We start from the raw sequence: 70,493 nt of genomic DNA on the forward strand, positions 1-70,493 counted from the left end.
ACACTAAACAGCTGCTGATGCATATGCATGAACAGAACAGGGAGTTGGGTACAGGGAGCAGACACTGAGCTTCCTGGATCAGAGACCCAGCATAGCAGTCCAGCCCAGCCGTCCACATGTTTTATATTTATGTCCCAGCAAAATTAGCAGTGAGAGTCTTAAATGAACTTTGGGGACACTTGCAAACAGCTGTCATGATTACTAATGTGGGACACCAGGATCCTACAGTGTTTAGTTGGCGTCTGCGCACAGCCAGTTCTTTTCCACTAAAGCCTCTTGTACTTGCTGGTCCCACATCCAGGCTGAGGAATCATCTCATGTGGTGTTTGGGAGGGAGGTAAGTGGAGTCAGGACTCATGCTAAGGCTGGGTGGGTAATAATCTGGTTCTAGTACAGGAGAAAGGAACGTAGGTCAGGTGGGAAGGAGAATGACTGGATTTAAATTTTGTTTCTTGAGTAAGCTAAATATATAACATCATGTCAAGTTTCTTTGTTGTTTATATTCCATGTGCTGTCACCGAATATCTACTGAATTGTGGGGACAAAAAAGCCTGGGTTTTAGAATTGACCCTGCCCCTAAGCCAGAGTCCAGGTTCCTCTGGGGGTCCAAGGAGGGGGCTGAACCATCAGGTGTCCCTCCACTGCAGCAGTTTGGGCACTTGGGTGGCCTAGTTTTTTGGCTTTTGAAGACTGGCCCGCTTGTAGGACATTAAGCATCTGCAAGGCTCTCACCAGGTATCCACGGTGGTCCCAGGACTGTAACATCCAAGCGTTCCTTTCCACCCACCATTGCAAATGACCCTCAAGGGGTTAGTATTAATACTGGGTGAGAATTATGAAAAAGTATATGGTGCCTCCATCCCTCCTGGCAAGTGAGGGCCCCTTATTTACAAATGACCACGAAGTGTTAGCACCACATTTTAACAACAGAACATGTGAAAACGTGGTGACAGTGATGCTCACCTGTTTGCTTCTGCTTCCCAGTGCAACTTCAGCCTCCATCAGAGGACCTCAGCTGCCCCAGCAAACTGGGCCTTCTCTACAGGGAATGGGCTCCTCCTCAAAGCATAGACAAGAAGCAGCCCTTAGATCTCATCAGGTGAGCTGTTGTAGAGAGCACTCCAGTGGGAAGGGCTCAGGGTTGCCCTCATGGCATCTGAGTGTGACAGTCCTCCAAGAGTGTTACCAACCAGGAAGCTCACAGGAGCTCTGAGCTTTATTGCCCCAAGTCTTTTCTGGAGGCTTTATTACAAAGACATGATTTATTGGGTCACTACCGACATGGCTAACCCAAACCCTAACTGTAACTCAAACCTTTCCTTAGCCCTAACCATTGAGCCCATTCCTCTCCTGGTGGTCACTCATTTGTCACAAAGCTCAAAGCGCCACTCCTCTAATTACATGGTTGGTGTCTCTGGCTGGCCAGTCCCCATCCTGAGTCATCTCATGAACACAAGCCATCCAAGGGTCCACCATGAATAGAAAAGACACTCCTATCTTGGGAAATTTCAAGGCTTTAGGGGTTGCCATCCAGGAACTGGAACTAAAGACCTACCAAATTCTTCATTAAACAGGAGTAAATGTTAGATTTCACTTAAATTATAAAATAAGAGACGGAGGACGGAGAAGATGGCGGAGTACAGGGACGCTCGTGGCTCACCCTCTCCCACAGATACAACAAGACCTACATCTATGGACCCACTCAGCCAACCAGAGAACCTGCGGAACTCCGACAGAACATTGCCCTCTTCAAAAGATAAAGACGCCAAAAATCTGGTAGGAGAAAAGGAAAAAAGAAAGAACAAAAGGCAAAGCAGCTTGGGACGGGTCCTGTGGGGAGGGAGCGGCAAAGGAGGACTGGCGCTCGCTCGCTGGGTCTCCCCTCTCCAACTGAAAGGCCAGCTGGATGGAGGGGGAGCCTCCGAGGCTCTGATCTGTACAGAGCAGCCCTTGACTGACAGAACTAAGTTAAACGGGCACAGAGGGTCCCCCCGACACCCAGCCAGAGATGGGCTGGCAGCAGCAGGCAGGGCCAGGCTGCACAAGCTGGGTGGAGGACGGGGGTGGCTGCACGGAGGCAGCCCCGGTGGAACGCAAGGGGCTGCACGCCGTGGCTGTGGGTGCACAGGGCAGAACAACCTGGGCCCTCCATAAAACAGCAAGGTTGATGTGCTCTCGGGGGAAGGGTGCATACCCCCATCTCTGAAAACCTGCGGAAAGTTTTCGGGGGAAGAGAGGCGAGGCTCAGGCACAGCCGCCATATCGCCATATCCTCCGGCACTTAGCACCCAGGTGGGGGCGGGGGGGAAACCTGCATCCACACCGAAGGGCTTAGCAGCCTCAAAGGCCAGACTGAGACTGGCCTACATACAGCCCGGGGCAGATAGGATCCTTTCATCCTGGTCCCTCAGAGAACTTGCTCCACAAAGACAAACAAGGAGCTGGGTTTTGGCTCGGAGCAGGGACAGGGCTGTCCCTCGGTCTTCCCCGAGCCCACCCGCGGAGCGCCGACCAGGGCGGAGCGTGCAGCCGCACAGAGCAGCAGAGCTACCAGCGGAGGCGCAGGTAGAGTGAGAGCGGCCCCCCGCCATTCGGGCAGGAACACAGCCCATGACCGAGGTCCTGGGAGTGGGCATGACCCACCCTCCTACCCGGCCAGTCTGCAACATCTGACTGCGGCATCCAGAGGGGCAGCGACCCGCCCGCCCACAGCAGAGAGCTGCACCTGACCCAGTGTTAGGAGGAGGCGTGATCTGCTTGCCGACAGGTGCTGGGAGCAGCACAGAAGAGGGCGCCAATGGAGGGCCTCTGAAAACAGCAAGCTGAGCTTCCAAAACAGGACGAAGACAGAAACACTTCATATTAAAAGCACACAGACTCCAGGAGAACACCGACAACCCCCCCCTTTTTTTCTTCTTTTTTTAAATCTGTTTTTACCTGTTCTATTTTCTATTACTCTCTTAATTTTTACCTCTTAATACATTTCTATTTCTCTTGGGTTTTGATGTCCTGTTATTAATTAGACAGAGGTTTCAAATACATCTATTCATCTCCCCCCCTTTTTTTTAAGGTTTTAAAAGGACATCTCAACCCGATTAATACTCTGCTTCAACTCGCTCTTCTATTATTCATTATACAATGTTTTCAAACCCTCTTTCTCCCTTCTTTAAAATTCTTTCTCTCTCTCTCTTATTTTTTTTTTCTTTTTTTCCTAAGATCTATTCCTAAATAGGCATTAGATAGATTAAACCTTAAGGACCATAATAGACAACTGATACTCCATAAACCACAGTGCCAGAGAGGTATGAGCAAGATGAAGCAGAGAAACGTTTCCCAATTAAAAGAACAAGAGAAATCCCCTTAAAGAAATATCAATGAAATAGACATCGATAGCCTACTAGATCAAAATTTCAAAAAAGGAGTGATCAAATTGCTGAAGGAATTAAAAGAGATAGTGTTTAGAGATATAAAATGTGTCAAAAATGAAATTGAAGCTATAAAGAAGAGCCAAGTAGAATGGGTAAACTCATTGACAGAGATGAGGAATGATCTAATAGCTGTGCAAAGTCAACTAGATAATGCAGAGGAATTAATTAGTGGTCTAGAAGACAGGGTGATAGAAAGCACCCATTCAGAAGAACTACAAGATAAGCAAATAAAAAATACTGAAAATAGCATAAGGGACCAATGGGATAATATAAAGCATCCCAATCTTCGCATAATAGGGGTCCCAGAAGGGGAAGAAAGATCAAAGGGGATTGAAAAGGTTTTTGAAGAAATCATGACTGAAAACTTCCCAAACTTAAAGAAAGAATCAGATATCCAAGTACAGAAAGCTCAGAGGGTCCCAAACAGGAAGAACACAAATAGACTCACACCAAGACATATCATAATCAAGATGGCCAGAGTCAAGGATAAAGAAAGGATTCTAAAGGCAGCAAGAGGAAAGTAAAGAGTAAGTTACATGGGAACCCCCATAAGGCTCTCAGCTGATTTCTCTACACAAACACTACAGGCCAGAAGGAAGTGGCAAGATATATTCAAAGACCTGAATGAAAAAAAAAAAAAGATGCAGCCTAGGATATTTTATCCAGCAAGGCTATCCTTTAGGATAGAAGGAGAAATAAATAGTTTCACAGACAGAAAAACTGCAGGAGTTTAGCAACATTAAACCCATGCTAAAAGAAATATTGAAAGGGCTATTCTAAATAGAAAAGCAGCAGGATGCTGCAGAAAAGAGAAACTCACAACTGGAAAGGTGATAACTCATGAATTACAAATAAAGTAAACACGAAATTATAAAAGAAGACATACAAATCACTGAGAGTGGGAGAGGGAGGCAGGGAAATATAGAATATTTTTTTTCTTTTTTCTTTTTTTTTAACAGTAGGATGGGTTTGAGATCATGTTACTATCAGTTTAATAAATACAGTTATAGTAATGGGTTAATAGATTTACAAAAAAGGGTAACCACAAGCCAAAAATTTACAAGGGAGTCACAAAAATTAAATAAAATCCATGATAATACAAAGGAAAATTACCAAACCACAAAAGGAAGAAGAAAGGAACAAAGAGGATATACCAATTCAACTGCAAAGATAAGTTCAAAATGGCAATAAACACACATCTATCAATAATTACTATAAATGTTAATGGACTAAATTCTCCAGTCAAAAGACACAGAGTGGCAGACTGGATAATAAAGCAAGAACCTTCAACATGCTGCATACAAGAGACCCACTTTAGGGAGAAGGACACATATAGATTGAGAGAGAAAGGAAGGAAAAGATATTCCATGCAAATGGAAAAGCCAAAAAAGCAGGTGTTGCAGTACTGATTTCAGACAAAATAGAGTTTAAAACAATGGCCATACAGATAAAGAAGGACATTTTATAATGATTAAAGGAATGATACAAGATGAGGATATTACACTTGTTAATATATATGCACCCAATATAGGAGCACCTAAGTACATACAAGAACTACAAATAGAGATAAAGGGGGATATTGATGGGAATACAATCATAGTTGGAGATTTTAACACTGCATTAACATCACTAGACAGATCTTCCAGACAGAAAATAAACAAGGCAACAGAGAAATTAAATACTACAATAGAAAAACTAGATTTGGTGGATATTTTCAGAGCATTAGACCCCCCCAAAATAGGATATACATTCTTTTCAAGTGCACATGGAACATTTTCCAGGATTCATCATGTACTTGGGCACAAAAGAAACATCAACAATTTTAAGAAGATAGAAATTATCTCAAGCATCTTTACTGACCACAATGCCATGAAACTGGAAATCAACAACAGAGAAACAAAGGAGAAAAAAAGGAAAGCATGGAGATTAAACAATATGTTATTGAAAAAACAATGGATCAATGAGGAAATCAAAGCTGAAATTAAAAAATACCTTGAGACAAATGATAATGAAAGCACAACCACTCAAAACCTATGGGACACAGCAAAGGCAGTGCTAAGAGGGAAGTTTATAGCGATACAGGCCTTCCTCAAAAAAGAAGAACAGTCTCAAATAAACAATTTAACCCACCACCTGAATGAATTAGAAAAAGAAGAACAAAAAGCCCCAAAAAGCAGCAGAAGGAAGGAAATAATATAGATCAGAGGGGAATTAAATACAATAGAGATTAACAAGACCATAGAAAAAATCAACCAAACCAAAAGCTGGTATTTTGAAAAAGTAAATAAAATCGACAAACCTCTGGCCAAACTCACAAAGAAGAAAAAAGAGAGAGCACATATTAGCAAAATAAGAAAGGAAAATGGAGAAATTACAACAAACAAAATAGAAATACAGAATATCAAACAAGAATATTATGAAAAACTATATGGAACCAAACTGGATAACCTAGAGGAGATGGACAAGTTTCTGGAAACATACTGTCCACCAAAGCTGAATCAAGAAGAATCTGAACACTTGAACAATCCGATCACTAGAAAGGAAATAGAAATAGCAATTAAAAACCTCCCTACAAATAAAAGTCCAGGACCGGACGGCTTCACCGGGGAATTCTACCAAACATACAAAGAAGAACTCATACCAGTCCTTCTCAAACTCTTCCAGACGATAGAAAAGGAGGGAATACTCCCAAACTCATTCTATGAAGCCACCATCACCCTGATACCAAAACCAGGCAAAGACACTAAAAAAAAAAAAGAGAATTATAGGCCAATATCACTGATGATGATGAACATAGACGCCAAAATCCTCACCAAAATTCTAGCAAATAGAATCCAACAACACATAAAAAAGATTATACATCATGACCAAGTGGGGTTCATCCCAGGGACACAAGGCTGGTTCAACATATGCAAATCAATCAGTGTAATACATCACATCAACAAGAGAAAGGACAAAAACCACATGATCATCTCAATCGATGCAGAAAAAGTATTTGATAAAATTCAACACCTATTTATGATAAAAAATCTCGCCAAAGTGGGCATAGAGGGAACATATCTCAACATAATAAAAGCTATATATGACAAACCGACAGCCAGCATAGTACTCAATGGTGAAAAGCTCAAAAGCTTCCCACTAAAATCTGGGACAAGGATGCCCACTATCACCACTCCTATACAACATAGTCCTGGAAGTCCTAGCCACAGCAGTCAGGCAAGAGAAAGAAATAAAAGGGATCCAAATTGGAAAAGAAGAGGTAAAAGTGTCATTATATGCTGATGACATGTTACTCTATATAGAAAACCCTAAAAGGTCCACACAAAAGCTACTAGAGCTGATTGAAGAATTCAGCAAGGTAGCAGGTTACAAAATTAAAGTTCAAAAATCAGTTGCATTTCTTTACACTGACAATAAATCAACAGAAGAAGAAAGTAAAGAAACAATCCCCTTTCAAATATCACCCAAAGTAATAAAATATCTGGGAATTAATCTATCCAAGGAGGTGAAAGAATTATACACAGAAAACTATAAAGCATTGATGAAGGAAATTAAAGAAGACTTTAAAAAATGGAAAGATATTCCATGCTCTTGGATTGGAAGAATCAATATTGTTAAAATGGTCAAACTGCCCAAGGTAATCTACAGATTTAATGCAATCCCTATCCAATAACCCAGGACATATTTCACAGAACTAGAACAAATCATAATAAAATTTATATGGAACCATCAAAGACCTAGAATTGCCAAAGCAATACTGAAGAGAAAGAAAGAGGCTGGAGGAATAACTCTCCCAGACTTCAGACAGTACTATAGAGCTACAGTCAAGACAGCATGGTATTGGTACCAAAACAGACATATAGCCCAGAAATGAACACACAAACTTTTGGTCAACTCATCTTTGAGAAAGGAGGCAAGAATATACAATGGAATAAAGACAGTCTCTTCAGCAAATGGTGTTGGGAAAACTGGACAGCAGCATGTAAAACAATGAAGCTAGAACACTCCCTTACACCATATACAAAAATCAACTCAAAATGGATTAAAGACTTAAACATAAGACAAGATACAATAAACCTCCTAGAGGAAAACATAGGCAAAACATTATCTGACATGCATTTCAAAAATTTTCTCCTAGAAGTAATAAAAGCAAGAATAAACAAATGGGACCTAATGAAACTTACAAGCTTCTGCACAGCAAAGGAAACCAGAAGTAAAACAAGAAGAAAACCTACGGAATGGGAGAAAATTTTTGCAAGTGAAACCGACAAAGGCTTGATCTCCAGAATATATAAGCAGCTCATACGACTCAATAAGAAAAAAATAAACAACCCAATCCAAAAATAGGCAGAAGACCTAAACAAGCAATTCTCCAAGGAAGACATACAAATGATCAAAAAGCACATGAAAAAATGCTCAATATCACTAATTATCAGAGAAATGCAAATCAAAACTACAATGAGGTATCACCTCACACCAGTCAGAATGGCTGTCATTCAAAAATCCACAAATGACAAATGCTGGAGAGGCTGTGGAGAAAGGGGAACCCTCCTACACTGCTGGTGGGAATGCAGTTTGGAGCAGCCACTATGGAAAACAGTGTGGAGATTCATCAAAAGACTAGGAATAGACTTACCATATGACCCAGGAATCCCACTCCTGGGCTTGTATCCAGAAGGAAATCTACTTCAGGATGACACCTGCACCCCAATGTTCATAGCAGCACTATTTACAATAGCCAAAACATGGAAACAGCCTAAATGTCCATCAACAGGTGACTGGATAAAGAAGAGGTGGTATATTTATACAATGGAATACTACTCAGCCATAAAAACTGACAACATAATGCCATTTGCAGCAACATGGATGCTCCTGGAGAATGTCATTCTAAGTGAAGTAAGCCAGAAAGGGAAAGAAAAATACCATATGAGATCGCTCATATGTGGAATCTAAAAAACAAAAACAAAAACAAACAAACAAAAACAAAGAGTAAATAAAGGACAGAAATAGACTCAGAGACAGAGAATACAGATTTGTGGTTAACGGGGGGTGGAAGGTGGGAAGGGATAGCCTGGGATTTCAAAATTGTAGAATAGATAAACAAGATTACACTGTATAGCACAGGGAAATATACACAAAATTTTATGATAACTCACAGAGAAAAAAATGTGACAATGAGTGTGTATATGTCGATGAATGACCGAAAAATTGTCCTGAACACTGGAATTTGACACATTGTAAAATGATTATAAATCAATAAAAAAAGCTAAAAAAAAAAAAAAGAAAAAGAAAAATGCCATGAGTGTTGACAGGGGTTACATTGTATCTGTAGATTCCTTTGGGTAGATGGCCATTTTGATAATGTTGTTGCTTCCAACCCAAGAGCATAAGATATATTTCCATTTCTTTGTATCATCCTCAATTTCCTTCATCAGTGTTTTACAGTTTTCAGAATACACATAACCTCCTTGGTTAAGTTTATTTCTAGGTATTTTGTTGGTTTTGATGCAATGGAAATGTTTATGCCAGTTCTAAAATTCTGGGTTTTGAAGTTAAAAATGAATGAAGGCCAAAAAAGGAAAAATACACTTCTCTCTTATGGGTGAATTGTATTCCATTACCTACATATGGTGAATCTCCTTTATCCATTCATCTGTTGATATGTACTTGGGATGCTTTCATGTCTTGGCAATTGTAAATAGTGTTGCTGTTAATAGTGGGATGCGTGTATTTTTTTGAATTTTTATTGTATTTGGTTTTATTCCTTTAATAACTACATAAGTTTAAAAAGCTAAAGCTCTAAACAGTCTTAGAGACAATGAACAGTACATACATGTAAATTTAAAAAATATGTGCAGTAAAGACAGCTGATAGACTCATGAGGGATTTCCTTTTCTGTGACACTTTCCTTTTTCCTTGCTGCCTTTAGAATTCTATCATTGTCTTTAAATTTTGCTTTTTGAATGATGGTATGTCTTGATGTGAGTCTGTCTCAGCTGATCCTGTTTGAGACTCTCTGATTCCTATGCCTTGATACTCGTTTCTTTCTTCAGATTAGGGAAGTTTTCAGCCTTAATTTTATCCAATGTTTTCTCAGCCTTTTTCTCTCTCCCTGCAGGGACTCCTGTCATGTGAGTGTTACTATGCTTGCTGCTGTCTCGGAAGTGCTTTAAACTCATGTAGCAGGCCTTTTCTTCTTGCTTTTTTGATTGGGTGTTTTTCATTCTGTCTTCCGGATTGCTAATGGATCATCTGCATTGCCTAATCTTCTGTACAACTTGCAGTTCTGCTCTGATTGGTCTTTTTTATATTTTCTAGTTCTTTTGACAGTTCTCCCGGTGCTCATCTCTTCTTTTTCCCAGTTCAGTTATCATTCTTGTTGCTATTGCTTTGAACTCTTTTTCAGGTAAAGTATTTATTTCTTTTCATTATGGTTATTTTGTTATTCTTTCATTTAAAATGTGTTCTTGTGTCTTCTCATTTTAACTTTCTGTATTTCTGTGAAATTAGGTGAAACAGTTGCCTGCCCCAGAATGAAAGGTGTCCTTGTGTGAGAGCATACCTGTGCAGTCTTCTGTGCCCAGTGGGTTTGTTGGGAACAGCTGGACCTGAAGTGATCCTGGGCTGCCCTCTTCCCCCGGGACGTGCTGGCAGCCACTGCAATGGGGGCGGCAGTGCTGGAGTCAGAGGGGCTGGAGCCAGTTCCAGGTTGAAGCAGAGGCTTCTCCTCTGCTCAGTGACTGTTCCAGCCCTATCAGGGTTGGCACGGGGTCCTGTGGGGCTGGAGCAGGATCTCTGTGGGAGTGGGGTTCTCCTGGGTGTGGTGGCAGTCTCTGGTTTGGGATGTGGCTGAGGCCTGAGGGCTTGCAGCAGCACTTCTGTACTGGTTTTAATTTTTCCCCAGTGTGCACACCTTGGCTAGAGGGTGGATTGGGGCCAGAGAAATTGGGGCTGCACCACTGAGTTGGTCCCACCCCATCAGGCGTGCACAGGAAAGTGAGTTCTGGTGATGGCAGGCCCTACCCTGGTGCTGGTGCTGTTCCCTGCAGAGTGTGTGCGGGGACACTAGCTGGCCGTGACTGCCGGCCGTCTTTTCAGAGACAGGGGCACACCCACTCCAGCACCACTTTCTCCCACGGTGTGCACTCTCACTGGCAGTGGAGGCCTCCACCTGAGTGGGGAGCAGCACCAGAACACGGAGGGAGGGAGCAGGAGCCTGGGGGAGTCCGGGGGTCCCCCTGAGCCACCCCTGCCAGCCGGCCGGAGCCCCAGGCAGTGTTCAGCCTGCTTTGTCCCTGCCGTGACGGGGAGTCAGCGGATCTCTGCACAGGCTGTTCAAGAGCAGTAGCTCTGCATCTTACAGTGCCCCAGCAAGCTCGCTGGTTTTCACTCCAGCTGAGGGGACTGCTCGTCCTGGTGCTGAACCCCGTGCCTGGGTGCCTGACACGTGCTTCAGACCAGGACATAAGGCGTGGGTTGTTGTCAGGGCTGGAGCACCTCTGTGACATCATGCTGTCTGAGAACGGATGCCCACAGCTCCTACTGTCTGTGGCTGGTGGGGAGCCCTGTGGGAGTGGCTGTACATCTGTCTGGCACAGACAGATGGGGCTCGTTATGATCATTCTTTGTAAAGGTAATATAAGGACAGGATATGCCATCTGGTTTTCCAAGGGATTGAATATTATAATGTGTGATGTGCCCCAGCTGCCTCATGTGAGCAGCATGACTGCAGGTGCTCTGGGTCCAGGAATGCAAACTCCAGTTAAGCCCTTGGGAACCAATGGAGCAGGTTCTAAAGGAGTCTGCTTACTCTAAATGCTCTTACTCATGCCAGTCATAGGGAAACACCAGATTAAGAAATGGATGCTGCCTGAGTTTAGTGTTGAATTATTATAAAATGTAAGGAACCTACAAGATTCTGGGTAAAAATTAATGCAGTGACAAGTGAAAATGATCCAAGGAGTACATACAGTAAGAAACAGAGTCCTGAATTTAATCATCTTGTCTGATTTTCTCAGTGGGTAGTAAATAATTAGGGTTTTGACTAATTTTGTTTTGATTAAACTATAGAATGTGGTCAGTTGTGAAGTGTGAAAGTCTAAGGATGTTTGTAGTAAGGGTACTTGTGATGACACAATTTTGGGGGTTAGTGATTGCTGGGATGGATGAAATCGGCTGGCTGTGTATGCTGGTGGAAGAAGAGACATTGTTGATGCAAGTGGAGGCACTAACAGAAAGGAGACTAGTGAAAAGTGGAGGCTGTGTCAGTTGATTCAGGAGCAATAAGCTGATAAGGCTGGTTACTAGGCCATAAGGTTTAGTGTTAATTCAGAGGATATAATTTTGGTAATCGTGTTAATTGTATTACTATAATGTTTGGAATAATGAGTTTTAGCCTTGAAGAAGGTTAAGATTTTGTACACAATCAGTACCGCAGGCGCTGGGTCCCACAGCTGTTATTGACGGTCCCGGTGCGGCCACACAGGCGGGGAGCACTGATGGCAGGTGTTATGCCAGCTCACGTAGAATGGGTGCTGAGCATGGTGACAGCGGCTGTAATGAAAAATGATGATATTGTGCCATCTAAGCATAGTAATTGGGGATGTTAAGTGTGATTTATATATTAGTATCCATATAGGGTACTGTAAATGCAAAAAGGATAGTAAAATAGACTAATGCCATTTGATAATTATGAAGTTAACTACAGTTTTATTAGTCAAAATGTTTTTGTTTAAAGTAATTATCATACATTCATTCTAATCCTTTTAAATTCATTCATAGGCTAACTTTATGGCTACTAGTAATGTGATTACAGTTTGTGCCATGAAGAGTTTAGTTTTTAGGTTACTCTTCTGAAATGCTCAGGGTAGGGGTAGGAGGAGGGCAACTTCTAGGTCAAATATAGGAAAGTAGTGACGACTGAGAGTAAGTAAATGAAAAAGGTGGGCGTGCTGGCCCTATAGAGTCACATCCACACGTGTGTGGGCTTGATTTTTCTGGACACTGACTAGAGGAGGTCAGAGTACAGTCAGGACAAGCTGTGAGTCTGGTAGTGTAGTGGTGAGTGATGTCGGTATAAGCTTTATTGTTTCTCCAGTTACAGGAAAAGCTGTAGACTGGAAGTCATTTGTTCTATTTAATACTAAAAGAATAAAATGCTCATCAATAGATAGCGATCTGTAGGAACAATCAAACTATCTACAAAATGCACTATCAGACCACTGACTGAAATCCAAAATAACGAGATGTATAGGGAAATTTTAGTTGGGACAGGAAGCACAGAATGAGAAAAGTAGAGCCAATAATTTTGTGTAGTCAGTGGAAACTTTTAACCATGAAAACTACTGAGCCAAAAACTCCATCTGAAATTGAATTTTATATTCTTCTGACACTTGCAATAATATAAGTTCTTAGAGGAACTGTAATGAATTAAACTTGAAGAATTGTTTATGAATTCTTTCTGTTAGATGATGGTGAGCGCAAGTGAGGGGAACTTCAGAGGCTCATAGAACTGAAGTATTAAGAAGTTATTATGGGAACTGTGTGTGTGGTCAGTGTGTTGTTAGGTGATGTGAGCAAATATCTTTATCTTTTTTCTGATCAGAAGGTAGATGGTCATTTTAGGATCTATGTACATTTGCCTGTGTGTGTGTGTGTGTGTGTGTGGTGAGAGTTTGGTCGTGGGGAGAAGCACTGTGAACTTACCCACCCTGTACTGAGAGCTGTAGGACATCCTTCCCTGCTAAAAATGACCCTGCTTTTGTCACCACATCCCCACCCATGACAGCACTTCTTTGTAATGAATGTACGTAATGTCCTGTTTGTCATGGACCAATGCAATGCATCCATTTATAGTTCATAAAGTTATTTATATTTTAAATTAAAAGTACTTATATGTATGATGGATTTTATGTTGTTACTCTTATTTACCTTAGTGCCCGAATTAATGGTAATAGAAGACCCATTTCCTGAGACAAAGTTGACTTGCCGTTAAGAGTCAGGATCCCTCATGAACACATCCTCACCGTTTGTCCTGACTGATGCATGACTTAATGTCATTGCAAGAGGAATTTCCCAAGGAAAAGCCAACGGTCTTCCTCAGAACCTCAGGGAGCAGGTCACAGGATGGGCTCCAGGTGGAATCGCTTTCCAAGGTAGATCTTAGTTCAGGGTAAAGTTACAGCACTCGCCGCCCCGAGACCCTTAGGTGATTCACACCCCCTCTGTCTTCTCATCCATAAAATGGGTTATTGAGAATGTTGTGTAGTTGGAACACTGCACTTTGAATTTGGTAAGTTTGCACAGTTTATTGCTTAGTGTGAGACCTCAATACCTTTGTCCTGATGCTAATTGGTGATTTACAGGGTGTCCCGATTCCTGAGGGTTGGAAGGAATTCTGATTGACAGTAGGAGGAGACCCAGGATCCCTGAAGCCTGCTCACCCTGGATGGGACTCAGTCCCTCCAGGCCAGGGGATCCTGGAGCCAGCACAGCGCCTGAAGCCTGGCTGTGGGACCAGGAAGGCCCAGCAGTGTGGTTGGAAACGCAGCCCCACTGGGCCTGTGAGCAGTCGGGGTCAACTCCCCACAGGGCAGGAGTGTCTCTCTGACTCCTGAGACTGGCAGGCCCCATGTGCTCAGTATTTCTTGATTGAGTGAACACAACCACCCCCCATATCTAGACACCAAGTCTTCCCACCACCCCAAAAGGGTTTCTCAGGCCCCCTCACAGCCAGTACTGCCCCAAAGCACAACTTTGCTTCTGTCCCACCCAGGTAGTTTCTGCCTCCTTGAACCTGGGTGTAAGTGAATCACCCAAGGGCAGTGTAGGGGGTGTGACAATATATAATTATTTTTTATAATTTTATATATTTTTGGCAAAAACCATAGGGCTTATTTTTATGCATGTGACATACGTACTTAAAATTAATGTGTCACCTACAGGTGTACTGCAGATAAGCACAGCCACATGGGTGTGGCGACGTGGTTAAGATGGTGTGCTGTTAAGATCTCCGTCTTGTGGACGTTCTCTCTGCATTTTGTGTGCAGTGCTGAGCGAAGGGGAGAGAGGACCTCCCACCCTGCCAGTATATTTGATTCCTCCTGGTTCTGTCATTGTCTACCTAATATGATTTTCAGCCACTGCCCAAGGGAAATCCTGGGAATTTGGAAAAGGAGGAGGGAGCACCCAAGTAGTAGGGGGCAGGGGACATCAGTTGGGCAGGACCAGAAAGCATAAGGTCAGAAAAGTTTGCAGAGAGGACCCAGGGTTAGATGGCAGTTGGTGGTGGGGGATCAGTTAGGCGGGGCACATTGTAAAAGTGACGTCACCCTGAATGTCCACTGTGAGGTGCCAGGGGCAAAGGCAGGTGATTGGTCGAGAGAGGTCATAAAGCATGGGGCGTTGCTAAGCAGCGTTCAGACAGGAGAAGGCTTGGAGGGAGGTGTCTGGTCCCCTCCAGCTGCTCCTGAGAGTCCGCTTGCCTGCTGTTTGTTTTCCTGACCTGCTGACCTCCTGACCTGACTGAACCCTCCTTCCTCCCCTCAAGAGCTTGATTGGCCCTCATCCTTTCTGTGACCCCCTTCTCCTCCCAAGTGCCCAACCCCTCTTCCTGTCACACTCCCTCCCCACCCCATCCCCCACCCCTCCCCTCCCCTCCCCTCCCCTCCCCTGTCCCCTCCCCTGTCCCCTCCCCACCTGAGAGGACCAGGACATGTAGGTGATGGGGATGTTCTGGTCCCACGTGCTGGGGTGTACTGGATATGAATATACAACTGTGAGTAAATATCGGGCATCAGGTGTCCTCCTTTTTCCTGGGCTCTTTCACACTGTGGTTAAATAGATACTTTCTCATAGGGTCCTTGATGGGAACGCATCGTTGGTGAAGCCCTAGGCTCTCAGGACAGGTTTCTTGACCAGCCTAGAGTGGCTCTGGCCACCGGCGTCCTCAAGATCTGAGTCCTATCAGGACCTCTTGGACCAAACAGCAGGTTGACAGGATGAAACCTGAATTAGTTACTTTATTGCATCAAAGAAGGAAGTGTGAACATCCTAAAAGCCATTGAGTTGTATGCCTAAAATGGGGGAGTGGGTGAATTATATCTCAGTAAAGCAGTTTTTTAAAAAGCGAGAAACTCCTATTTACTAGAAGTCATAGTGAGACTGGCTCCCGGAAAGCTTGTCAGGATCCTGCTTCAAGTTGTGCGTGTTCCGGTTCTGTCCCTGTGCGGTGTGCTCTCCTGTGTTTGCACCCTTCCTGGTGGTGACGTCTGGCAGTCCTGGGAGCAGTGGGGTCTCAGCACTGGGTTGGTGCTGGTCTGTCAAACAGGGAAATGTCATCTCTGCTCTGTGCTTTCTGGTTTGTTAACTTACAGCAACTTTGTTTTTTCTTTGAAGTGTATTCTTTTCAGAAATTTTAATGTAACAAAAATATTAAATAGCCGTATAAATTTTAAAATATTTTTATTGAAGTATAGTCAGTTTACCATGTTGTCCATTTCTCATGTACAACAGAATGCTTCAGTCATATAGGAAAATACATATATTCATTTTCATATTTTTTTTTAACATAAATTACTACAAGATATTAAATAGAGTTCCCTGTGCTGTACAGTGTAAACTAGTTGTTGTCTACTTTATAGAGATTAGTATTCATGAATCTCAAACTTCCAATTTTTCCCTTCCCACTCCCTTTCCCTCTGGTAACCATAGTTTGTTTTCTATGCTCTAAGTCTGTTTCTGTTTTGTAAATAAGTTTGTCTTTTTTTTTTTATTCCAAATATAAGTGATATCATATGGTATTTTTCTTTTCCTTTATGACTACTTCACTTAGAATGACATTCTCCAGGTCCATCCATTCCCTGTTGCTGCAAATGGCATCATTTTATCATTTTTATGGCTGAGTAGTAGTCTATTCTGTAAAATATACCACAGCTTCTTTTTTTTTTTACATTTTTATTGAGTTATAGTCATTTTACAATAGTGTGTCAAATTCTAGTGTAGAGCACAGTTTTTCAGTTATATATGAACATACATATTTTCATTGTCAGAATTTTTTTCTCTGTGAACTAGCATAAGATCTTGTATATATTTCCCTGTGATATACAGTATAATCTTGATTATCTATTCTGCATATGCCTGTCAGTATCTACAAATTTCAAACTCCCAATCTGTCCCTTCCCACCCCTCAGCACCTTGGCAACCGCAAGTTTGTATTCTATGTCTGTGAGTCTGTTTCTGTTTTGTATTTATGCTCTTTTTTATTTATTTTTTTTTGGATTCCACATGTGAGCAAACTCATATGGTATTTTTCTTTCTCTTTTTGGCTTACTTCACTTAGAATGACATTCTCTAGGGACATCCATGTTGCTGCAAATGGCATATTGGTTTTTTATGGCCAAATAGTATTTCATTGTATAAATATACCACCTCTTCTTTATCCAGTCATCTGTTGATGGACATTTAGGCTGTTTCCATGTCTTGGCTATTGTAAATAGTGCTGCTATGAACATTGGGGTGCAGGTGTCTTTTTGAAGTAGGGTTCCTTCTGGACATATGCCCAGGAGTGGGATTATTAGGTCATATGGTAAGTCTATTCTTAGTCTTTTGAGGAATCTACAAACTTTTGCACAGTGGCTGCACCAACCTGCATTCCCACCAGCGGTGTAGGAGAGTTCCCTTTTCTCCACAGCCTCTCCAACATTTGTCATTTGTGGACTTTTGAATGATGGCCATTCTGACTTGTGTGAGGTGATACCTCATTGTAGTTTTGATTTGCAATTCTCTGATAATCAGTGATAATGAGCACTTTTTCATGTGCCTGTTAGCCATTTGTATGTCTTCACTGGACAATTGCTTGTTTAGGTCTTCTGCCCATTTTTGGATTGAGTTTTTTTTTTTTCTTATTTAGTTGTATGATTTGTTTCTATATTCTGGTGATTAAGCCCTTGTCAGTTTCATGTTTTGCAAAAATTTTCTCCCATTCTGTAGGTTGTATTTTTGTTTTGCTTATGGTTTCCATTGCTATGCAAAAGCTTCCAAGTTTAATTAGGTCCCATTTGTTTATTTTTGCTTTTATTTTTATTGGACTTCTAGCAAATTCTTAGTTATCCCTTTCCTTTTTATCTTGGAGGCTTCCCCCAGGGACACTGTGTCCAGCTAGGTTGGTGGGGGAGCCCTGAGAGCCGAGCTGATGTGAAAATCAGTGGCTGCAAACTGCTGTGATGTTTACAGTGAGGAAATGCTCAGGAGGGATGTGACCAGGAGGTGGACGAGTTGTCTTTTTTTTTAGTGACGTGTCCTTGTGAAGAATGTTGATTTCCCCAAAGCAGAAAGTGTCCTTCATGTCTTTAGAATTGTCTAAATATAAAGAAAATTCAGATACATGCTGTGAAATTTTTACTGTGTCAGGATAAATCACCTCCACACCCTAAAAAAGAAAGACTGAGAACACCTCATGGATTTAAGTGGTTTGTTCTGATAGGCTTCCACCAGATTCTTACAGACCTGGAAAAACCGAGTGTCAGGAACAATCTTTGCACTGAAGCAGAATCAATGCCACATGAACACTCCACCCAAAGAAGAGTCTGTTCTGTTTCTTTTGAGCCTACTAAGGAGGGCGTTTCTAGGTCATCTTTGTTGGGATTTTTTTCCCTCAAAGGGAATGAGGCTGAGTTCTCACAGGTTAGTCAGCCCTCTTTCCCTACCACATCTTTGAGCATTTGGATAAACTAACTTGTCCTTCTCCACCGTTGCTCATGGCTGCTGAAAGAACCTGAGTCCATCGGCCCTGATGGATAGACTTTAGGTAGGAGGCAGCTGCTGACATCAGCACTCAGACAGTGCCCTGTGTAACAAGCATGCCCATGGTGGAGGGGGTTTTACCAGTTAGCGACTAGATGGTGTTTGTTTTTGTGCCATTTATCTGCATGTCTCTCCTTTGTGCTGAGATCCACTGCTCTCTCAGATGGCAGCTATGCAAAGACAGTGCATGTTTTCCACCAGCACACATTTTACTGACCCGAACTGTGAGAGCTGACAATGACAGTGTTACTGATTTCAGAGGCTGCTTTCTAGAGGGGTTTTATTTGCACAAGACTGAAACTTGGTGTCTAGATAAAGTACAAATTACATTGTTCATTTATTCCCTCCTATAATACTTATAAATCTAGTTTTTACAAAACTATGTGTTTGGCTTTTGTTTTGTTGACTGTACATTCCAGAAATACAAATTAATTTTCTTGGTGGCTGTTAATGGACTTAGGTGCAATACTGTGAAATATGCATGTAAATTATTTGTATTGATTATTTTGAGTTCTCTTTTTATGTAAATTCATTCTTTGAGTAATCTTGTATAATATGATTAAAACTCTATTATACAAATCCCTATTTACTTCAGAAGTCTGACATTACATGCTCTGGTTCAGAACCAAAGTGAATATTGAAGAAAACCTCCATGGTTTTTAGATAGTTGGGCTAAAATATATCATTAATTTTTGCTGGAATAGTAATTTTGACATTATTCTAAGATCTGGTCTGCTTTCTTACTCATGTCCAGTCTATAAATGTAGAAATACATCTCTGTACATCTCTCTGTATTTTAACACATACCTTCATTGCTCTTTCCCCATACATGTTGGGTGTATTTTTGGAGACATTTCATAGGGGTTTGTCCAGGTACTTCATGAACATACAATAGAAGATGGAGGCATCCCATGCCCTGTAGGTTTGTGTTTGCTTATTTTCAATTTCAAGTTGGCTTCTACATTCATAAGTTAAGTTCTGTTAACTATTTTAAAAATATTTGCAATGTGCCTGTCAGCAAAGTCAAATCTCTAACATTTTGTGTATCAGGTATTTGACGTATGTGTGCAGCAGTGAAACTATTACCAAATCAAGGCAGAAAACATGCTCACACTCCCAAGAGCTCCTTTGAACTCAAGTGTCCCTTCTCGCCTCTCTGTGGAGCTATCTGAGGATGTGGTTGACGGTTTCTAAAGATGATTCTCTGTGACATATACACTGGGAATGTCTTTGAGGTTCCTCATTATATCTAATATCTTTTCAGATCCTTGACACTCTGATTCTCCTTTTCCATCTTGCGTCTGATGTTTATGAACTTCTGTGGAAGCTTATTCTTCTTGCTGCCTCCTGGGGAGTTTCTGTTTTTCTCTTGTTCGTCTGGAGGACCGTCCTTGCTGTGAGTATTACTAAAGTACCTGACAGTGTCCTTTTAATCACACCTAATAGGAATTTTTATAGTCACTGGACATTTTATTTGCCTGCCTGGGCCAGAATCCAGGAGTCTTTTCTTTGTTTCCTTTTAGATTATTAACTTGAACACAAATTAGTTTTGAAATGGAAATTTGTTGCAAAATCTTTATAGTAAGAACTCATTGAGCAAGACAACAGTATATTCTCAATGAGACAATGGCAATTTATAAACTCTTCTCTTCAATAACAAAACAGGAAGGTTAAGTATTTGGCGAGTCCATCTATCTCTCCACCTGCCCCTGCCTGTGTGTTGGGTGACAGGGGACAGGGAAGCTCAGTGTTCCTGAGCAAGTGTGAAGTTAAGGGAACATCTGTGGTTTTCTGTTTGCCCTCCGTGGATGCATTCTTCTATTGCCACATTATTGCCACTGGATCTTCGACACTGTGATGATTCTCCAATATCTTGGCAAGGTTAGGGGCTGGCCTCAGTCTCTGATCATCACTTAAAGTTTTGAATGAAGAAATATGTGTTAAGGGTCAGGGAAATGTGTCTTTACATGGTATTACAGTGGAGTCCTGCCTGGGTTTTTCTGGACTATTACTCTTCATACGATGACTTGTATCTGAGTCAAGAAGCACGTTCGCTTCTTGAAAATGGTCGCTGTCCGTCCTGCTGCTGTGTGGGCTTTTACTACAGCCATTACTCACTTTCATTCTCGTCTGATGTCTCATTTGATGTCCGTTTGTTTTTAGTGGTCTTGACAAATCTTACGACCTCATATGTTACAATTGCTTATCAATTCAACAGTCAACTCTGTATAAGATTTCAGAAAACCTTTCATTGAATGAAAGGGGTTCATCTTAATCTTAGTATAAAGATTTTGCCTTTATTTTTCTTTTAGTTTTCTCCTCACTGTCTCTCTCTCTCTTTTGAAGGTTACACAACTATCCAGGTTCTGGACTTAAGTGTGGATGTTTGGTTTGACAAAAAAAATTAGATAAATGATGCATTACAACAACATATCATGAAAATAATATAGTTCAGTGTTGTTAAATATGAATATGTGTTATGAAAATTGAATAGAGTGATGTTTATTTAATAGAATGTAAGCAGATCTTTTGTTCTAAAATAAGTTATTTACCATTGTGCTATCAGAAATGGTGAGTGAAAGATCATGCCTTAAGTAGGAAATTCTGATTTTTCCTGATTTTTAATCATATTAATTGTTATGCTGAACCAAAGTGATAATTGTGATTTCAATGGATTACTGTTTTGATAGTTTATTAGAAATTATAGATTTACTAATTATATGTTTTGACTTCAAATTTAATGTTTCTTCCTCTCCTAGGTAAAGCCTCCAGTGTGTCAAGGTAAGGTATTAGGGTTTAGTTTCCTTTGTAATATTTTCTCAATACCAGGATTTGATGTGGATTTTAATTCAACTAAGAGTAAACACAATGACTTCTGATGTCTAACTGACTTCTCAACTCTTGAAAATTTTACTCCTGCGATGGTGTCTAAATGACATCATAGAGGAAGTTGACATCTATTGAGCTAAGAGGCCAGGAGGGTCACAGGAGTAGGGAGACTAGGATGAGTTTAATTTTGCATAGCAACCTTGAGGAAGCAGGTGATGAGAAGAGTCTAATGTTCGGAGTGTGTCCCTAATATGAGTTGGCTCTTGGTGAAAATTAAAGATGCTGAAACACTACTTGAGCCTGTCAGGACTCTCCAGGCTGAGGGAGGGATGCAGATGTAGCCAGGCAGTGTGTGTCACAGCAAAGGGGAATCCATGGGCTGTGACTCATAAGTGAAAGGAGCCATTCATGGCAGTGGGGACTTAATGGAAGTGATTCAGCCTGATGATGATGCTTTCTATGCAGGCTTCACACTCTGCTGACCGAGTGGGGCTGTGCGTGATGGGCAGGGTGGCTGCCCGGCACTCAGTAGGCCCTCAAGGGCTGCTGTTGGTGACAGTTGATGCAGAAGGGCTGGTGCTGAGAAGAGGGATCTCAGCATCAGAGCATCCCCACTGGGCAGACAGAAGATGCGTGTGCACTGTGTGGTCAGATGAGGGACTTAGATGCCTGAGAGAGGAGTCGGGTTCTGAGGGCTGCGTTCTAGAGCTTCATACGTGGAGTTGCCTGTGACTGGCTGTTTTACATGTGCTGCTTTCCTGAAGCAGTGATGGTAACATTCTCATCCTGGCGATAGAAAAGCTTGTCATTTAGGGCCTGTGTGTTATCCAGGTCCTCCAGTGACTAGGTGGGGAAGCCCACATGGTACCAAAGTGTTTAATTCCAGTGACCTTTTCCTTCAGGGCCCCCAACATGGTTTTCATGAAAGACGATCTTCCAGGCAGCAGGAAGACACTGGAGGCCTGTGCAGGCCCAGTCAGGCAACGTTTTGAACTTGCCTTCTGTGATGTTGCAGATAGGGCCTGGCTGTGGGGTGAACCTGCGTGGAATAAGGGTTCTATTTTTTTAAGCAGGGGCATGTTTACTTACCTTAGTAATTGGAGGAGAGAATGTTAAGGGGACAGGATGCTTGGTTTTTCTTTTTCATCTCTGGTGATGTCAGAAGTATTTGAATGATTGAATTTTCTAAGAATGGTGCTTATAGCTGGGAGAGAATTTAGGGGAAGACTTTTTATTGTGTTTCTGCATCTTTGAAAAAAATTAAACTAGGAATCTCAATGATCTCACATTTAGAATGCCACTAAGATTTGCTTCCTTTAGGCACAGTAGAAAAGCTAAAAGGCTAATTATACTCGTAGTGCCAGCCAGATATGTCTGTACTGCTAATAAATCATGATAATTCTATTCTACTGGGTTTTCTTGTCAATATGAGAAATTGCTTCATCTCCTTTTAGTTACTTTAAAGCAGATGACTGAGCAGAGCAAGAATTTGGAGAATGAAAACAGAGAAATTGCAGAAAATATATCTGCTTGGGTGCAGAAGGTATCCTTGTCCTTTTGCTTTTTTTTTTTTTTGTGATTTTACCTTCAGTTCCTCCCCACTCTGGCAGTTCAGTTATTTGGCTCTCTTTTCCTTCATCCTACTGTCCTGTTCCATGTGTTCCATAAGAGGTCTAGGTTCAAAGCAAGTGTCCTAGATAAAAAAACAAAACAAAAAAACCCAAAAAACAAATTTCTTCTGTAGAGCACAGGGAACACTACTTGATATCTTGTAATCTATAATGAAAAAGAATGTGAAGACAAACATAGGTGTATATATATATGTGACTGAAACATGCTGTACACCAGAAAATTGACACATTGTAACTGACTATATATCAGTAAAAAAATAAACAAAGCAAGTGTTGTAGATGTAAAGCACCACTTTCTGTATTAGTGGAAGGGGTCACACACAAGATAGGTTCAGCTAGCAGTGTAATTAGTATTTGTAATTCTGTTTCCTTCATTACATTTTTGCATAGACCAACAACGCAAAGAAATGCTTAGAGGAGGCCATCAGGCAAAAGAAGCTGCCCTCTGAGAAAGCACTGAAGTTTAAGGTACGAACCTCTTGATAGGTTACATTCTGAAAATAGAAATGAAAGTAATGAGTAATTGTTACTAATTCAATGTTTCATTGAATGAGAGCTTGAAAGCCATTGAGAAGGTGAATGAAAATTTGAATGACATCATTCAGATTGTTCGAGCTAAGCTGCAGGCAGTGAGGGACCAGAACGCCAAGAGCCCACACCTGGTAAGAGCTGCCACGTTGACCATAGCCGGGCTTCTGAGGCTTTTTGTGCCCTGGCCGAGCTGCGTGCACCTGCTCCTCCTGCTTTTGACCACAGCAGAGTGTGAGAGCCCAGGAGCGGAAACTCCCTGTGAACAATGACCCAGAATTTCATGGACTAAAACCTCTGTGACTTTTTCTATTTCAGAGACTTGGAAATATGTATTATTTTCACAACCTAGAGAGTTTTCTCACCACTCACACTGCCCTCCAAGATACACAGAAGATGCCAGGAAATACCTGAGAGGTTAAGGAAGTTACTAGACTAGGTGCACAGTTCCTTGCCCTGTTGATGTTAAACAGAGAATTTTCCATGTGAATTTGGGTAAACTTTGTTTATATTTCACCAGCAACACTCATTTGTGAGCTCTTTGACATGAGCAGTTTCCCACCCTTGCTTCCTCTTGTCATCCAGTCGTGCCCTCCATTGTCCAGGGAGGAGGAAGCCTGTGGAGGTGAGGAAAAATCTGTGCCTGGAGGTCTTTTTTCCACATTTCTTTATGGGCTTGACATTTGTCCTGGGCCCAGCCTGGATCAGCTGCCATCACAGGAAACTTAGGGGTAGTTGTGGGTACTGGCTGAGAAGGGACAGGATTCCAAAAGGGTTGAAGAGAAGCAACTGCCCATCAGAACAAACCAAGACTTTCTGGAAGAGATTGGCCGGCTGGCAGTGGAAGAGGACCAGCTGAAGAAGGAAATGCAAGATGCAAAGGGTCAGAATGAGCTGCTAGGATGCCCGTTGCTAGAACTTGAAGGAAGAGGCCCTGTCTGCTGTAAACTCTCAAATGGAGCACTGTCTTCAGCCCCAAACCGAAATTCAGGGAAAGTCTCAGATGCTTTCAAGCATATGTAAGGGAACATATAACACTTGCTTTCCTTTCTTTATAAAATTTGTATGTTCAGAATCATTTCACTGCCTTAATATCTTCTGGAAAGAATGCTCACCAAAGTCTTTGGACATGTACCAGGGCTAATATATTTATTTTCTATGGTTTGTTTTGCAGTTAACAAAATACTTTGTTTCTGGAAAAAAAAATTACACTTTTTAAACATATCACCCTGAGTTTTCATTGAAATCTTAGTACATACTTTATTTCTGTCCTGTGTGAAGATACTGGAAAAAGGAACATCTCCAGAGAACTTGAAAGGTGCTGTTTCAATGAACACTTCAGGAATTTGAGGTAAATGCCACCAGTTGCAGCAGGATTTCCACTGTACACATTAGCTTTCACAAGGAACAACAATCTCATGTCTTAGAAGATTAAATGTTGATATCAACTCAAATTATTTTTCTTGGGAATTTAGTCACCAATGAAAATGTTTTAAGTTGAAATTGCTCTTAATAAATCTCATGTCTGTGAAGCCACAGTGAAATCTGAAGAAATGCATGTGCAGGAGGACGTTCAGCTCAGCAGCAAGAAGAGAGTAAGGATTGTTACTCACCCCCAGAGATGCTTACCTCAGAGAACCGAGCATCACTGTGTCAGTGTTTAATTGTGCTGTAACACACGGAAAGCAGATGGCCCATCTTAGCTGATTCCAAGCGTATGATTCCTCTCATGTTAAGTATGTGCACATTGCTGTGGATCAGTACTTCTTGAATGTCTTCTCATATCTATCTTACAGCCAGGTCTTTCGAAGACCAGATCTGAGGATTCGATGAAGCGAGCTGTGACAACAGGGGACTGCAGCCTGCAAGGTATGTTGCTTGTTGGGAAGAAAACCTTACATACAGGATTCCTGGGAGATGTTGTGGCTTCAGGTCTAGACCCCTAGAATAAAATAAATATAATAAAGAGAGTCAAATAACTTATTTTTTGGGGTTTTTTTTTTTTGGTTTTCCAGTGCAAAGAACAGTTAAGTTTACACTATACTGTAGTCTATTAAGTGAGCAATACAACTGGGTCTAAAAACCCCAATGTTCATAACTTAATGAAAATACTCTTTATTACTAAAAACTGCTAGCCATCATTGGAGCCTTTAGTGAGGTTTAATCTTTTTGTTGGTGGATGGTCTTTTTTTTAACTTTTTTTATTGAGTTACAGTCATTTTGGTGGATGGTCTTGAATTAACATTGGTGGCTGCTGACTGGTCATTGTGGCAGTTGCTGAAGATCAGTGTGGCTTTTGCAATTTCTTAACATAAGACCACAATGAAGTTTGTGACAGGATTCTCTCTTCCTTTCAGGAACAAGTCCTCTTTCACAGGCAATTTGACACATTTTACACACAGTAGAAATTCTTTCCAAATTGGAGTCAGTCCTCTCAAACTCTGTGGTAATTTATCAGCTAAGTTCATACGCTCTTCTAAGTCCTTTGTTATTTCAACCTTCTTCACAGCATCTTCACCAGTAGATTCCATCTCAAGAAACCAATTTCTTTGCTTGTCCATAAGAAGCAGCTCCTCATTCATGCACATTTTATCATGAGGTTGCAGCCAATCAGTCATATCTTCAGGCTCCACTTGTAACTCTAGTTCTCCTGCTATTTTCAGCACATCTGCAGCTCCTTCCTGCACTGAATTCTTGAGCCCCTCAAAGTCACACATCAGGATTGGAATCAATTCCTTCCAAACCCCAGTTCATGTTGATATTTTGACTTCTTCCCATGAATCACGAATGTTCTTAATGGCATGTAAAATGGTGAATCCTTTCCAGAAAATTTTCCATTCATTTGCCCAGACCCATCATTGGTGTCACTGTCTATGGCAGCTAAAGCCTTCCAAAATGTATTTCTTAAATAATAAGACTTGAAAGTCATAATTACTCCTGATTCATGGGCTGCAGAATAGATGTCATGTTAAGCATGGAAACAGCATTCATCTCATGCATCTCCATCAGAGCTCCTGGATGACTTGTGCATTGTCCATGAGCAGTAATATTTTGAAAGAATTTTTTTTGGGTGTTTTGTTTTGTTTTCTGAGCAGTAGGTCTCAACAATGGGCTAAAATATTCATGTTGTAAATAGATGTGCTGTCATTCAGGCTTTGTTCTATTTATAGAGCACAGAGTAGATTTCACCTGATTCTCATGGGACATAGGATTTTCATAATGTTAAATGAATATTGGCTTCGTTAGCCGCTAACGGGAAAATCAGCCTGTCCATTGAAGCCTTGATGCCAGGCGCTGACTTCTCTCCAGCTGTGATGGTGCTGGGTGCCTCCCCTTGCAGTTCTCTGCATTGAAAACCTGTTGTTTAGTGCAGCCACCTTCATTAGCTGCCTTAGCTTCATCTCCTGGAGCACTTGCAGCAGCCTCTGGGTCAACTCTTCCCGCCTTACCTTGCACAGGTATGCAGTGGAGATGGAATCTTGCCTTAAACTTCATGGGCCAACCCCTGCTGGCTTCACACTTTTCTTCTGAAGCCTCTTCACCTCTCTCAGGGTTTATAGAATTGCTGAGAACTAGGGACTTCCGCTGGATTAGGCTTTGCCTTAAAGAAATGTCATGCCTGTTTTAATTAAAATGATAAAAAACCAAATATTTCAGGAACTACAAAAATGTGACACAGAGATAAGAAATGAGCAAATGCTGCCAGAAAAAAATGTCACCAATGGAATTGCTGTACTCAGGGTTGTTACAAATCTTCAATTGTTTAAAAATATGCATTACCAGGGAGGGCAATAAAATGAAACATGCCTGTAATAGCAATGAATTTGCACTGGGAAGGTAAAAAGGGGACTCCTGCCTTCAGAATTCTCTCCTTTCTCCACTCCCCAGCACAGCCAAGCTCTTGAGTGCACATGTGCACACACAAAGCCAGTTGTTTTATGTTTATAGAGGGTAAAAAGAAAATTCAAGACCACCATGCTGCATCGGGATCTCTGAAAGAACGTGAGGAAGACGGTTTCCAAAGGCAGGTGAAGAAAGTACACGTCCTTGATGAAATCAGTGGACAGAGATCTATGGACACTGAAGGGTAAGACATTCCTGTGTTAATTATGACAATGTGTGAATGAATGTGTGGAGTTATGTGGATATTGTAATACATTTCAGAATACTTACCACCATATTTTCTTTACCATATTCAATCAGTACAGATGTGCATTTATTTTTCGACCTTGATTTCTGTAATCTGCTGCTTCTGTTCATTCTAACTGGTTACCAGAGTCTTGTTTGTATTTAGTTTGAGATTTTAGTGGGTTCTTGGACCAGATTTAGTCACTTCATTATCTGGATCCCCCTAGGTCCATTTTTATTGTCCTTAGGTTTCAACCACATCAAAGTGTCATGACCTGCCATGTGTCTATCATTTTTAATAAACTCTAGACATTGGGTAGAAAATAGAGAATATTTGAGGCCTCGTGTGAGGTTAACTTGCTGCAGAGAAGGTGGGCATTACAGCTGGCAGGTGTTCAGGGCGCCAGCAGCGCTACATCCTGTTAACCCGGTTAGCAGCTGAGATCAGTCAGTGCAGCCAGCTTTCATGAGGCCCGTGTGTCTCCTGTCCACCTTTGTTTCTGGCATGTAGCTCTTGTGGATCCCAGCTAAGTCCTGTGGGTCTCTCTAGGGATCACCTTCACTGACGGACAGTGAGCTCCATCTGCCTGACTGCGGGGCCTGTGCGTAGGGGGCACCGGCTGCCGGGCTGCTCTGCATCTCAGTGGTTTCCTCTGCAGTTACCGGATGACCCCCGGGGAAGGTGGGCCCAGTCCTGGGCTTTCTTCTTCTCCATCTTGGCCTCATGTCCCTTTCTGGCTTGTTAGCAATTTGGTACATTTGATCATGGATTTCATAATTTGTCCATAGTTTCCTGTCATTCTCAGGGAGAGGTCATGGACATCACACCCATTAACCTGCTTTCAAAAACAAACATTTCCTTATATTTCCTAAAGGATCAGGTTTTGCTCCAGGTTTTGACTGAAATCTGGGCTCTCTGTGGGAGAAATCAAACAAGTCATGAACGCTTGCTTTACCCTAATGTGTTTGGTTGTGATGACTTGGTCAGACCCTGATTCCCACGTTGAAACACAGTGAGCTCGTGCTGTCCCAGGCACAGGAGCCTAAGCCTGGTGGGGGGGCACAGAGCACACCTCACGTGGGCTTTTCCTGTGTGTTTATGCATAAATGATTAGGGGTGGGGACGCTGAAGGGAAGCCCAGATACCAAACACTTGCCAGAGGCCTGAGTGTAGCTTTTTCATATTTATTAGTGGGGGTACTTTAATTCTTTCCTCTGTATTTATCAGCCTGAGCATTTATGGGGCAGGGCGAAAGGAACATGGAATTCTTCCCTTCCAGTTTCTGGGAGGGAAACTGGCAGAATTTCAGAGTTTCTTTCCCCTCTCAGGAAGGTGGACATGAACGGATGTGAGCTGGTGGGAAAGCAGCAGCTGTTGGCAGCAAAGGAGGAGGCAAAATTGGCTGAAGAGGAGACAAGATGGTACAAGTGAGTTCAGCTCCTCTGCACCTGCGGCTCTGAAAACACCTGTTGGATTTTTTGAAAACTTTTCTAAAATGTTTAGACACAATATCATAAACTGACCCAAACAAAAGACATTTGTATACATGGCTTCACACAGGAGGAAATGTGTTAAGTTTTACATATGTTAAGTTAAACGTTTAACTTTAAAAAGTATTAAGTTACTAAGAATTTCCTGGTCCCAGTGCTGGCCAGACTGAGAGGAGAGACGGTTCACAGAGATGTTTCTGAAGGTGCTATAAACCGTTCTCACCCTGAGGATAGCAGTTTAGTGTAGCGTCAGTCGGACCAATAAACATCCCCGTGCTGCTGGGGAGACCCAGGTGTAAGAAGTAGGGTCAGGATGTAAGGAAAGGAAGAATCAAGCTTTGTGATGAAAGATGCTCAGCACAGGACACGTGAGGGAAATGCTGAGAACAGGAGGGGGAAATGTGTCAGCACAGAACCGGGCAGGCGTTCAGTAACAGTGACGGAAGGAGTGGCTGCAGCGACAGCTTTGCACCTGCTGTGCTTCTGCAGCCGTGTGCAGTGTGTCTTGAGCGGTGAGATGATGTGTGTGAGTGTGCAGTGCAGATAACATGGACTGGGGCAGATTATTTAACAGCATACCCAGCATTGTGTCTTCTCTGATGGAACAATTTGTAACTCATAGGATAAGACTTGAAGAATGTCACGGGCAAATGCGGGAAGCAGAGATCATTTGGAGACACCAGGTAACCTGCCTTCCTCCTGACACACCGAGTCCTCAGCACCTGATGCAGACAGTTATTGTGGCCCTGAGAACCCCTAGCCATGGGGTGTTTCTTGATGTGTTGACTTTTTCAGGTCACTCTTGCCGAGAAGAAGGCCCAAGACAGCTCGGTAAGAATTTGTTTCCTTCCTTCCCTTTGTGCACAGTCGGCCACAACTGAACGTGGATGTGTTTTTCTCCCACAGCTCAGGGCTCAGGAGCTGGAGAGGGAAATCTCTGAATTGAGAAGGGAAAACTCTGACCTGAGAAGGGAAAACTCTGACCTGAGAAGGGAAAAATCCTCTGAGCTGAGAAGGGAAGTTGCCCACCTGAAACAGAGGTACAGAATTTTGACACATTTTTACGGGTGTTTTGAGATTTTTAAGGACTGGTTGTTTTGTGCCTAGTAGAGGAATTGGTGGTGTAATTTGTATTGAAGCCATTCTTTATCTTTAAGATTGGATGCAATCTGCAGATGGAGGCAGGCAGAGGAATACATGAGGCAGGAGCCCACCCCAGGAGGACCGTACAGGCTGCAACCTCCCCTGAGAGGTAAGGAGTGCACTGTGAATTGCGGCAGCTCCATTTCTGCAGCAGGAGCTGCCCAGTGGGCTGCTTTTCCCCATGGGTATTTGTCGGGTTTCCTGGACACCACACCACACACTCACTGTGGGGAACAGTTTCACAGCTGGGTGACAAGATGCTGTTTTCTTTACATGCCATCAGCCAGCAGGGCTCTGTTCCCTGTGAGTGGTGGAGCTCATGCCCCTCCAGGGACTGCAGGCCGCCCCCCAGTCTCTTGGTTGCCTGGCGTGGCTGGCATGGCTGGTTTCTATGCACTAGAAGACATGAGCGTCAGCCCTCTCTTCCCGCCTGGACACGGTTTTGAAGGCTGAATTTTCTTCTTATTTCAGGAAAATAACATGGATGACGTTTTAGAATGAAGGCAGTATGTCATAACGAGAAAAATATTTTTCTTCATTTGCCTTGGAGGATAAATATTCTATTCAAGATCTGCTTTAAGGCAGCAGGCATTTCTTCACTAATTTTGCAGGTCCCTTCGTTCTTATAAAAAAGCTTGCACAGCGACCTAGAGAGGCCAGTTAGTAAGTGACATGACTACGTAGCCTCCCTCTCCCAGAGTTAATGTGTAACTCTAAAGTCTCCCACCAGCTACTCCATGTAACTCACCATTCTTTTGCCAATTATTACAACATGAGTCATTGAGGCTTCTTTCATAAATGTTTACGTGACATCTGGTCACTGATACAAGACATGCGCTGTCAGAGAGAAGTCTTTTAACAGTTTACCAACAGGCTGAGGAGGAAGAGGTGGAGCTCACAGTCAGGGGTTGTTGATACTCTTCCTATGAAAGACCCTTCTTACTTTAATGTATAATCTGTATACAGACTGATTTGCCCTGAAGTGTGATGTGAGTCCACTGTGTAAGTGTTGGTTGACAGGGATCTGAGCCCTGAGACCACATCCAGCGGGATTAGCTATGAAAACACCTGAATCAAGGCCCTGTGGTGTCCTCGTCATGGGACAGGGGTCCAGTCTCCCCTCGTCCTCGTGGACAACTGAGGTGAGAAGGAGACCTGCGGCCTCTGTGAAGAGACAAGGGCGTGGGCAGAAGTGAGAGCTCTTGGAGGAGGGCACGGAAGGCTCGGCTCGTGCTTCCACCGCACGGCATCTGTCAGATAGAATCTGCCTTCAGCGCTGCTCTCCCTTTACAGCTTCACAGAGGGATGGCAACCCTGTTAGGAATGGAACCGCCTTTCCGGCTCAGGAGGCAGAGGAAACCAAAGTAAGTAATTTTACTCAGTTGTGTTGTGGTGGTCATTTTGTATTGAATAATCTCTGGAACTAGAATTTCCTTTTTGAACAAACAATTCCTGCCTTTGCCTGTGGATTGGGAATTAGGGGAAAAGTATGCCAGTCATCACAGTGAAGTTTGGTAAAAGTATTTTATCGCCAAAGTTTACTGAGAAGCCCAGGATGCACGCAGGCCCAGGGATGAAGGAGATAATGCAGCATAGCTGCCAATTGGGCACACAGTGCAGGGGAGGGTGCAAGGTGCCGACGAATGCTGCGTTGGGTTTTGGCTCTTGTCGGTGTTGGCGCTATTGTCTGTCATTCAACAAAGCCATCCCTTCTGTCCTGCAGGTCACCCCGTGTGCCGGAGGGCCCCAACCATTCCGAGGACAAGAATGCGTGGCCTGCCCAGGGTGCGGCCCGTCGTCGCCCAGATGGGTACCTGCACCTGGTCCCCCTTGGTGCCCTGTGCAACCTCGCCCCCCACCGCCAGCTGCTCCACTCGGTAAGAGGAAAGCAGAGTCTTCTGTTTCTTCCTTGAGTCACTGCAGGAGAAGGGCAGATCGCTCTCCGGGGCTTCCCCGTGCACGGGCGGCCGTGACTGGGCTCACGGCCGTGTCCCTCTGGTCCCTTAGCAGGCGCATGTGATGGACCGCGTCTTCCCCGTCCTGCCCTGGGGAGGGAGGTGTCTGTTGTAGAGGGAAAGAGGGTCCTCTGACGGAGGGCAGACCTGTCGGTTCTGCACACGGGCCTTCAACAGACACCAAGTTCCGGGCTCCCTGGAGGACAAGACCGCCCCTGTCACTGTCTGCAGCGAGTGGAGCCCTGACCTTCCACAGCCGATGATCGGTTATGGAAGAAACACCCGAACCCGGGGCCTGTGGTCTCTTCAGTCAAGGGTTCTGAGACCTGTCTCCCACTCGGTCTGATGTGAGACTTAGTTTGATACTGGGAAGAAGGACTCAAACATCTTTTGCGCTTCAGCAAACTAACATGTTTTGTAGGGCAGTGAACCGTGAAAGAGTGTTTTGTCTTTTATTTTATCTATGCCGAGAAGCTAGTTGACTCGGGGAAGGACATAGGTTAGTGGTAAATAGAATGCTTGCTTAGCATGCCGAATTCCGTGTGCTCATTGCCGGTACCTCAATTTAAAAACAGAAGAAAAGAGAAACCAAAACAAGAGCAAACTTCAAATGTTAGAAATACATAGTGCGCAAACCCAACTTGTATATCCATTATTTTTACGTGTTTTCCTCTTACTACTTGGTTTGAAATATATCCCAACCTTGACTTAAGCATTTTTTTCAGAAAATGCTCTAACTCTTTGAAAGTACTTTCTGCCACTTTTGTTTTGACACATCCACGAACGGAGATAGACGCACATGTTGGTTTTAATATACATTCGTGAATATTCTAATTAATGTACCTGTAACTAACTTTTACAGATGGTGTGTCAGTGCGCCACTTTACAGAAGAGAGAGGAAGAGAATCTTCCTGGGATGAGGTAAAGTCTGTTGTTGTTAATGTCCTTGTGTGACTATATAAGTACCAGGGTATTCTGAGACATAAACCGGGGGTTGGTGTGAGTGTGCATTTTCACGTTTGCATCTGCTGAGGAGAATTTTTGACTTATGCTTTTAACTTAAATTTTAGGATGTGATTCTGTGCTTAATTCCGTACGACTGGATAATGCACTTGTGTTCATTTTCCAGACTCACTTAGTGAAACCAGTGTCTGTGTGAGCATTATTTTTTTCAGGGTCATACCCTTACAGTTTATTTGAGGATATTGAAAAGAAATTCATCCCTGGGAAAGTTAGGTGTATCTTGCAGTTGGTTCTTGTTTGAGCCGTCCTCACTTGAAATTAATAAAGTGATGTTTCATTTTCAAGGCAGCATGTTTTCTCTTCCCATTCCACCGCCAGTAACAGTGGTCTAGTTCCCTTAATGCCTTACGCTGTTTCCCACCTGCTCCTTTTACTCAGGCTGCCCTTCCCCAAAGCCCATCCACATCCCCCCTCTGCACTGGATCTCTCTTCTATGAAACAGTGCGGTCTTCCCAGCATTCCCTGAGCTATCCACGTGCAGCGGGCTCTCCTGTCCTTTGTGGCGTTACTGTACCCGTTCACCTCAGTTGTAGAGCTGTTGAAACATTTCTTTGCTTAATTGTTTTCATGCATCCTGTGCCTCTGGCAGAACACAGAGGAGAATCTGCCTTTTACTTGTAACGCCAGCTTCTCCCAGGATAGGGATTATGTTCTGATAGCTTCGGAAAATAACTGTTGTCTACCTGACTGACTAAGCGTATGCACATTATCTAAAGTTCGGTTACGGATTTATCTTGTTTTGTGTTCCAAGGAAGGGGCGACTAAGCCCGAGATTACAAAACCGGAGTATGCTACTGGGACTGTAGAAGTGGCTCCGCAGGATCTGACGGATCATAAAACACTGACCTCTGTTGGTGGAGCACTCGGAGCTTATTATACACTGGGTAAGTTTGTGAACGTGGCTGGCATTTCTTGTTCTCTGTGCCTAGAAATTAGTGTGCTCTGGGGGGAAGGGTATATGTAGCTCAGCAGTAGAGAGAATGCGGGCTTAGCATGCAGAGTTCCTGGGGTCAGTATCCAGTTCCTCCAAGAAACGAGTGTGATACGGGGAAGGAAGGAAGGAAGGAAGGAAGGCGCAAAGATTTTGTTTCGTTTCAGCAGTGTCTCCGCAGGAAAGCCTAATCCTCCATCCTTCTCTGTGGTTTTTAGCCGACGCGGGACCTGGCGCGGCTCCTGTGTGGCCCGGCAGCGCCCGCCCACAAGCGGCGGCCACGGAGGCCCAGGTAATTGGGGTGGTCATGCTCTGTTGGACCTCGTCCTGGGAAAGGTGATCTTCCCGTTCTCCCGGCAGCCATTCCTGGCCTCGTCTGCAGCCTGTGTGTCCTGTGACGGGTCTGGGGTGGCGTGTCGCTGCCTTTTTCAGACTCAAAACTCTTGGCCAGGAGCCAGTGGGCTGCTTCTCCCGGGAGCCCGTCGCCTTGGCTGGTGCCTGCAGGAGCCATGAGGGAGTGCTTAGGAGCTGGGGCCTGCAGACTTTGACAGTTGGTTTCTCGAAACAGCGTGAGGAGTGTGAGCCCTTTCTCCACACTGACTTCTCCTGGCTCGGCTGACTCCTTCCTGACCTCCTGCAACTGGGGTAGCTCCTGGGTCACTGAGACGGATTTCTGTGTCGTCGTTCTTTTGACTGGTTTCCCGGCTCAGGCCAGGTGATTCTCCTGTTTAGAATGTCCATTCAGATCCTGGTAACTGGAAAAGTGGCAAAGCCCTCCCTCCAGCTTTGTACGGTGTGCTTTGTGCAACTTTGAGTCTTCCTGGGTGTGGTAAAAGTCACAGCCCGTCACTGTCTTTTCTCGGGAGGTAAGTGTGTCTTGGCCGCTGCCTCCAGTTGTACTCTGGGCAGAAAAGCCTGGCTCTCGGAGATGGTGCGTTTGTAGTAGGGAATAGAGGCTGGAAGGGAAAGAGCCCGCCGTGAAAATGCCTCCTTCCCTGCGGGGGAATTCCGATGCGCACCAGAGGGCGTACGTTGTGTTTGTCCCCCACCCTGCGCCGGGTCGGTCCTGCCCTGGAATCTGTCAGAGCTGCTCGTCGGTCTCATGGCAAACCGTGGGGTTTTGCGCATGAGCTGGTACAGTCCCTTTGGTGTCAGGTGTGGGGTTGAGACTCCCCACGTCACTCTCCCGTAGCACGCACATAGGGTGCGTTCCGTAGCGAACGTAAAATCCAGACGTCCCTGAGGATAGGGATGATTGTAGCGGAGCCTGAGTCATTTCTGAGGACAGCCTTGTCCCCTCAGGAGCCCTTGGCCAGCTCTGCTGCAGGACTACGGGATGCCCAGGTCCTCAGTGCTCTTTGCGCCCAGGGGCAGCCCCTGCGGGGCGGAGGAGGGCCCTTTGTGAGGAGGGGTCAGAGAGGGCCTGGCAGGGTCCTGCAGGCAGAGCCCTGCAAGCAGAGCGGTGACCCTACAGCGGCTCTGCTTGCTCGTTTGGAGAATGAGCTCTTTACTTCCGTCCCGTCTCCGTGTTACTGTTCCGCGCCGGGCAAGCTTGCGTGGAGCTGGGGAAGGTGGCGGGGAGGGTCGTCCCGCCCAGAGCGGCTGGCTGTTGGGAAGGCGCTAGTTTGCCCGTGTGCTGGAAGCTCTGTGAGCAGCCTCTCTGGCAGGATGACCCTTGGCTTCCTCCACTTGGAGACAGCGGCGGCGGCGACGTGCGGCGTTAGGGTCATTTCCCCGTATCCCCCTGTGCGGCCGAGGCTGCAGGCAGGCCCCAGAGGGCTGGGCGGAGCGTGTGGCACCGTGCTGCTCTCTGGGCACCCGGTGGAGGGGAGGGTGCCCGGTGCCGACAGCTGCTGCGTTGGGTTTCGGCTCTTGTCGATGTTGGCGATTTTGTCTGTCATCCAACCCAGCCTTCCCTTCTGTCCTGCAGGTCACCCCGTGGGCCGGAGGGCCCCAAACTTTCCGAGGGCTAGCCTGCGTGGCCTGCCCCGGGTGCGGCCCGTCGTCGCCCAGCTGGGCCCCTGAACCTGGTCCCCCTTGGTGCCCTGTGCAACCTCGCCCCCCACCGCCAGATTCTCCGCTCGGTAAGAGGAAAGCAGAGTCCTCTGTTTCTTCCTTGAGTCACTGCAGAAGAAGGGCAGATCGCTCTCCGGGGCTTCCCCGTGCAGGGGCGGCCGTGACTGGGCTCACGGCCGTGTACCTCTGGTCCCTTAGCAGGTGCACTTGATGGACCGCGTCATCCCCGTCCTGCCCTGGGGAGGGAGGTGTCTGTTGTAGAGGGAAAGAGGGACCTCTGACGGAGGGCAGACGTGTCGGTTCTGCACACGGGCCTTCAACAGACACCAAGTTCCGGGCTCCCTGGGGGACAAGCCCGCCCCTGTCATTGTATGCTGCGTGTCGAGCCCTGATATTCCACAGCCGATGATCGTTTATGGAAGAATCACCCGAACCCGGGGCCTGTGGTCTCTTCAGTCAAGGGTCCTGAGACCTGTCTCCCACTCGGTCTGATGTGAGACTTAGTGTGATACGGGGAAGAAGGACTCAAAGATCTTTTGCGCTTCAGCAAACTAACATGTTTTGTAAGGCAGTGAACCGTGAAAGAGTGTTTTGTCTTTTATTTTATCTATGCCGAGAAGCTAGTTGACTCGGGGAAGGACATAGGTTAGTGGTAAATAGAATGCTTGCTTAGCATGCCGAATTCCATGTGCTCATTCCCGGTACCTCCATTTAAAAACAGAAGAAAAGAGAAAACAAAAACAAGAGCAAACTTCAAATGTTAGAAATACATAGTGCGCAAACCCAACTCCCATATCCATTCTTTTTACGTGTTTTCCTCTTACTACTTGGTTTGAAATATATCCCAACAGTGACTTAAGCATTTTTTTCAGAAAATGCTCTAACTCTTTGAAAGTCTTTTCTGCCACTTTTGTTTTGACACATCCACGAACGGAGATAGACGCACATGTTGGTTTTAATATACATTTGTGAATATTCTCATTAATGTACATGTAACTACCATTTACAGATGGTGTGTCAGTGCGCCACTTTACAGAAGAGAAAGGAAGAGAATCTTCCTGGGATGAGGTACAGTCTCTTGTTGTTAATGTCTTTGTGTGACTATATAAGTACCAGGGGATTCTGAGACATAAACAGGGGGTTGGTGTGAGTGTGCAGTTTCACGTTTGCATCTGCTGATGAGAAATTTTTACTTATGCTTTTAAATTATAGTTTAGGATGTGATTCTGTGCTTAATTCCGTACGACTGGATAATGCACTTGTGTTCAATTTCCAGACTCACCTAGTGAAACCAGTGTCTGTGTGGGCATTCTTTTTTTCAGGGTCTTACCCATAGAGTTTATTAGAGGATATTGAAAAGAAATTTATCCCTGGGAAAGTTAGGTGTATCTTGCAGTTGGTTCTTGTTTTAGCCGTCCTCACTTGAAATTAATTAAGTGATGTTTCATTTTCAAGGCAGCATGTTTTGTCTTCCCATTCCACCGCCAGTAACAGTGGTCTAGTTCCCTTAATGCCTTACGCTGTTTCCCACCTGCTCCTTTTACTCAGGCTGCCCTTCCCCAAAGCCCCTCCACATCCCCCCTCTGCAGTGGATCTCTCTTTTATGAAACAGTGCAGTCTTCCCAGCATTCCCTGAGCTATCCACGTGCAGCGGACTCTCCTGTCCTTTGTGGCGTTACTGTACCCGTTCACTTCAGATGTAGAGCTGTTGAAACTTTTCTGTGCTGATTTGTTTTCATGGATCCTGTGCCTCTGGCAGAACAGAGAAGAGAATCTGCCTTTTACTTGTACCGCCAGCTTCTCCCAGGATAGGGCTTATGTTCTGATAGCTTCGGTAAATAACTGTTGTCTACCTGACTGACTAAGCGTATGCACATGATCTGAAGTTCGGTTCCTGAATTATCTTGTATTTTGTTCCTAGGAAGGGGCGACTAAGCCCGAGATTACAAAACCGGAGTATGCTACTGAGACTGTAGAAGTGGCTCCGCAGGAGCTGACGGATCATAAAACACTTACCTCTGTTGGTGGAGCACACGGAGCTTATTATACACTGGGTAAGTTAGTGAACGTGGCTGGCATTACTTGTTCTCTGTGCCTAGAAATTAGTGTGCCCTGGGAGGAAGGGTATATGTAGCTCAGCAGTAGAGAGAATGCGGGCTTAGCATGCAGGAGTTACTGGGGTCAGTATCCAGTTCCTCCAAGAAACGAGTGTGATACGGGGAAGGAAGGAAGGAAGAAAGGAAGGCGCAAAGGTTTTGTTTTGCTTCAGAAGTATCTTCGCAGGAAGCCTAATCCTCCATCCTTTTCTGAGGTTTTTAGCCAAAGCGGGACCTGGCGCGGCTCCGGTGTGGCCCGGCAGCGCCCGCCTTCCTGCGGCGGCACCGGAGGCCCTGGTAAGTGCGGTGGTCATGCTCTGTTGGTCCTCGTCCTGGGAATGGTGATCTTCCTGTTCTCCCGGCAGCCGTTCCTGGCCTCGTCTGCAGCCTGTGTGTCCTGTGACGGGTCTGGGGTGGCGTGTCGCTGCCTTTTTCAGACTCAAAACTCTTGGCCAGGAGCCAGTGGGCTGCTTCTCCAGGGAGACCGTCGCCTTGGCTGGTGCCTGCAGGAGCCATGAGGGAGTGCTTAGGAGCTGGGGCCTGCAGACTTTGACTGTTGGTTTCTCGAAACAGCGTGAGGAGTGTGAGCCCTTTCTCCTCACTGACTTCTCCTGGCTCGGCTGACTCCTTCCTGACCTCCTGCACCTGGGGTTGCTCCTGGGTCACTGAGACGGATTTCTGTGTCGTCGTTCTTTTGACTGGTTTCCCGGCTCAGGCCAGGTGATTCTCCTGTTTAGAATGTCCATTCAGATCCTGGTAACTGGAAAAGTGGCAAAGCCCTCCCTCCAGCTTTGTACGGTGTGCTTTGTGCAACTTTGAGTCTTCCTGGGTGTGGTAAAAGTCACAGCCCGTCACTGTCTTTTCTCGGGAGGTAAGTGTGTCTTGGCCGCTGCCTCCAGTTGTACTCTGGGCAGAAAAGCCTGGCTCTCGGAGATGGTGCGTTTGTAGTAGGGAATAGAGGCTGGAAGGGAAAGAGCCCGCCGTGAAAATGCCTCCTTCCCTGCGGGGGAATTCCGATGCGCACCAGAGGGCGTACGTTGTGTTTGTCCCCCACCCTGCGCCGGGTCGGTCCTGCCCTGGAATCTGTCAGAGCTGCTCGTCGGTCTCATGGCAAACCGTGGGGTTTTGCGCATGAGCTGGTACAGTCCCTTTGGTGTCAGGTGTGGGGTTGAGACTCCCCACGTCACTCTCCCGTAGCACGCACGTAGGGTGCGTTCCGTAGCGAACGTAAAATCCAGACGTCCCTGAGGATAGGGATGATTGTAGCGGAGCCTGAGTCCCTTCTGAGGACAGCCTTGTCCCCTCAGGAGCCCTTGGCCAGCTCTGCTGCAGGACTACGAGATGCCCAGGTCCTCAGTGCTCTTTGCGCCCAGGGGCAGCCCCTGCGGGGCGGAGGAGGGCCCTTTGTGAGGAGGGGTCAGCGAGGGCCTGGCAGGGTCCTGCAGGCAGAGCCCTGCAAGCAGAGCGGTGACCCTACAGCGGCTCTGCTTGCTCGTTTGGAGAATGAGCTCTTTACTTCCGTCCCGTCTCCGTGTTACTGTTCCGCGCCGGGCAAGCTTGCGTGGAGCTGGGGAAGGTGGCGGGGAGGGTCGTCCCGCCCAGAGCGGCTGGCTGTTGGGAAGGCGCTAGTTTGCCCGTGTGCTGGAAGCTCTGTGAGCAGCCTCTCTGGCAGGATGACCCTTGGCTTCCTCCACTTGGAGACAGCGGCGGCGGCGACGTGCGGCGTTAGGGTCATATCCCCGTATCCCCCTGTGCGGCCGAGGCTGCAGGCAGGCCCCAGAGGGCTGGGCGGAGCGTGTGGCACCGTGCTGCTCTCTGGGCACCCGGTGGAGGGGAGGGTGCCCGGTGCCGACAGCTGCTGCGTTGGGTTTCGGCTCTTGTCGATGTTGGCGATTTTGTCTGTCATCCAACCCAGCCTTCCCTTCTGTCCTGCAGGTCACCCCGTGGGCCGGAGGGCCCCAAACTTTCCGAGGGCTAGCCTGCGTGGCCTGCCCCGGGTGCGGCCCGTCGTCGCCCAGCTGGGCCCCTGAACCTGGTCCCCCTTGGTGCCCTGTGCAACCTCGCCCCCCACCGCCAGATTCTCCGCTCGGTAAGAGGAAAGCAGAGTCCTCTGTTTCTTCCTTGAGTCACTGCAGAAGAAGTGCAGATCGCTTTCCGGGGCTTCCCCGTGCAGGGGCGGCCGTGACTGGGCTCACGGCCGTGTCCCTCTGGTCCCTTAGCAGGCGCACTTGATGGACCGCGTCATCCCCGTCCTGCCCTGGGGAGGGAGGTGTCTGTTGTAGAGGGAAAGAGGGACCTCTGACGGAGGGCAGACGTGTCGGTTCTGCACACGGGCCTTCAACAGACACCAAGTTCCGGGCTCCCTGGGGGACAAGCCCGCCCCTGTCATTGTATGCTGCGAGTCGAGCCCTGATATTCCACAGCCGATGATCGTTTATGGAAGAATCACCCGAACCCGGGGCCTGTGGTCTCTTCAGTCAAGGGTCCTGAGACCTGTCTCCCACTCGGTCTGATGTGAGACTTAGTGTGATACGGGGAAGAAGGACTCAAAGATCTTTTGCGCTTCAGCAAACTAACATGTTTTGTAAGGCAGTGAACCGTGAAAGAGTGTTTTGTCTTTTATTTTATCTATGCCGAGAAGCTAGTTGACTCGGGGAAGGACATAGGTTAGTGGTAAATAGAATGCTTGCTTAGCATGCCGAATTCCATGTGCTCATTCCCGGTACCTCCATTTAAAAACAGAAGAAAAGAGAAAACAAAAACAAGAGCAAACTTCAAATGTTAGAAATACATAGTGCGCAAACCCAACTCCCATATCCATTCTTTTTACGTGTTTTCCTCTTACTACTTGGTTTGAAATATATCCCAACAGTGACTTAAGCATTTTTTTCAGAAAATGCTCTAACTCTTTGAAAGTCTTTTCTGCCACTTTTGTTTTGACACATCCACGAACGGAGATAGACGCACATGTTGGTTTTAATATACATTTGTGAATATTCTCATTAATGTACATGTAACTACCATTTACAGATGGTGTGTCAGTGCGCCACTTTACAGAAGAGAAAGGAAGAGAATCTTCCTGGGATGAGGTACAGTCTCTTGTTGTTAATGTCTTTGTGTGACTATATAAGTACCAGGGGATTCTGAGACATAAACAGGGGGTTGGTGTGAGTGTGCAGTTTCACGTTTGCATCTGCTGATGAGAAATTTTTACTTATGCTTTTAAATTATAGTTTAGGATGTGATTCTGTGCTTAATTCCGTACGACTGGATAATGCACTTGTGTTCAATTTCCAGACTCACCTAGTGAAACCAATGTCTGTGTGGGCATTCTTTTTTTCAGGGTCTTACCCATAGAGTTTATTAGAGGATATTGAAAAGAAATTTATCCCTGGGAAAGTTAGGTGTATCTTGCAGTTGGTTCTTGTTTTAGCCGTCCTCACTTGAAATTAATTAAGTGATGTTTCATTTTCAAGGCAGCATGTTTTGTCTTCCCATTCCACCGCCAGTAACAGTGGTCTAGTTCCCTTAATGCCTTACGCTGTTTCCCACCTGCTCCTTTTACTCAGGCTGCCCTTCCCCAAAGCCCCTCCACATCCCCCCTCTGCAGTGGATCTCTCTTTTATGAAACAGTGCAGTCTTCCCAGCATTCCCTGAGCTATCCACGTGCAGCGGACTCTCCTGTCCTTTGTGGCGTTACTGTACCCGTTCACTTCAGATGTAGAGCTGTTGAAACTTTTCTGTGCTGATTTGTTTTCATGGATCCTGTGCCTCTGGCAGAACAGAGAAGAGAATCTGCCTTTTACTTGTACCGCCAGCTTCTCCCAGGATAGGGCTTATGTTCTGATAGCTTCGGTAAATAACTGTTGTCTACCTGACTGACTAAGCGTATGCACATGATCTGAAGTTCGGTTCCTGAATTATCTTGTATTTTGTTCCTAGGAAGGGGCGACTAAGCCCGAGATTACAAAACCGGAGTATGCTACTGAGACTGTAGAAGTGGCTCCGCAGGAGCTGACGGATCATAAAACACTTACCTCTGTTGGTGGAGCACACGGAGCTTATTATACACTGGGTAAGTTAGTGAACGTGGCTGGCATTACTTGTTCTCTGTGCCTAGAAATTAGTGTGCCCTGGGAGGAAGGGTATATGTAGCTCAGCAGTAGAGAGAATGCGGGCTTAGCATGCAGGAGTTACTGGGGTCAGTATCCAGTTCCTCCAAGAAACGAGTGTGATACGGGGAAGGAAGGAAGGAAGAAAGGAAGGCGCAAAGGTTTTGTTTTGCTTCAGAAGTATCTTCGCAGGAAGCCTAATCCTCCATCCTTTTCTGAGGTTTTTAGCCGAAGCGGGACCTGGCGCGGCTCCGGTGTGGCCCGGCAGCACCCGCCTTCCTGCGGCGGCACCGGAGGCCCTGGTAAGTGCGGTGGTCATGCTCTGTTGGTCCTCGTCCTGGGAATGGTGATCTTCCTGTTCTCCCGGCAGCCGTTCCTGGCCTCGTCTGCAGCCTGTGTGTCCTGTGACGGGTCTGGGGTGGCGTGTCGCTGCCTTTTTCAGACTCAAAACTCTTGCCCAGGAGCCAGTGGTCTGCTTTTCCTGGGAGCCCTTCGCCTTGGCTGGTGCCTGCAGGAGCCATGAGGGAGTGCTTAGGAGCCGGCGCCCGCAGAGTTTCTCTGTGGTTTTCTCGAAACAGCGTGATTAGTGTGAGCCCTCGCTCCACACTGACTTCTCCTGGCTCGGCTGACTCCTTCCTGACCTCCTGCACCTGGGGTTGCTCCTGGGTCACTGAGACGGATTTCTGTGTTGTCGTTCTTTTGACTGGTTTCCCGGGTCAGGCCAGGTGATTCTCCTGTTTAGAATGTCCATTCAGATCCTGGTAACTGGAAAAGGGGCAAAGCCCTCCCTCCAGCTTTGTACGGTGTGCTTTGTGCAACTTTGAGTCTTCCTGGGTGTGGTAAACGTCACAGCCCGTCACTGTCTTTTCTCGGGAGGTAAGTGTGTCTTGGCCGCTGCCTCCAGTTGTACTCTGGGCAGAAAAGCCTGGCTCTCGGAGATGGTGCGTTTGTAGTAGGGAATAGAGGCTGGAAGGGAAAGAGCCCGCCGTGAAAATGCCTCCTTCCCTGCGGGGGAATTCCGATGCGCACCAGAGTGTGTAAGTTGTGTTTGTCCCCCACCCTGCGCCGGGTCGGGCCTGCCCTGGAAGCTGTCAGAGCTGCTCGTCGGTCTCATGGCACACCGTGGGGTTTTGCGCACGAGCTGGTACAGTCCCTTTGGTGTCAGGTGTGTGGTTGAGACTCCACACGTCACTTTCCCGTAGCACGCAGTTAGGGTGCGTTCCGTAGCGAACGTAAATTCCAGACGTCCCTGAGGATAGGGATGATTGTAGCGGAGCCTGAGTCCCTTCTGAGGACAGCCTTGTCCCCTCAGGAGCCCTTGGCCAGCTCCGCCGCAGGACTCCGGGATGCCCAACACTCCAGTGCTCTTTGCGCCCAGGGGCAGCCCCTGCGGGGCTGAGGAGGGCCCTTTGTGAGGAGGGGGCAGAGAGGGCCTGGCAGGGTCCTGCAGGCAGAGCCCTGCAGGCAGACCGGTGACTCTGGTGCGGCTCTGCTTGCTCGTGTGGAGAATGAGCTCTTCAGTTCCGTCCCGTATCCGTGTTCCTGGTTCGCGCCGGGCAAACTTGCGTGGAGCTGGGGAAGGTGGCGTGTAGGGCCGTCCCGCCCAGAGCAGCTGGCTGTTGGGAAGGCGCTTGTTTGCCCGTGTGCTGGAAGCTCTGTGTGCAGCCTCTCGGGCAGGAGGACCCTTGGCTTCCTCCAATTGGAGACAGCGGCGGCGGCGACGTGCGGCATTAGGGTCGTATCCCCGTGTCCCCCTGTGTGGCCCAGGCTGCAGGCAGGCCCCAGAGGGCTGGGCGGAGTGTGTGGCACCGTGCTGCTCTCTGGGCACCCGGTGGAGGGGAGGGTGCCCGGTGCCGACGGCTGCTGCGTTGGGTTTCGCCTCTTGTCGGTGTTGGCGCTATTGTCTGTCATCCAACCCAGCCCTCCCTTCTGTCCTGCAGGTCACCCCGTGGGCCGGAGGGCCCCAACCTTTCCGAGGACCAGCCTGCGTGGACTGCCCCGGGTTCGGCCCGTCGTCGCCCAGCTGGGCACATGCACCTGGTCCCCCTTGGTGCCCTGTGCAACCTCGCCCCCCACCGCCAGCTGCTCTGCTCGGTAAGAGGAAAGCAGAGTCCTCTGTTTCTTCCTTGAGTCACTGCAGAAGAAGGGCAGATCGCTCTCCGGGGCTTCCCCGTGCACGGGCGGCCGTGAATGGGCTCACGGCCGTGTCCCTCTTGTCCCTTAGCAGACGCACTTGATGGACCACGCTTTCCTTGTCCTGCCCTGGGGAGGGAGGTGTCTGTTGTAGAGGGAAAGAGGGTCCTCTGACGGAGGGCAGACGTGTCGGTTCTGCACACGGGCCTTCAACAGACACCACGTTCCGGGCTCCCTGGAGGACAAGCCCGCCCCTGTCACTGTCTGCAGCGAGTGGAGCCCTGACCTTCCACAGCCAATGATCGGTTATGGAAGAAACACCCGAACCCGGGGCCTGTGGTCTCTTCAGTCAAGGGTCCTGATACCTGTCTCCCACTCGGTCTCATGTGAGACTTAGTGTGATACGGGGAAGAAGGCCTCAAAGATCTTTTGCGCTTCAGCAAACTAACATGTTTTGTAAGGCAGTGAAACGTGAAAGAGTGTTTTGTCTTTTATTTTATCTATGACGAGAAGCTAGTTGACTCGGGGAAGGACATTGGTTTCTGGTAAATAGAATGCTTGATTAGCATGCCGAATTCCGTGTGCTCATTCCCGGTACTTCCATTTAAAAACATAAGGAAAGAAAAAACAAAAACAAACTTCAAATGTTAGAAATATATAGTGCTCATACCCACCGCCCATATCCATTCTTTTTACGTGTTTTCCTCTTACTACTTGGTTTGAATTATATCCCAACCGTGACTTAAGCATTTTTTCAGAAAATGCTCTAACTCTTTGAAAGTCATTTCTGCCACTTTTGTTTTGACACATCCACGAACGGAGATAGACGCACATGGTTGTTTTAATATACATTCGTGAATATTCTCATTAATGTACCTGTAACTACCTTTTACAGATGGTGTGTCAGTGCATCACTTTACAGAAGAGAGAGGAAGAGAACCTTCCTGGGATGAGGTACAGTCTCTTGTTGTTAATGTCCTTGTGTGACTATATAAATACCAGGGGATTCTGAGACATAAACCGGGGGTTGGTGTGAGTGTGCATTTTCACGTTTGCATCTGCTGATGAGAATTTTTGACTTATGCTTTTAACTTACAATTTGGGATGTGATTCTGTGCTTAATGCCGTAGGACTGGATAATGCACTTGTGTTCGTTTTCCAGACTCACCTAGTGAAATCAGTGTCTGTGTGGGCATTCTATTTTTCAGGATCTTTCCCTTACAGTTTATTAGAGGATATTGAAAAGAAATTCATCCCTGGGAAAGTTAGGTGTATCTTGGAGTTGGTTCTTGTTTGAGCCGTCCTCACTTGAAATTAATAAAGTGATGTTTCATTTACAAGGCAGCATGTTTTGTTTTCCCATTCCACCGCCAGTAACAGTGGTCTAGTTCCCTTAATGCTTTACGCTGTTTCCCACCTGCTCCTTTTACTCAGGCTGCCCTTCCCCAAATCCCCTCCACATACACCCTCTGCGCTGGATCTCTCTTTTTCGAAACAGTGCGGTCTTCCCAGCATTCCCTGAGCTATCCACGTGCAGCGGGTTCTCCTGTCTTTTGTGGCGTTACTGTACCCTTTCACCTCAGTTGTAGAGCTGTTGAAACTTTTCTGTGCAGATTTGTTTTCATGGATCCTGTGCCTCTGGCAGAACAGAGAGGAGAATCTGCCTTTTACTTGTACCGCCAGCTTCTCCCAGGATAGGGCTTATGTTCTGATAGCTTCGGTAAATAACTGTTGTCTACCTGACTGACCAAGCGTATGCACATGATCTGAAGTTCGGTTCCTGATTTATCTTGTTTTGTGTTCCTAGGAAGGGGCGACTAAGCCCGAAATTACAAAACCGGAGTATGCTACTGAGACAGTAGAAGTGGCTCCGCAGGATCTGACGGATCATAAAACACTGACCTCTGTTGGTGGAGCACACGGAGCTTATTATACACTGGGTAAGTTAGTGAACGTGGCTGGCATTTCTTGTTCTCTGTGCCTAGAAACTAGTGTGCTCTGGGGGGAAGGGTATATGTAGCTCAGCAGTAGAGAGAATGCGGGCTTAGCATGCAGAGTTCCTAGGGTCAGTATCCAGTTCCTCCAAGAAACGAGTGTGATATGGGGAATGAAGGAAGGAAGGAAGGAAGGCGCAAAGATTTTGTTTTGCTTCAGCAGTGTCTTCGCAGGAAAGCCTAATCCTCCATCCTTCTCTGTGGTTTTTAGCCGACGCGGGACCTGGCGCGGCTCCTGTGTGGCCCGGCAGCGCCCGCCCACAAGCGGCGGCCACGGAGGCCCAGGTAATTGGGGTGGTCATGCTCTGTTGGACCTCGTCCTGGGAAAGGTGATCTTCCCGTTCTCCCGGCAGCCGTTCCTGGCCTCGTCTGCAGCCTGTGTGTCCTGTGACGGGTCTGGCGTGGTGTGTCGCTGCCTTTTTCAGACTCAAAACTCTTGGCCAGGAGCCAGTGGGCTGCTTCTCCAGGGAGACCGTCGCCTTGGCTGGTGCCTGCAGGAGCCATGAGGGAGTGCTTAGGAGCTGGGGCCTGCAGACTTTGACTGTTGGTTTTTCGAAACAGCGTGAGGAGTTTGAGCCCTTGCTCCACACTGACTTCTCCTGGCTCGGCTGACTCCTTCCTGACCTCCTGCACCTGGGGTTGCTCCTGGGTCACTGAGACGGATTTCTGTGTCGTCGTTCTTTTGATTGGTTCCCGGCTCAGTCCAGGTGATTCTCCTGTTTAGAATGTCCATTCAGATCCTGGTAACTGGAAAAGGGGCAAAGACCTCCCTCCAGCTTTGTACGGTGTGCTTTGTGCAACTTTGAGTCTTCCTGGTTGTGGTAAACGTCACAGCCCGTCACTGTCTTTTCTCGGGATGTAAGTGTGTCTTGGCCGCTGCCTCCAGTTGTACTCTGGGCAGAAAAGCCTGGCTCTCGGAGATGGTGCGTTTGTAGTAGGGAATAGAGGCTGGAAGGGAAAGAGCCCGCCGTGAAAATGCCTCCTTCACTGCGGGGGAATTCCGATGCGCACCAGAGGGCGTACGTTTTGTTTGTCCCCCACCCTGCGCCGGGTCGGGCCTGCCCTGGAAGCTGTCAGAGCTGCTCGTCGGTCTCATGGCAAACCGTGGGGTTTTGCACATGAGATTTTACAGTACCTTTGGTGTCAGGTGTGGGGTGGAGACTCCACACGTCACTCTCCCGTAGCACGCAAGTAGGGTGCGTTCCGTGACGAACGTAAAATCCAGACGTCCCTGAGAATAGGGATGATTGTAGCGGAGCCTGAGTCCCTTCTGAGGACAGCCTTTTCCCCTCAGGAGCCCTTTGCTAGCACCGCTGCAGGACTACGGGATGCCCAGGACTCCAGTGATCTTTGCGCCCAGGGGCAGGCCCTGCGGGGCGGAGGAGGGCCCTTTGTGAGGAGGGGGCAGGGAGTGCCTGGCAGTTTCCTGCAGGCAGAGCCCTGCAGGCAGAGCGATGACCCTCGTGCGGCTCTGCTTGCTCGTGTGGAGAATGAGCTCTTCAGTTCCGTCCCGTCTCCGTGTTCCTGGTCCGAGCCGGGCAACCTTGCGTGGAGCTGGGGAAGGTGGCGTGCAGGGCCGTCCCGCCCAGAGCGGCTGGCTGTTGGGAAGGCGCTAGTTTGCTCGTGTGCTGGATGCTCTTTTTGCAGCCTCTTGGGCAGGACGACCCTTGGCTTCCTCCACTTGGAGACAGCGGCGGCGGGGACGTGCGGTTTCAGGGTCTTATCCCCGTGTCCCCCTGTGCGGCCCAGGCTGCAGGCAGGCCCCAGAGGGCTGGGCGGAGCGTGTGGCACCGTGCTGCTCTCTGGGCACAAGGTGGAGGGGAGGGTGCCCGTTGCCGACGGCTGCTGCGTTGGGTTTCGGCTCTTGTCGGTGTTGGCGCTTTTGTCTGTCATCCAACCCAGCACTCCCTTCTGTCCTGCAGGTCACCCCATGGGCCGGAGGGCCCCAACCTTTCCGAAGACCAGCCTGCGTTGCCTGCCCCGGGTGCGGCCCATCGTCGCCCAGCTGGGCACCTGCACCTGGTCCCACTTGGTGCCCTGTGCAACCTCGCCCCCCACCGCCAGCTGCTCCGCTCGGTAAGAGGAAAGCAGAGTCCTCTATTTCTTCCTTGAGTCACTGCAGAAGAAGGGCAGATCACTCTCCGGGGCTTCCCCGTGCACGGGCGGCCATGACTGGGCTCACGGCCGTGTCCCTCTTGTCCCTTAGCAGACGCACTTGATGTACCGCGACTTCCCCGTCCTGCCCTGGGGAGGGAGGTGTCTGTTGTAGAGGGAGAGTGTCCTCTGACGGACGGCAGACGTGTCGGTTCTGCACACGGGCCTTCAACATACACCACGTTCCGGGCTCCCTGGAGGACAAGCCCGCCCCTGTCACTGTCTGCAGCGAGTGGAGCCCTGACCCTCCACACCCGATGATCGGTTATGGAAGAAACACCTGAACCCGGGGCCTGTGGTCTCTTCAGTCAAGGGTCCTGAGACCTGTCTCCCACTCGGTCTGATGTGAGACTTAGTGTGATACGGGGAAGAAGGCCTCAAAGATCTTTTGCGCTTCAGCAAACTAACAGGTTTTGTAAGGCAGTGAACCGTGAAAGAGTGTTTTGTCTTTTATTTTATCTATGCCGAGAATCTAGTTGACTCGTGGAAGGACATAGGTTAGTGGTAAATAGAATGCTTGCTTAGCATGCCGAATTCCATGTGCTCATTCCCGGTACCTCCATTTTAAAACAGAAGAAAAGAAAAAACAAAAACAAGAACAAACTTCAAATGTTAGAAATACATAGTGCGCAAACCCTATTCCCATATCCATTATTTTTACGTGTTTTCCTCTTACTACTTGGTTTGAAATATATCCCAACCGTGACTTAAGCATTTTTTTCAGAATATGCTCTAACTCTTTGAAAGTCTTTTCTGCCACTTTTGTTTTGACACATCCACGAACGGAGATAGACACACATGCTGGTTTTAATATACATTCATGTATATTCTCATTAATGTACCTGTAACTACATTTTACACATGGTGTGTCAGTGCGCCACTTTACAGAAGAGAGAGGAAGAGAATCTTCCTGGGATGAGGTACAGTCTCTTGTTGTTAATGTCTTTGTGTGACTATATATGTACCAGGGGATTCTGAGACATAAACCGGGGGTTGGTGTGAGTGTGCATTTTCACGTTTGCATCTGCTGATGAGAATTTTTGACTTATGCTTTTAACTTACAGTTTGGGATGTGATTCAGTGCTTAATGCCGTAGGACTGGTTAATGCACTTGTGTTCAATTTCCAGACTCACCTATTGAAACCAGTGTCTGTGTGGGCATTCTTTATTTCAGGGTCTTTCCCTTACAGTTTATTAGAGGATATTGAAAATAAATTCATCCCTGGGAAAGTTAGGTGTATCTTGGAGTTGGTTCTTGTTTTAGCCGTCCTCACTTGAAATTAATAAAGTGATGTTTCATTTTCAATGCAGCATGTTTTGTCTTCCCATTCCACAGCCAGTAACAGTGGTCTAGTTCCCTTAATGCCTTACGCTGTTTCCCACCTGCTCCTTTTACTCATGCTGCCCTTCCCCAAAGCCCCTCCACATCCCCCCTCTGCTGTGGATCTCTTTTACGAAACAGTGCGGTCTTCCCAGCATTCCCTGAGCTATCCACGTGCAGCGGGCTCTCCTGTCCTTTGTGGCGTTACTGTACCCGTTCACCTCAGTTGAAAAGCTGTTGAAACTTTTCTGTGCAGATTTGTTTTCATGGATCCTGTGCCTCTGGCAGAACAGAGAGGAGAATCTGCCTTTTACTTGTACCGCCAGCTTCTCCCAGGATAGGGCTTATGTTCTGATAGCTTCGGTAAATAACTGTTGTCTACCTGACTGACTAAGCGTATGCACATGATCTGAAGTTCGGTTCCTGATTTATCTTGTTTTGTGTTCCTAGGAAGGGGCGACTAAGCCCGAAATTACAAAACCGGAGTATGCTACTGAGACTGTAGAAGTGGCTCCGCAGGAGCTGACGGATCATAAAACACTGACCTCTGTTGGTGGAGCACACGGAGCTTATTATACACTGGGTAAGTTAGTGAACGTGGCTGGCATTTCTTGTTCTCTGTGCCTAGAAACTATTGTGCTCTGGGAGGAAGGGTATATGTAGCTCAGCAGTAGATAGAATGCGGGCTTAGCATGCAGAGTTCCTGGGGTCAGTATCCAGGTCCTCCAAGAAACGAGTGTGATACGGGGAAGGAAGGAAGGAAGGAAGGGAGGCGCAAAGGTTTTGGTTCGCTTCAGCAGTGTCTTCGCAGGAAAGCCTAATCCTCCATCCTTTTCTGTGGTTTTTAGCCGACGCGGGACCTGGCGTGGCTCCGGTGTGGCCCGGCAGTGCCCGCCCATCAGCGGCGGCCCCGGAGGCCCAGGTAAGTGCGGTGGTCATGCTCTGTTGGACCTCGTCCTGGGAAAGGTGATCTTCCCGTTCTCCCGGCAGCCGTTCCTGGCCTCGTCTGCAGCCTGTGTGTCCTGTGACGGGTCTGGCGTGGCGTGTCGCTGCCTTTTTCAGACTCAAAACTCTTGGCCAGGAGCCAGTGGGCTGCTTCTCCCGGGAGCCCGTCGCCTTGGCTGGTGCCTGCAGGAGCCATGAGGGAGTGCTTAGGAGCTGGGGCCTGCAGACTTTGACTGTTGGTTTCTCGAAACAGCGTGAGGAGTGTGAGCCCTCGCTCCACACTGACTTCTCCTGGCTCGGCTGACTCCTTCCTGACCTCCTGCACCTGGGGTTGCTCCTGGGTCACTGAGACGGATTTCTGTGTCGTCGTTCTTTTGACTGGTTTCCCGGCTCAGGCCAGGTGATTCTCCTGTTTAGAATGTCCATTCAGATCCTGGTAACTGGAAAAGGGGCAAAGCCCTCCCTCCAGCTTTGTACGGTGTGCTTTGTGCAACTTTGAGTCTTCCTGGGTGTGGTAAACGTCACAGCCCGTCACTGTCTTTTCTCGGGAGGTAAGTGTGTCTTGGCCGCTGCCTCCAGTTGTAATCTGGGCAGAAAAGCCTGGCTCTCGGAGATGGTGCGTTTGTAGTAGGGAATAGAGGCTGGAAGGGAAAGAGCCCGCGTGAAAATGCCTACTTCCCTGCGGGGGAATTCCGATGCGCACCAGAGGGCGTACGTTGTGTTTGTCCCCCACCCTGCGCCGGGTCGGGCCTGCCCTGGAAGCTGTCAGAGCTGCTCGTCGGTCTCATGGCCAACCGTGGGGTTTTGCGCATGAGATGGTACAGTCACTTTTGTGTCAGGTGTGGGGTTGAGACTCCCCACGTCACTCTCCCGTAGCACGCAGGTAGGGTGCGTTCCGTGACGAACGTAAAATCCAGACGTCCCTGAGGATAGGGATGATTGTAGCGGAGCCTGAGTCCTTTCTGAGGACAGCCTTGTCCCCTCAGGAACCCTTGGCCAGCTCCGCTGCAGGACTCCGGGATGCCCAGGTCCCCAGTGCTCTTTGCGCCCAGGGGCAGCCCCTGCGGAGCGGAGGAGGGCCCTTTGTGAGGAGGGGGCTGAGAGGGCCTGGCAGTGTCCTGCAGGCAGAGCCCTGCAGGCAGAGCGGTGACCCTGGTGCGGCTCTGCTTGCTCGTGTGGAGAATGAGCTCTTCACTTCCGTCCCGTCTCCGTGTTCCTGGTCCGCGCCGGGCAAGCTTGCGTGGAGGTGGGGAAGGTCGCGGGGAGTGTCGTCCCGCCCAGAGCGGCTGGCTGTTGGGAAGGCGCTAGTTTGCCCGTATGCTGGAAGCTCTGTTTGCAGCCTCTTGGGCAGGAAGACCCTTGGCTTCCTCCACTTGGAGACAGCGGCGGCGGCGACGTGCGGCTTCAGGGTCTTATCCCCGTGTCCCCCTGTGCGGCCCAGGCTGCAGGCAGGCCCCAGAGGGCTGGGCGGAGCGTGTGGCACCGTGCTGCTCTCTGGGCACCCGGTGGAGGGGAGGGTGCCCGTTGCCGACGGCTGCTGCGTTGGCTTTCGGCTCTTGTCGGTGTTGGCGCTTTTGTCTGTCATCCAACCCAGCACTCCCTTCTGTCCTGCAGGTCACCCCATGGGCCGGAGGGCCCCAAACTTTCCGAGGACCAGCCTGCGTGGCCTGCCCCGGGTGCGGCCCATCGTCGCCCAGCTGGGCACCTGCAAGTGGTCCCACTTGGTGCCCTGTGCAACCTCGCCTCCCAAAGCCAGCTGCTCCGCTCGGTAAGAGGAAAGCATAGTCCTCTGTTTCTTCCTTGTGTCACTGCAGAAGATGTGCAGATCGCTCTCCGGGGCTTCCCCGTGCACGGGCGGCCGTGACTGGGCTCACGGCCGTGTCCCTCTGGTCCCTTAGCAGATGCAGTTGATGGAACGCCTCTTCCCCATCCTGCCCTGGGGAGGGAGGTGTCTGTTGTAGAGGGAAAGTGGGTCCTCTGACGGAATGCAGACGTGTCGGTTCTGCACACGGGCCTTCAACAGACACCACGTTCCGGGCTCCCTGGAGGACAAGCCCGCCCCTGTCACTGTCTGCAGCGTGTGGAGCCCTGACCTTCCACACCCGATGATCGGTTATGGAAGAAAAACCTGAACCCGGGGCCTGTGGTCTCATCAGTCAAGGGTCCTGAGACCTGTCTCCCACTCGGTCTGATGTGAGACTTAGTGTGATACGGGGAAGAAGGCCTCAAAGATCTTTTGCGCTTCAGCAAACTAACAGGTTTTGTAAGGCAGTGAACCGTGAAAGAGTGTTTTGTCTTTTATTTTATCTATGCCGAGAATCTAGTTGACTCGTGGAAGGACATAGGTTAGTGGTAAATAGAATGCTTGCTTAGCATGCCGAATTCCATGTGCTCATTCCCGGTACCTCCATTTAAAAACAGAAGAAAAGAAAAAACAAAAACAAGAGCAAACTTCAAATGTTAGAAATACATTGTGCGCAAACCCTATTCCCATATCCATTTTTTTACGTGTTTTCCTTTACTACATGCTTTGAAATATATCCCAACCGTGACTTAAGCATTTTTTTCAGAAAATGCTCTAACTCTTTGAAAGTCTTTTCTGCCACTTTTGTTTTGACACATCCACGAACGGAGATAGACGCACATGCTGGTTTTAATATACATTCATGTATATTCTCATTAATGTTCCTGTAACTACATTTTACACATGGTGTGTCAGTGCGCCACTTTACAGAAGAGAGAGGAAGAGAATCTTCCTGGGATGAGGTACAGTCTCTTGTTGTTAATGTCTTTGTGTGACTATATATGTACCAGGGGATTCTGAGACATAAACCGGGGGTTGGTGTGAGTGTGCATTTTCACGTTTGCATCTGCTGATGAGAATTTTTGACTTATGCTTTTAACTTACAGTTTGGGATGTGATTCTGTGCTTAATGCCGTAGGACTGGATAATGCACTTGTGTTCATTTTCCAGACTCACCTATTGAAACCAGTGTCTGTGTGGGCATTCTTTTTTCAGGGTCTTTCCCTTACAGTTTATTAGAGGATATTGAAAAGAAATTCATCCCTGGGAAAGTTAGGTGTATCTTGGAGTTGGTTCTTGTTTTAGCCGTCCTCACTTGAAATTAATAAAGTGATGTTTCATTTTCAAGGCAGCATGTTTTGTCTCCCCATTCCACCGCCAGTAACAGTGGTCTAGTTCCCTTAATGCCTTACGCTGTTTCCCACCTGCTCCTTTTACTCAGGCTGCCCTTCCCCAAATCCCCTCCACATCCCCCCTCTGCACTGGATCTCTCTTTTTCGAAACAGTGCGGTCTTCCCAGCATTCCCTGAGCTATCCACGTGCAGCGGGCTCTCCTATCTTTTGTGGCGTTACTGTACTCGTTCACCTCAGTTGTAGAGCTGTTGAAAATTTTCTGTGCTGATTTGTTTTCATGGATCCTGTGCCTCTGGCAGAACAGAGAGGAGAATCTGCCTTTTACTTGTACCGCCAGCTTCTCCCAGGATAGGGCTTATGTTCTGATAGCTTCGGTAAATAACTGTTGTCTACCTGACTGACTAAGCGTATGCACATGATCTGAAGTTCGGTTCCTGATTTATCTTGTTTTGTGTTCCTAGGAAGGGGCGACTAAGCCCGAAATTACAAAACCGGAGTATGCTACTGAGACTGTAGAAGTGGCTCCGCAGGATCTGACGGATCATAAAACACTGACCTCTGTTGGTGGAGCACACGGAGCTTATTATACACTGGGTAAGTTAGTGAACGTGGCTGGCATTTCTTGTTCTCTGTGCCTAGAAACTAGTGTGCTCTGGGGGGAAGGGTATATGTAGCTCAGCAGTAGATAGAATGCGGGCTTAGCATGCAGAGTTCCTGGGGTCAGTATCCAGGTCCTCCAAGAAACGAGTGTGATACGGGGAAGGAAGGAAGGAAGGAAGGAAGGCGCAAAGGTTTTGGTTCGCTTCAGCAGTGTCTTCGAAGGAAAGCTTAATCCTACATCCTTTTCTGTGGTTTTTAGCCGACGCGGGACCTGGCGCGGCTCCGGTGTGGCCCGGCAGTGCCCGCCCATCAGCGGCGGCCCCGGAGGCCCAGGTAAGTGCGTTGGTCATGCTCTGTTGGACCTCGTCCTGGGAAAGGTGATCTTCCCGTTCTCCCGGCAGCCGTTCCTGGCCTCGTCTGCAGCCTGTGTGTCCTGTGACGGGTCTGGCGTGGCGTGTCGCTGCCTTTTTCAGACTCAAAACTCTTGGCCAGGAGCCAGTGGGCTGCTTCTCCCGGGAGCCCGTCGCCTTGGCTGGTGCCTGCAGGAGCCATGAGGGAGTGCTTAGGAGCTGGGGCCTGCAGACTTTGACTGTTGGTTTCTCGAAACAGCGTGAGGAGTGTGAGCCCTCGCTCCACACTGACTTCTCCTGGCTCGGCTGACTCCTTCCTGACCTCCTGCACCTGGGGTTGCTCCTGGGTCACTGAGACGGATTTCTGTGTCGTCGTTCTTTTGACTGGTTTCCCGGCTCAGGCCAGGTGATTCTCCTGTTTAGAATGTCCATTCAGATCCTGGTAACTGGAAAAGGGGCAAAGCCCTCCCTCCAGCTTTGTACGGTGTGCTTTGTGCAACTTTGAGTCTTCCTGGGTGTGGTAAACGTCACAGCCCGTCACTGTCTTTTCTCGGGAGGTAAGTGTGTCTTGGCCGCTGCCTCCAGTTGTAATCTGGGCAGAAAAGCCTGGCTCTCGGAGATGGTGCGTTTGTAGTAGGGAATAGAGGCTGGAAGGGAAAGAGCCCGCGTGAAAATGCCTACTTCCCTGCGGGGGAATTCCGATGCGCACCAGAGGGCGTACGTTGTGTTTGTCCCCCACCCTGCGCCGGGTCGGGCCTGCCCTGGAAGCTGTCAGAGCTGCTCGTCGGTCTCATGGCCAACCGTGGGGTTTTGCGCATGAGATGGTACAGTCACTTTTGTGTCAGGTGTGGGGTTGAGACTCCCCACGTCACTCTCCCGTAGCACGCAGGTAGGGTGCGTTCCGTGACGAACGTAAAATCCAGACGTCCCTGAGGATAGGGATGATTGTAGCGGAGCCTGAGTCCTTTCTGAGGACAGCCTTGTCCCCTCAGGAACCCTTGGCCAGCTCCGCTGCAGGACTCCGGGATGCCCAGGTCCCCAGTGCTCTTTGCGCCCAGGGGCAGCCCCTGCGGAGCGGAGGAGGGCCCTTTGTGAGGAGGGGGCTGAGAGGGCCTGGCAGTGTCCTGCAGGCAGAGCCCTGCAGGCAGAGCGGTGACCCTGGTGCGGCTCTGCTTGCTCGTGTGGAGAATGAGCTCTTCACTTCCGTCCCGTCTCCGTGTTCCTGGTCCGCGCCGGGCAAGCTTGCGTGGAGGTGGGGAAGGTGGCGGGGAGTGTCGTCCCGCCCAGAGCGGCTGGCTGTTGGGAAGGCGCTAGTTTGCCCGTATGCTGGAAGCTCTGTTTGCAGCCTCTTGGGCAGGAAGACCCTTGGCTTCCTCCACTTGGAGACAGCGGCGGCGGCGACGTGCGGCTTCAGGGTCTTATCCCCGTGTCCCCCTGTGCGGCCCAGGCTGCAGGCAGGCCCCAGAGGGCTGGGCGGAGCGTGTGGCACCGTGCTGCTCTCTGGGCACCCGGTGGAGGGGAGGGTGCCCGATGCCGACGGCTGCTGCGTTGGCTTTCGGCTCTTGTCGGTGTTGGCGCTTTTGTCTGTCATCCAACCCAGCACTCCCTTCTGTCCTGCAGGTCACCCCATGGGCCGGAGGGCCCCAAACTTTCCGAGGACCAGCCTGCGTGGCCTGCCCCGGGTGCGGCCCATGGTCGCCCAGCTGGGCACCTGCACCTGGTCCCACTTGGTGCCCTGTGCAACCTCGCCCCCCACCGCCAGCTGCTCCGCTCGGTAAGAGGAAAGCAGAGTCCTCTATTTCTTCCTTGAGTCACTGCAGAAGAAGGGCAGATCGCTCTCCTGGGCTTCCCCGTGCACGGGCGGCCGTGACTGGACTCACGGCCGTGTCCCTCTTGTCCCTTAGCAGACGCACTTGAAGGACCGCGTCTTCCCCGTCCTGCCCTGGGGAGGGAGGTGTCTGTTTTAGAGGGAAAGAGGGTCCTCTGACGGACGGCAGACGTGTCGTTTCTGCACACAGGCCTTCAACAGACACCACGTTCCGGGCTCCCTGGAGGACAAGCCCGCCCCTGTCACTGTCTGCAGCGAGTGGAGCCCTGACCTTCCACACCCGATGATCGGTTATGGAAGAAACACCTGAACCCGGGGCCTGTGGTCTCTTCAGTCAAGGGTCCTGAGACCTGTCTCCCACTCGGTCTGATGTGAGACTTAGTGTGATACGGGGAAGAAGGCCTCAAAGATCTTTTGCGCTTCAGCAAACTAACAGGTTTTGTAAGGCAGTGAACCGTGAAAGAGTGTTTTGTCTTTTATTTTATCTATGCCGAGAATCTAGTTGACTCGTGGAAGGACATAGGTTAGTGGTAAATAGAATGCTTGCTTAGCATGCCGAATTCCATGTGCTCATTCCCGGTACCTCCATTTAAAAACAGAAGAAAAGAAAAAACAAAAACAAGAACAAACTTCAAATGTTAGAAATACATAGTGCGCAAACCCTATTCCAATATCCATTATTTTTACGTGTTTTCCTCTTTCTACTTGGTTTGAAATATATCCCAACCGTGACTTAAGCATTTTTTTCAGAAAATGCTCTAACTCTTTGAAAGTCTTTTCTGCCACTTTTGTTTTGACACATCCACGAACGGAGATAGACGCACATGCTGGTATTAATATATATTCATGTATATTCTCATTAATGTACCTGTAACTACATTTTACACATGGTGTGTCAGTGCGCCACTTTACAGAAGAGAGAGGAAGAGAATCTTCCTGGGATGAGGTACAGTCTCTTGTTGTTAATGTCTTTGTGTGACTATATATGTACCAGGGGATTCTGAGACATAAACCGGGGGTTGGTGTGAGTGTGCATTTTCACGTTTGCATCTGCTGATGAGAATTTTTGACTTATGCTTTTAACTTACAGTTTGGGATGTGATTCTGTGCTTAATGCCGTAGGACTGGATAATGCACTTGTGTTCATTTTCCAGACTCACCTATTGAAACCAGTGTCTGTGTGGGCATTCTTTTTTTCAGGGTCTTTCCCTTACAGTTTATTAGAGGATATTGAAAAGAAATTCATCCCTGGGAAAGTTAGGTGTATCTTGGAGTTGGTTCTTGTTTTAGCCGTCCTCACTTGAAATTAATAAAGTGATGTTTCATTTTCAAGGCAGCATGTTTTGTCTCCCTGTTCCACAGCCAGTAACAGTGGTCTAGTTCCCTTAATGCCTTACGCTGTTTCCCACCTGCTCCTTTTACTCAGGCTGCCCTTCCCCAAATCCCCTCCACATCCCCCCTCTGCGCTGGATCTCTCTTTTTCGAAACAGTGCGGTCTTCCCAGCATTCCCTGAGCTATCCACGTGCAGCGGGCTCTCCTATCTTTTGTGGCGTTACTGTATCCATTCACCTCCGTTGTAGAGTTGTTGAAACTTTTCTGTGCTGATTTGTTTTCATGGATCCTGTGCCTCTGGCAGAACAGAGAGGAGAATCTGCCTTTTACTTGTACCGCCAGCTTCTCCCAGGATAGGGCTTATGTTCTGATAGCTTCGGTAAATAACTGTTGTCTACCTGACTGACTAAGCGTATGCACATGATCTGAAGTTCGGTTCCTGATTTATCTTGTTTTGTGTTCCTAGGAAGGGGCGACTAAGCCCGAAATTACAAAACGGAGTATGCTACTGAGACTGTAGAAGTGGCTCCGCAGGAGCTGACGGATCATAAAACACTGACCTCTGTTTGTGGAGCACACGGAGCTTATTATACACTGGGTAAGTTAGTGAACGTGGCTGGCATTTCTTGTTCTCTGTGCCTAGAAACTAGTGTGCTCTGGGGTTAAGGGTATATGTAGCTCAGCAGTAGATAGAATGCGGGCTTAGCATGCAGAGTTCCTGGGGTCAGTATCCAGGTCCTCCAAGAAACGAGTGTGATACGGGGAAGGAAGGAAGGAAGGAAGGAAGGCGCAAAGGTTTTGGTTCGCTTCAGCAGTGTCTTTGCAGGAAAGCATAATCCTCCATCCTTTTCTGTGGTTTTTAGCCGACGCGGGACCTGGCGCGGCTCCGGTGTGGCCCAGCAGTGCCCGCCCATTAGCGGCGGCCCCGGAGGCCCAGGTAAGTGCGGTGGTCATGCTCTGTTGGACCTCGTCCTGGGAAAGGTGATCTTCCCGTTCTCCCGGCAGCCGTTCCTGGCCTCGTCTGCAGCCTGTGTGTCCTGTGACGGGTCTGGCGTGGCGTGTCGCTGCCTTTTTCAGACTCAAAACTCTTGGCCAGGAGCCAGTGGGCTGCTTCTCCCGGGAGCCCGTCGCCTTGGCTGGTGCCTGCAGGAGCCATGAGGGAGTGCTTAGGAGCTGGGGCCTGCCGACTTTGACTATTGGTTTCTCGAAACAGCGTGAGGAGTGTGAGCCCTCACTCCACACTGACTTCTCCTGGCTCGGCTGACTCCTTCCTGACCTCCTGCACCTGGGGTTGCTCCTGGGTCACTGAGACGGATTTCTGTGTCGTCGTTCTTTTGACTGGTTTCCCGGCTCAGGCCAGGTGATTCTCCTGTTTAGAATGTCCATTCAGATCCTGGTAACTGGAAAAGGGGCAAAGCCCTCCCTCCAGCTTTGTACGGTGTGCTTTGTGCAACTTTGAGTCTTCCTGGGTGTGGTAAACGTCACAGCCCATCACTGTCTTTTCTCGGGAGGTAAGTGTGTCTTGGCCGCTGCCTCCAGTTGTACTCTGGGCAGAAAAGCCTGGCTCTCGGAGATGGTGCGTTTGTAGTAGGGAATAGAGGCTGGAAGGGAAAGAGCCCGCCGTGAAAATGCCTCCTTCCCTGCGGGGGAATTCCGATGCGCACCAGAGGGCGTACGTTGTGTTTGTCCCCCACCCTGCGCCGGGTCGGGCCTGCCCTGGAAGCTGTCAGAGCTGCTCGTCGGTCTCATGGCAAACCGTGGGGTTTTGCGCATGAGCTGGTACAGTCCCTTTGGTGTCAGGTGTGGGGTTGAGACTCCCCACGTCACTCTCCCGTAGCACGCAGGTAGGGTGCGTTCCGTGACGAACGTAAAACCCAGACGTCCCTGAGGATAGGGATGATTGTAGCGGATCCTGAGTCCCTTCTGAGGACAGCCTTGCCCCTCAGGAGCCCTTGGCCAGCTCCGCCGCCGGACTCCGGGATGCCCAGCTCCCCAGTGCTCTTTGCGCACAGGGGCAGCCCCTGCGTGGCGGAGGAGGGCCCTTTGTGAGGAGGGTGCATAGAGGGCCTGGCAGTGTCCTGCAGGCAGAGCCCTGCAGGCAGAGCGGTGACCCTGGTGCGGCTCTGCTTCCTCCTGTGGAGAATGAGCTCTTCACTTTTGTCCCGTCTCCGTGTTCCTGGTCCGCGCCGGGCAAGCTTGCGTGGAGGTGGGGAAGGTGGCGGGGAGTGTCGTCCCGCCCAGAGCGGCTGGATGTTGGGAAGGCGCTAGTTTGCCCGTGTGCTGGAAGCTCTGTTTGCAGCCTCTTGGGCAGGAAGACCCTTGGCTTCCTCCACTTGGAGACAGCGGCGGCGGCGACGTGCGGCTTCGGGGTCTTATCCCCGTGTCCCCCTGTGCGGCCCAGGCTGCAGGCAGGCCCCAGAGGGCTGGGCGGAGCATGTGGCACCGTGCTGCTCTCTGGGCACCCGGTGGAGGGGAGGGTGCCCGGTGCCGACGGCTGCTGCTTTGGGTTTCGGCTCTTGTCGGTGTTGGCGCTTTTGTCTGTCATCCAACCCAGCACTCCCTTCTGTCCTGCAGGTCACCCCATGGGCCGGAGGGCCCCAAACTTTCCGAGGACCAGCCTGCGTGGCCTGCCCCGGGTGCAGCCCATCGTCGCCCAGCTGGGCACCTGCAAGTGGTCCCACTTGGTGCCCTGTGCAACCTCTCCCCCCAAAGCCAGCTGCTCCGCTCGGTAAGAGGAAAGCATAGTCCTCTGTTTCTTCCTTGTGTCACTGCAGAAGATGTGCAGATCGCTCTCCGGGGCTTCCCCGTGCACGGGCGGCCGTGACTGGGCTCACGGCCGTGTCCCTCTGGTCCCTTAGCAGATGCAGTTGATGGACCGCCTCTTCCCCATCCTGCCCTGGGGAGGGAGGTGTCTGTTGTAGAGGGAAAGAGGGTCCTCTGACGGACGGCAGACGTGTCGGTTCTGCACACGGGCCTTCAACAGACACCACGTTCCGGGCTCCCTGGAGGACAAGCCCGCCCCTGTCACAGTCTGCAGCGTGTGGAGCCCTGACCTTCCACACCCGATGATCGGTTATGGAAGAAACACCTGAACCCGGGGCCTGTGGTCTCATCAGTCAAGGGTCCTGAGACCTGTCTCCCACTCGGTCTGATGTGAGACTTAGTGTGATACGGGGAAGAAGGCCTCAAAGATCTTTTGCGCTTCAGCAAACTAACAGGTTTTGTAAGGCAGTGAACCGTGAAAGAGTGTTTTGTCTTTTATTTTATCTATGCCGAGTATCTAGTTGACTCGTGGAAGGACATAGGTTAGTGGTAAATAGAATGCTTGCTTAGCATGCCGAATTCCATGTGCTCATTCCCGGTACCTCCATTTAAAAACAGAAGAAAAGAAAAAACAAAAACAAGAGCAAACTTCAAATGTTAGAAATACATAGTGCGCAAACCCTATTCCCATATCCATTTTTTTACGTGTTTTCCTTTACTACATGGTTTGAAATATATCCCAACCGTGACTTAAGCATTTTTTTCAGAAAATGCTCTAACTCTTTGAAAGTCTTTTCTGCCACTTTTGTTTTGACACATCCACGAACGGAGATAGACGCACATGCTGGTTTTAATATACATTCATGTATATTCTCATTAATGTACATGTAACAACATTTTACACATGGTGTGTCAGTGCGCCACTTTACAGAAGAGAGAGGAAGAGAATCTTCCTGGGATGAGGTACAGTCTCTTGTTGTTAATGTCTTTGTGTGACTATATATGTACCAGGGGATTCTGAGACATAAACCGGGGGTTGGTGTGAGTGTGCATTTTCACGTTTGCATCTGCTGATGAGAATTTTTGACTTATGCTTTTAAATTACAGTTTGGGATGTGATTCTGTGCTTAATGCCATAGGACTGGATAATGCACTTGTGTTCATTTTCCAGACTCACCTATTGAAACCAGTGTCTGTGTGGGCATTCTTTTTTTCAGGGTCTTTCCCTTACAGTTTATTAGAGGATATTGAAAAGAAATTCATCCCTGGGAAAGTTAGGTGTATCTTGGAGTTGGTTCTTGTTTGAGCCGTCCTCACTTGAAATTAATAAAGTGATGTTTCATTTTCAAGGCAGCATGTTTTGTCTCCCCATTCCACCGCCAGTAACAGTGGTCTAGTTCCCTTAATGCCTTACGCTGTTTCCCACCTGCTCCTTTTACTCAGGCTGCCCTTCCCCAAATCCCTCCACATCCCCCCTCTGCGCTGGATCTCACTTTTTCGAAACAGTGCGGTCTTCCCAGCATTCCCTGAGCTATCCACATGCAGCGGGCTCTCCTATCTTTTGTGGCGTTACTTTACCCGTTCACCTCAGTTGTATAGCTGTTGAAACCTTTCTGTGCTGATTTGTTTTCATGGATCCTGTGCCTCTGGCAGAACAGAGAGGAGAATCTGCCTTTTACTTGTACCGCCAGCTTCTCCCAGGATAGGGCTTATGTTCTGATAGCTTCGGTAAATAACTGTTGTCTACCTGACTGACTAAGCGTATGCACATGATGTGAAGTTCGGTTCCTAATTTATCTTGTTTTGTGTTCCTATCAAGGGGCGACTAAGCCCGAAATTACAAAACCGGAGTATCCTACTGGGACTGTAGGAGTGGCTCCGCAGGAGGTGACTGATCATAAAAACCTGACCTCTGTTGGTGGAGCACACGGAGCATATTATACACTGGGTAATTTAGTGAAAGTGGCTGGCATTTCTTGTTCTCTGTGCCTAGAAATTAGTGTGCTCTGGGGGGAAGGGTATATGTAGCTCAGCAGTAGAGAGAATGCGGGCTTAGCATGCAGGAGTTCCTGGGGTCAGTATTCAGTTCCTCCAAGAAACGAGTGTGATACGGGGAATAAAGGAAGGAAGGAAGGAAGGAGCAAAGGTTTTGTTACGCTTAAGAAGTGTCTTCGCAGGAAAGCCTAATCCTCCATCCTTTTCTGTGGTTTTTAGCCGACGCGGGACCTGGCGTGGCTCCGGTGTGGCCCGGAAGCGCCCGCCCACCTGCGGCGGCCCCGGAGGCCCAGGTAAGTGCGGTGGTCATGCTCTGTTGGACCTCGTCCTGGGAAAGGTGATCTTCCCGTTCTCCCGGCAGCCGTTCCTGGCCTCGTCTGCAGCCTGTGTGTCCTGTGACGGGTCTGGCGTGGCGTGTCGCTGCCTTTTTTAGACTCAAAACTCTTGCCCAGGAGCCAGTGGGCTGCTTCTCCCGGGAGCCCGTCGCCTTGGCTGGTGCCTGCAGGAGCCATGAGGGAGTGCTTAGGAGCCGGGGCCCGCAGACTTTGACTGTGGGTTTCTCGAAACAGCGTGAGGAGTGTGAGCCCTCGCTCCACACTGACTTCTCCTGGCTCGGCTGACTCCTTCCTGACCTCCTGCACCTGGGGTTGCTCCTGGGTCACTGAGACGGATTTCTGTGTCGTCGTTCTTTTGACTGGTTTCCCGGCTCAGGCCAGGTGATTCTCCTGTTTAGAATGTCCATTCAGATCCTGGTAACTGGAAAAGGGGCAAAGCCCTCCCTCCAGCTTTGTACGGTGTGCTTTGTGCAACTTTGAGTCTTCCTGGGTGTGGTAAACGTCACAGCCCGTCACTGTCTTTTCTCGGGAGGTAAGTGTGTCTTGGCCGCTGCCTCCAGTTGTACTCTGTGCAGAAAAGCCAGGCTCTCGGAGATGGTGCGTTTGTAGTAGGGAATAGAGGCTGGAAGGGAAAGAGCCCGCCGTGAAAATGCCTCCTTCCCTGCGGGGGAATTCCGATGCGCACCAGAGGGCGTACGTTGTGTTTGTCCCCCACCCTGCGCCGGGTCGGGCCTGCCCTGGAAGCTGTCAGAGCTGCTCGTCGGTATCATGGCACACCGTGGTCTTTTGCGCACGAGCTGCTACAGACCCTTTGGTGTCAGGTGTGGGGTTGAGACTCCCCACGTCACTCTCCCGTAGCACGCAGGTAGGGTGCTTTCCATAGCGAACGTAAAATCCAGACGTCCCTGAGGATAGGGATGATTGTAGCAGAACCTGAGTCCCTTCTGAGGACAGCCTTGTCCCCTCAGGAGCCCTTGGCCAGCTCCGCCGCAGGACTCCAGGATGCCCAGCTCCCCAGTGCTCTTTGCGCCCAGGGGCAGCCCCTGCGGAGCGGAGGAGGGACCTTTGTGAGGAGGGGGCAGAGAGAGCCTTGCAGGGTCCTGCAGGCAGAGCCCTGCAGTTAGAGCGGTGACCCTGGTGCGGCTCTGCTTGCTCGTGTGGAGAGTGAGCTCTTCACGTCCGTCCTGTATCCGTGTTCCTGGACTGCGACGGGCAAACGTGCGTGGAGCTGGGGAAGTTGGTGGGGAGGGCCGTCCCGCCAAGAGCGGCTGGCTGTTGGGAAGGCGCTAGTTTGCCCTTGTGCTGGAAGCTCTGTGTGCAGCCTCATGGGCAGGAGGACCCTTGGCTTCCTCCACTTGGATACAGCGACGGCGGCGACGTCCGGCGTCAGGGTCATAACCCCGTGTCGCCCTGTGCGGCCCAGGCTTCAGGCAGGCCCCAGAGGGCTGGGCGGAGCGTGTGGCACCGTGCTGCTCTCTGGGCACCCGGTGGAGGGGAGGGTGCCCGGTGCCGACGGCTGCTGCATTGGGTTTCGGCTCTTGTCGGTGTTGGCGCTTTTGTCTGTCATCCAACCCAGCACTCCCTTCTGTCCTGCAGGTCACCCCATGGGCCGGAGGGCCCCAAAGTTTCCGAGGACCAGCCTGCGTGGACTGCCCCGGGTGCGGTCCGTCGTCGCCCAGCTGGGCACATGCACCTGGTCCCACTTGGTGCCCTGTGCAACATCGCCACCCACTGCCAGCTGCTCCGCTCGGTAAGAGGAAAGCAGAGTCCTCTGTTTCTTCGTTGAGTCACTGCAGAAGAAGTGCAGATCGCTTTCCGGGGCTTACCCGTGCACGGGCGGCCGTGACTGGGCTCACGGCCGTGTCCTTCTTGTCCATTAGCAGATGCAGTTGATGGACCGCCTCTTCCCCATCCTGCCCTGGGGAGGGAGGTGTCTGTTGTAGAGGGAAAGAGGGTCCTCTGACGGACGGCAGACGTGTCGGTTCTGCACACGGGCCTTCAACAGACACCACGTTCCGGGCTCCCTGTAGGACAAGCCCGCCCCTGTCACAGTCTGCAGCGTGTGGAGCCCTGACCCTCCACACCCGATGATCGGTTATGGAAGAAACACCTGAACCCGGGGCCTGTGGTCTCTTCAGTCAAGGGTCCTGAGACCTGTCTCCCACTCGGTCTGATGTGAGACTTAGTGTGATACGGGGAAGAAGGCCTCAAAGATCTTTTGCGCTTCAGCAAACTAACAGGTTTTGTAAGGCAGTGAACCGTGAAATAGTGTTTTGTCTTTTATTTTATCTATGCCGAGAATCTAGTTGACTCGTGGAAGGACATAGGTTAGTGGTAAATAGAATGCTTGCTTAGCATGCCGAATTCCATGTGCTCATTCCCGGTACCTCCATTTAAAAACAGAAGAAAAGAAAAAACAAAAACAAGAACAAACTTCAAATGTTAGAAATACATAGTGCGCAAACCCTATTCCCATATCCATTATTTTTACGTGTTTTCCTCTTTCTACTTGGTTTGAAATATATCCCAACCGTGACTTAAGCGTTTTTTTCCAGAAAATGCTCTAACTCTTTGAAAGTCTTTTCTGCCACTTTTGTTTTGACACATCCATGAACGGAGATAGACGCACATGCTGGTTTTAATATACATTTATGTATATTCTCATTAATGTACCTGTAACTACATTTTACACATGGTGTGTCAGTGCGCCACTTTACAGAAGAGAGAGGAAGAGAATCTTCCTGGGATGAGGTACAGTCTCTTGTTGTTAATGTCTTTGTGTGACTATATATGTACCAGGGGATTCTGAGACATAAACCGGGGGTTGGTGTGAGTGTGCATTTTCACGTTTGCATCTGCTGATGAGAATTTTTGACTTATGCTTTTAACTTACAGTTTGGGATGTGATTCTGTGCTTAATGCCGTAGGACTGGATAATGCACTTGTGTTCATTTTCCAGACTCACCTATTGAAACCAGTGTCTGTGTGGGCATTCTTTTTTTCAGGGTCTTTCATTTACAGTTTATTAGAGGATATTGAAAAGAAATTCATCCCTGGGAAAGTTAGGTGTATCTTGGAGTTGGTTCTTGTTTGAGCCGTCCTCACTTGAAATTAATAAAGTGATGTTTCATTTTCAAGGCAGCATGTTTTGTCTTCCCATTCCACCGCCAGTAACAGTGGTCTAGTTCCCTTAATGCCTTACGCTGTTTCCCACCTGCTCCTTTTACTCAGGCTGCCCTTCCCCCAATCCCCTCCACATCCCCCCTCTGCTGTGGATCTCTCTTTTACGAAACAGTGCGGTCTTCCCAGCATTCCCTGAGCTATCCACGTGCAGCGGGCTCTCCTGTCCTTTGTGGCGTTACTGTACCCATTCACCTCAGTTGTAGAGCTGTTGAAACTTTTCTGTGCTGATTTGTTTTCATGGATCCTGTGCCTCTGGCAGAACAGAGAGGAGAATCTTCCTTTTACGTGTACCGCCAGCTTCTCCCAGGATAGGGCTTATGTTCTGATAGCTTCGGTAAATAACTGTTGTCTACCTGACTGACTAAGCCTATGCACATTATCTGAAGTTCGGTTCCTGATTTATCTTGTTTTGTGTTCCTAGGAAGGGGCGACTAAGCCCGAAATTACAAAACCGGAGTATGCTACTGAGACTGTAGAAGTGGCTCCGCAGGAGCTGACGGATCATAAAACACTGACCTCTGTTTGTGGAGCACACAGAGCTTATTATTCACTGGGTAAATTAGTGAACATAGCTGGCATTTCTTGTTCTCTGTGCCTAGAAAATATTGTGCTCTGGGGGGAAGGGTATATGTAGCTCAGCAGTAGAGAGAATGCGGGCTTAGCAAGCAGAGTTCCTGGGGTCAGAATCCAGTTCCTCCAAGTAACGAGTGTGATACGGGCAAGGAAGGAATGAAGGAAGGGAGGCGCAAAGGTTTTGGTTCGCTTCAGCAGTGTCTTCGCAGGAAAGCCTAATCCTCCATCCTTTTCTGTGGTTTTTAGCCGACGCGGGACCTGGCGTGGCTCCGGTGTGGCCCGGAAGCGCCCGCCCACCTGCGGCGGCCCCGGAGGCCCAGGTAAGTGCGGTGGTCATGCTCTGTTGGACCTCGTCCTGGGAAAGGTGATCTTCCCGTTCTCCCGGCAGCCGTTCCTGGCCTCGTCTGCAGCCTGTGTGTCCTGTGACGGGTCTGGCGTGGCCTGTCGCTGCCTTTTTCAGACTCAAAACTCTTGGCCAGGAGCCAGTGGGCTGCTTCTCCCGGGAGCCCGTCGCCTTGGCTGGTGCCTGCAGGAGCAATGAGGGAGTGCTTAGGAGCTGGGGCCTGCAGACTTTGACTGTTGGTTTCTCGAAACAGCGTGAGGAGTGTGAGCCCTCGCTCCACACTGACTTCTCCTGGCTCGGCTGACTCCTTCCTGACCTCCTGCACCTGGGTTTGCTCCTGGGTCACTGAGACGGATTTCTGTGTCGTCGTTCTTTTGACTGGTTTCCCGGCTCAGGCCAGGTGATTCTCCTGTTTAGAATGTCCATTCAGATCCTGGTAACTGGAAAAGGGGCAAAGCCCTCCCTCCAGCTTTGTACGGTGTGCTTTGTGCAACTTTGAGTCTTCCTGGGTGTGGTAAACGTCACAGCCCGTCACTGTCTTTTCTCGGGATGTAAGTGTGTCTTGGCCGCTGCCTCCAGTTGTACTCTGGGCAGAAAAGCCTGGCTCTCGGAGATGGTGCGTTTGTAGTAGGGAATAGAGGCTGGAAGGGAAAGAGCCCGCCGTGAAAATGCCTCCTTCCCTGCGGGGGAATTCCGATGCGCACCAGAGGGCGTACGTTGTGTTTGTCCCCCACCCTGCGCCGGGTCGGGCCTGCCCTGGAAGCTGTCAGAGCTGCTCGTCGGTCTCATGGCAAACCGTGGGGTTTTGCGCATGAGCTGGTACAGTCCCTTTGGTGTCAGGTGTGGGGTTGAGACTCCCCACGTCACTCTCCCGTAGCACGCAGGTAGGGTGCGTTCCGTGACGAACGTAAAACCCAGACGTCCCTGAGTATAGGGATGATTGTAGCGGATCCTGAGTCCCTTCTGAGGACAGACTTGCCCCTCAGGAGCCCTTGGCCAGCTCCGCCGCCGGACTCCGGGATGCCCAGCTCCCCAGTGCTCTTTGCTCACAGGGGCAGCCCCTGCGTGGCGGAGGAGGGCCCTTTGTGAGGAGGGGGCATAGAGGGCCTGGCAGTGTCCTGCAGGCAGAGCCCTGCAGGCAGAGCGGTGACCCTGGTGCGGCTCTTCTTGCTCGTGTGGAGAATGAGCTCTTCACTTCCGTCCCGTCTCCGTGTTCCTGGTCCGCGCCGGGCAAGCTTGCGTGGAGGTGGGGTAGGTGGCGGGGAGTGTCGTCCCGCCCAGAGCGGCTGGGTTTTGGGAAGGCGCTAGTTTGCCCGTGTGCTGGAAGCTCTGTTTGCAGCCTCTCGGGCAGGAAGACCCTTGGCTTCCTCCACTTGGAGACAGCGGCGGCGGCGACGTGCGGCTTCAGGGTCTTATCCCCTTGTCCCCCTGTGCGGCCCAGGCTGCAGGCAGGCCCCAGAGGGCTGGGCGGAGCGTGTGGCACCGTGCTGCTCTCTGGGCACCCGGTGGAGGGGAGGGTGCCCGGTGCCGACGGCTGCTGCGTTGGGTTTCGGCTCTTGTCGGTGTTGGCGCTTTTGTCTGTCATCCAACCCAGCACTCCCTTCTGTCCTGCAGGTCACCCCATGGGCCGGAGGGCCCCAAACTTTCCGAGGACCAGCCTGCGTGGCCTGCCCCGGGGGCAGCCCATCGTCGCCCAGCTGGGCACCTGCAAGTGGTCCCACTTGGTGCCCTGTGCAACCTCGCCTCCCAAAGCCAGCTGCTCCGCTCGGTAAGAGGAAAGCATAGTCCTCTGTTTCTTCCTTGTGTCACTGCAGAAGATGTGCAGATCGCTCTCCGGGGATTCCCCGTGCACGGGCGGCCGTTACTGGGCTCACGGCCGTGTCCCTCTGGTCCCTTAGCAGATGCAGTTGATGGACCGCCTCTTCCCCATCCTGCCCTGGGGAGGGAGGTGTCTGTTGTAGAGGGAAAGAGGGTCCTCTGACGGACGGCAGACGTGTCGGTTCTGCACACGGGCCTTCAACAGACACCACGTTCCGGGCTCCCTGGAGGACAAGCCCGCCCCTGTCACTGTCTGCAGCGTGTGGAGCCCTGACCTTCCACACCCGATGATCGGTTATGGAAGAAACACCTGAACCCGGGGCCTGTGGTCTCATCAGTCAAGGGTCCTGAGACCTGTCTCCCACTCGGTCTGATGTGAGACTCAGTGTGATACGGGGAAGAAGACCTCAAAGATCTTTTGCGCTTCAGCAAACTAACAGGTTTTGTAAGGCAGTGAACCGTGAAAGAGTGTTTTGTCTTTTATTTTATCTATGCCGAGAATCTAGTTGGCTCGTGGAAGGACATAGGTTAGTGGTAAATAGAATGCTTGCTTAGCATGCCGAATTCCATGTGCTCATTCCCGGTACCTCCATTTAAAAACAGAAGAAAGGAAAAAACAAAAACAAGAGCAAACTTCAAATGTTAGAAATACATTGTGCGCAAACCCTATTCCCATATCCATTTTTTTACGTGTTTTCCTTTACTACATGGTTTGAAATATATCCCAACCGTGACTTAAGCATTTTTTTCAGAAAATGCTCTAACTCTTTGAAAGTCTTTTCTGCCACTTTTGTTTTGACACATCCACGAACGGAGATAGACGCACATGGTGGATTTAATATACATTCGTGAATATTCTCATTAATGTACCTGTAACTACATTTTACACATGGTGTGTCAGTGCGCCACTTTACAGAAGAGAGAGGAAGAGAATCTTCCTTGGATGAGGTACAGTCTCTTGTTGTGAATGTCCTTGTGTGACTATATAAGTACCAGGGGATTCTGAGACATAAACCGGGGGTTGGTGTGAGTGTGCATTTCACGTTTGCATCTGCTGATGAGAATTTTTGACTTATGCTTTTAACTTACAGTTTAGGATGTGATTCTGTGCTTAATGCCGTAGGACTGGATAATGCACTTGTGTTCATTTTCCAGACTCACCTAGTGAAACCAGTGTCTGTGTGGGCATTCTTTTTTTCAGGGTCTTTCCCTTAGAGTTTATTAGAGGATATTGAAAAGAAATTCATCCCTGGGAAAGTTAAGTGTATGTTGGAGTTGGTTCTTGTTTTAGCCGTCCTCACTTGAAATTAATTAAGTGATGTTTCATTTTCAAGGCAGCATGTTTTGTCTTCCCATTCCACCGCCAGTAACAGTGGTCTAGTTCCCTTAATGCCTTATGCTGTTTCCTACCTGCTCCTTTTACTCAGGCTGCCCTTCCCCAAAGCCCCTCCACATCCCCCCTCTGCCCTCGATCTGTCTTTTACGAAACAGTGCGGTCTTCCCAGCATTCCCTGAGCTATCCACGTGCAGCGGACTCTCCTGTCCTTTGTGGCGT

At 48.5% G+C, this 70,493-nt stretch overlaps 1 protein-coding gene and 1 long non-coding RNA gene across 2 annotated transcripts in view; both read left to right on the forward strand.

Moving 5' to 3' along the window:
* The window catches only part of LOC135320773 (uncharacterized), a 4,027-nt gene extending 2,646 nt beyond the window's left edge, over positions 1 to 1,381 (forward strand). Inside the window, exon 3 of the long non-coding RNA XR_010380103.1 lies at positions 985 to 1,381. This is a non-coding gene — a long non-coding RNA (uncharacterized LOC135320773). The remainder of the gene's footprint in view (positions 1 to 984) is intronic.
* A 25,748-nt stretch (positions 1,382 to 27,129) lies between these two features.
* On the forward strand, positions 27,130 to 35,294 carry LOC135320779 (melanoma inhibitory activity protein 2-like). Its single transcript, XM_064483865.1, has 10 exons — positions 27,130 to 27,305; positions 28,676 to 28,774; positions 29,460 to 29,520; positions 29,633 to 29,668; positions 29,744 to 29,877; positions 29,995 to 30,089; positions 31,274 to 31,344; positions 31,704 to 31,790; positions 34,108 to 34,181; positions 35,192 to 35,294. The coding sequence occupies exons 1-10, from the start codon at positions 27,130 to 27,132 to the stop codon at positions 35,292 to 35,294; spliced, it is 936 nt and encodes a 311-aa protein (XP_064339935.1).
* Positions 35,295 to 70,493: the final 35,199 nt, after the last annotated feature.

The sequence above is a fragment of the Camelus dromedarius genome, unplaced genomic scaffold (assembly GCF_036321535.1).
Source record: "Camelus dromedarius isolate mCamDro1 unplaced genomic scaffold, mCamDro1.pat HAP1_SCAFFOLD_121, whole genome shotgun sequence".
Lineage (NCBI taxonomy): Eukaryota > Metazoa > Chordata > Mammalia > Artiodactyla > Camelidae > Camelus > Camelus dromedarius.

Excerpts from the sequence above, each read along its gene's own strand:
- LOC135320779 (XM_064483865.1), top strand. The coding sequence starts at position 27,130 with ATGTGCACACACAAAGCCAGTTGTTTTATGTTTATAGAGGGTAAAAAG. Across the intron at positions 29,669-29,743 it reads AGAAGGCCCAAGACAGCTCG|CTCAGGGCTCAGGAGCTGGA; the intron begins GTAAGAATTTGT and ends TTTCTCCCACAG. Across the intron at positions 31,791-34,107 it reads GCCCGTCGTCGCCCAGATGG|CCGACGCGGGACCTGGCGCG; the intron begins GTACCTGCACCT and ends TGTGGTTTTTAG.